At 57.0% G+C, this 68,289-nt stretch overlaps 3 protein-coding genes across 12 annotated transcripts in view; 1 reads left to right on the top strand and 2 right to left on the bottom strand.

Annotated features, from left to right (window-relative positions):
• Positions 1-9,747: 9,747 nt before the first annotated feature.
• Positions 9,748-37,072, top strand: FADS2 (fatty acid desaturase 2). The gene is made up of 12 exons (XM_040981991.1): positions 9,748-10,096; positions 17,633-17,743; positions 19,147-19,344; positions 19,431-19,532; positions 26,309-26,434; positions 33,627-33,687; positions 34,001-34,077; positions 35,170-35,267; positions 35,468-35,564; positions 35,862-35,941; positions 36,392-36,517; positions 36,766-37,072. The coding sequence occupies exons 1-12, from the start codon at positions 9,890-9,892 to the stop codon at positions 36,815-36,817; spliced, it is 1,335 nt and encodes a 444-aa protein (XP_040837925.1). The 5' UTR covers positions 9,748-9,889; the 3' UTR covers positions 36,818-37,072.
• Positions 37,073-41,896: 4,824 nt separating this feature from the next.
• Positions 41,897-58,234, bottom strand: FADS3 (fatty acid desaturase 3). Of its 2 annotated transcripts, XM_040981989.1 has the most exons (12): positions 57,849-58,234; positions 48,364-48,474; positions 47,260-47,457; positions 45,839-45,940; positions 45,636-45,758; positions 45,349-45,409; positions 44,881-44,957; positions 44,179-44,276; positions 43,681-43,777; positions 43,463-43,542; positions 43,238-43,363; positions 41,897-42,245 (listed from the first exon to the last, which is right to left on the bottom strand). In XM_040981989.1, the coding sequence occupies exons 1-12, from the start codon at positions 58,071-58,073 to the stop codon at positions 42,194-42,196; spliced, it is 1,350 nt and encodes a 449-aa protein (XP_040837923.1). In that variant the 5' UTR covers positions 58,074-58,234; the 3' UTR covers positions 41,897-42,193. The 2 variants fall into 2 exon arrangements, with proteins under 2 accessions (XP_040837923.1, XP_040837924.1); XM_040981990.1 differs by lacking the exon at positions 48,364-48,474 and having other exon boundaries at positions 57,849-58,180.
• Positions 58,235-63,794: 5,560 nt separating this feature from the next.
• Positions 63,795-68,289, bottom strand: part of RAB3IL1 (RAB3A interacting protein like 1) — a 19,783-nt gene continuing 15,288 nt past the window's right edge. For 5 of the 9 annotated variants that reach the window (XM_040981981.1, XM_040981986.1, XM_040981985.1 and 2 more), the window contains 3 exons: positions 67,602-67,701; positions 65,559-65,625; positions 64,593-64,813 (listed from right to left, as the gene is read on the bottom strand). In XM_040981981.1, the coding sequence (XP_040837915.1) occupies positions 64,731-64,813; positions 65,559-65,625; positions 67,602-67,701 (250 nt within the window). In that variant the 3' untranslated portion in view covers positions 64,593-64,730. Of the gene's footprint in view, positions 64,814-65,558; positions 65,626-67,601; positions 67,702-68,289 lie in introns of all 9 variants that reach the window. The other 4 variants (XM_040981980.1, XM_040981979.1, XM_040981984.1 and 1 more) reach the window with 2 other exon arrangements.

Genomic DNA, 68,289 nt, shown 5'->3' with positions numbered 1-68,289 from the left:
CTGCCTTCCCAGGCCACAAGCAGGGAGCTGGATGGGAAGCAGGGCTGCCAGGATTAGAATTGGTGCCCATAAGGGATTCTGGCAAGTCCAAAGCGAGGACTTAAGTCACTAGGCCACCACGCTGGGCCCACTCCATAGTCTCTTAACCACTAAAGGGATGGGTGAATGAATGAACAGGGCATGCCACAAACAACTGAGAGGCAAAACTGAGGCGTGAACTGTGGTCTTCCAACATCAGGGCATGACTTTCTAGTACACCACACATTCCGAGAGAACCTGGGGTTGTTCAGCTCAGCCCCAGAGTCACTAGGCAGTCACGGGCCCTGGTGGGAGTCTGTGGTTCACATGGCTCTCCCAGAGGGCCCTGTGGACTCCACAGATGTTTGCCAAGTGTGTGCCCCATGCTGAGGATGAAACCCTAAGTCAGACTGGGCCTCGTTCCACAGGGAACTCACAGGTTGGGTGGTGACAATGGATAGAGAAAACATTTTGATGTTACACACTGTAGGACTGCTTTGAGAGCCCAGGGGAAGGAACGTCTCCAACCCAAGGACTAAGCAGGCTTAGCCCTGCTCAGCTCCCGGGATCACATGAGACTGGGGGAACACTCAGCCTTGGCTGTGGACGGGACGAGAAGGGAACTCACCACTGTGCCAAAGTGGTAGCAACTCAGCAGGTAAATCCCAAGGTGGAGTAGGAGCTGCTGGCATGCGAGGTAAGGAACAGTACTCAGCCCAGGAGAATGAGCTGGAATGCTAAGACGCCTGGAAGGTCAAGCTCATGCTCCAACTTGCAGAACATGAGCCATTCCACGTGGCTGGAGGGCAAGGCAACTGGAGGAGAGAACAGAGTCTGGAAGTGGGCACCAAACCAGGAAAGCATGCAGGGGGCCGGAAGATGCAGATGGCAGGCCTGCAGCAGCAGTACCTGGGCCACAGGGAGGGGATCCACTAGACAGACGTGTGGGCTCTCTTGGAGCATATGGAAGGGTGTGGCTTTGAATTGGGAGCTCAGCATAAGGACAAAAGGGGAGAGCGAGTCTCTCCTCCCAGCCATCCCAGGTGTCTGGGTCTGGGACGGAGAGGCAAGGCTAGAAGCCTCTTATCCTGCTAGGAAGACTTTCCTACAGGCAGGAAGGCTGTCCGTTTGCCAGTCTGTCAGTACTGGTCCAGACAGGATGCCCAGATGACTCAGACAACTGGCAGGCAATTCCTTCCAGCAGGTAGCGTTAGTGATGGGCCCATTCTTGGGCACACTGACTACCTCCCCTCGGGGAAGTGGTAGCTTGAACCTGAAGCACTCTGCCACCTGTGGCCCCAGCAGAATCATAGGTGAGAAGGGTATTTCAACTATCTGTCCAAAGCCAAAGAAAGGTAAGAGCCCAGAAGGGCAAGGTGAAGACGCTGAACCTGGGCCTGCCCATGGGATGACCTTCTCACTCCCCTGCCCTAATTATCTCTTGTCCCTTGCCTCACTTGGCCTCTGGCTGTGCATAACTGAGGGCATGGAAAGGTGATGTCAGAAAAGTGTTGTCTTACTTGTGAGTAAACATGACGGGAAAGTGAGAGGGTGGCTCAGTCAGGACAGGATAGGTCATTCAGCATCTTGATAAGTCTTGCATGGCTGAGGCAGCTGGATTCTGCCCCCTTTTCTTTTATTTTTTTAAAGATTTATTTTTATTGAAAAATCAGATATATGTTACGGGGTGTGAGCGAGGTCACACGAGACATTTCTAAGGTTTATTAAGGAGTCTTTATTAACCAAGCTTGATGACAACAGAACATGCTAGAAATAGTAATCACAAGTCCATACAGCAATCCAGCCAATCATAATCCAGCCAAACATAATCCAAAAGGGGAACAAATGGTCATTACCCTTAAGCCCAGCCGTTAAGCTGAAGACCTATGTCCCAGTTTCCCCAACAATATAAGCTATCCTAAGAGACATGCAACGAATGACCTGGACACATTTACAAAGCTGCAGACACTCACCTTTCCCTGGCTTCTCCGCCCACATTCCATCACTGCTAGGCCTCACCTCTCCTGGAACTCCTGACAGTACACAAACCAGAAACAACTTGCTATATCCATTGTCCCGTTTAAGCAGTACACAGGGACCATGCTCAGGGGATTACCTGTCCTGAGTCAGCCAAGAGTCGAGGTGCCAGAGCAACGGAAGCACCTGGCCAGAAAAAGCGAGCCTCTACTTCACAGGCCTTTCAAAGGGGCTTGTGAGGGGAGTGGTTACACAATGCAATCCTGTCCCCTCTCAGATGCTGGGTGAGTCACAGGTGGGCAGAAGCAAATACCTAAGTGGTGTTGGAAGTCGGAGGGGGGGGGTGGTGGTGGTGGTGGTGGTGGTTGAGGATGGAATTAACATTCCATTGCAGTTAGGACCCACCTTCAGGACAGAGGGTAAGGGACACTGCCACATTTTACTTGCCCACTGTCAATGGATCTATCACTGACTCCACCCCATAACAATATACAGAGAGGAGGAGAGAATGAGAGGAAGATCTGGTGATTGACTCTCCAAGTGGCTGCAACAGCCAGAGCTGAGCTGATCCGAAGCCAGGAGCCAGGAGCTTCTTCTGAGTCTCCCACATGGGTGCAGGGTCCCAAGGCATTGGGCTGTCCTCGACTGCTTTCCTAGGCCACAAGCAGGGAACTGGATGGGAAGCGGGACTGCCAGGATCAGAACCAGCGCCCATATGGGATCCCAGTGTGTTCAAGGCGAGAACTTTAGCCACTAGGCCACTGCACTGGGCCCAGATTCTGCCTCCTTTGACAGCTCCTTCACTGTGTTCAGTTTTGTGTACTTTCAGTGAGCGGTGACATCTGGAGGCCTAGACCAGGGTATTCTTAGAACCTGGAAAGTTCTAAGATTTCAAAACTCCTGGGCCTCAAGTTGGCCTGCCCAAATGTAGTACCAGACAATCACCAGGATGCCTTCCACCCGAACTTGTAGTCCGCTCGCCACCGTGCCATGGCTAGGCCTGTGGCTTGGGACATGTCCTCTGTGGACTTCAGTCCCTATGTCTGTGGCTACACTGCATTCCTGCTTCAGTTCTGCTCCTGGGGTGGCTCAAGGCTACTTTTCCTGGGCAGGACTTCCTTGGATCACCTGGGCCTTCTAAAAGTTGGTCAGGCATCACCTGGCCTCGGAGGACATCTGTACCACCCTCTGGCGTTGGTGGGTGGGGAGCCACAGAAGAGTAGCAGTATTATTTCTGCCCAACTCTGCAGACTGTGGGAGGTCCCTTGGGGAAAAGAGCCCTGGAATAGAGCCCAGAGACCTAGCCCCTAGTTCTGTCTCTGAGACCAGTTTTGTGTTTGGTCACATCAGGAGATTAGATCAGAGGTGACTCTGATTCCAGCCCCAACATGCAAACCAGGTGGAAAGGTTGTATCTAGATCTCTCTGGGTGAGGGTTCTTTAACCAGCTTCTGGAACTCTTTGCAAAGCCTCTTTTTTTCTGCACTGTATCGAATGGTCGGCAAGGTGGCTGTTTGAGGCAAAATGGCGCAAGTAGGGCTCTCTTGTTCACAAATGAGAAAAGAGCATCCACAGGGCTCTTTGATTGCCTGGAGTCATGCTGCTTTGGAAAGAGGTTTTGTACCTGTGAGTTGGTGTGAACACTGAATCCTAATTATGACCATCCCTTCATTTCACCAAGATTAGATCTCCCCAGCTGTGGACCGGGGATTACATGGGATATCCCTTCATTGAGGTCACACCTTGTTCCGGTCCCAGTAGTAAGAGTTGGCTGTGCAGAGAACTGAGAGCCAAGTGTGGAAGCTGCAGTGTCCCCCTGCAAAGGCCCACTCCGAGAGCCAAACAGAACTTTCTATCCTGAGGTGTCTCTGCAGGCCTGCATGGAGGAGGGAACAAGAGGAAGCCGGCAGGGTCTCAGGGTCCCAAAACCACCAAGATCTGGGGACGAGGCATCCCTTCCAACACGTGTGTTTGTGGTGTTGGAGCAGGTCTCGCCATCTGTGTTTGTCTTGGCTGTTGTCAATAAAACACTGACCTTTGATTCAGAAGATTTGTGAATCAGAGCCTGGCTCCGCCACTCCTTTGCTATGTGACTATGGTCAAGTCCTCCATCCTCTCTGGGCCTTTGTTATCTTTTGGTTCTGTAAAAACAAAGCATTATAAAATGCACAAATGCATTTGAATGTAGTAAACTTGCCTGTGGAAGCCAAGGTCTCCAGCTTAGCTTAGCATCCTGGTTGGCTCTCCTGTTTATAGTGTGTCTGGCATTATTGGGTACTTAATAAATATTTGTTACATACATGAGTGAATGGGTTTAGGTTTAACCATGTACCCTATAGACACAGCTGTCATTGAGGCAGTGTAATTTGGTGGAAAGGGAGTGAGATACAATTTGGACCAATTCCATCTTTGCTTAAAAGTTGTGGGACCCTGGGTAAGGTACTTAGCCTCTCTAAGGTATAGTGTCATTGTTGGTATAGCAGGAACAGTGAATTCTGCTTGAGAATTGTTATAAGGATGGGCTGAAAGCATTTGGCACAGTGCTTGGTGCCAGGCTCAGGTGTTTAAGTGGTTAAGTCACAGCTTGGGGTGTATGTATCCCATACAGGAATACCTGGTTTGAGTCCTCACTGCTCTGCTCTTGATCCAGCTTCTGGCCAAGGCACATCCTGAGAGGCAGCAAAAGGTATCTCAGTACTTGGATCCCTGCCACCCTGTGGGTAGACCTGGATTGAGTTCTGGGCTGCTGGCTTTGGTTTGGCCCATCCCCAACTGATGGTGGCATTTGAGGAGTGAAACAGCAGATGGAAGATCTTTTTCTCCGTCTCTCTATTTCTGCCTGTCAAATAAAAGTATGTAAGTAATAATAATGATGATGGAAGCAAGTCATACCTTTATTAAGAAGATACCATGATAGCCAAATAAAAACAAAAACTTAACTTGGTAGCAGTGCCCAGGTCCTGCCACTACAGGTAGGGTAACAGCCATGGCAAAGATGGTTGAGTAGTTAGGTTCCATGGGGCCATTCAGGTACTTTTAGTTGTCATCGTGCTTGTCTGATTTCCAAGGTGAGAAAGGCATCACTTCCATTTTACAGATGAGTAACTGAAGCTAGCCTGGTCAATAGAAAATCAAACCAGCAGGAGCCAGTGCTTGATTTTTCTGAAATCACTGGTGTCTAGGGCCGGGGCTATAGACTGTCATGTCATGGTCTATCCCTCATAGGGTCACAAAGGGGCATGTTGGGGAACTGCATGATGGGGTCAGTGTAGTGGCTCAACTGGGTAAGACTCCCTCTGCAAATGCCAGCATCCCATATGGAGGCTTGTTGGTGTCCTAGACACTCCACTTCCAATCCAGCTCCCTGCTTGTGGCCTGGGAAAGCAGTGGAACATGGCCCAGTTCCTTGGGACCTGGAATCCATGTGGGAGACACAAAAGAAGCTTTTGGCTCCTGGTTTCAGATTGGTCCAACTCTGGCTACTGCAGCCAACTGGGGAGTGAACCAAAGGGTGAAAGATCTTTCTGTCTCTCCTTTTCTCTCCAAGAAAAATAAATAAATCTTTAAAAAAAAATGTGTGATGGTTCTGACATGAACATCCAAGGCTGTACACACGTCGCCTGGCCTGCAGTGTGCTGGTGTGGTTGTCCTGGCTACTGTGCTTGGTGTTCTGCCTCAGATGAGACAAGGCTTTTAGAGGCTGGTGTGCTTATTCACTGCTAATCTCTAGGGCTCACGGAAGCTGTTGGGATCGGGGTCTTGTAGGGAGAACCATTCTTTATTATTATTCCCTTCAATCTTCAGACTAACCAAAAACACCCTTTTGCAATGAGACACTCCTGTTCTTAGCCACCAGCTGGTTCTGCCTGATCAGGCATATCTGGGCTGCTGCAACCACAAGTCTGCATAAGGAGCCATTCTCCAGAATCCTCTCTGTGGACGTACTTGTGAGTAGCTGTTGTTGTTGTTGTTGTTACTTCACTGTTTGGGCTAGTAATGCGGGCAAACCCAATGTCTTTGAGGAACATTCTTAATAGTTGTATGTTTCCCTTCCTCATCCCGTCCCTCCGTCCCTGCTTAATTGATTAAGCAATGAAGACCCATTGACCGTCTGGGGGCTGGGAGAGTGACAGTGAGCGATGGGCTTGGTGTGTTGCATGGTTGGTTGTTGGGGGGACCTCATTCAGGGCAGCAGCAGAGACAATGGGATAAGAGACCAGGATGGAAACTATTGGAGGCAGGATCCGTTGAACACGACAGAAGCCAAGGACGTTCTGGAATTCTGGGACTGAGTGTCATTAGCATTTGAGGAAGCTGGAGGGATGGGCAGCTGGTTTGGGGCAGGGACAATGACAGCTTCAGATGTGCAGGGGAAATGGTAGTGATCAACATGGCTGGGCCCACAGAACATGCACGATATCTCCCTGCGTGCGTCAGGGAGGGCACGCTGAGCCTGAGTCACGAGCCTGCCCTTTACGTGCATGTGCAGGCCTGGGTGGAAACGTGCTGAGGCCCCGGGGCAGAGAGACGCTGGGTGCAGATGCCTCCAATGGGCAAGTCCTGAGCCAACGCCTTGAGGAGGAGGTGGAGGAGACCAGAACTGCAGTGTTCCCCAGGAAAACTGGGGTGCGGATGATTAGAACATCCAGGTGTCAAGGCATTTGGGAGTGTTGGCCTGCCAGACAGCTCTCAGGTCGGAAAGGAGATGCTGGACTTGCTGGTGACTTTTCAGAGACTGTCCCAACATGCTGGATAGAGTTGCCTTCCAGCCCTCCTTATCTGGGACTTTGTCTGCCGAGGTAGAGTAGTAACAGCTCCCCTAACCGTGCTTGAGTAAACCTAAGAACCTCTGTGTACCGATGGCTCACCCTGGGTCCAATGTTGCACAGGTGCCTGGGTCCATGCAAGATGAAGTGAGGCATTGCTGGTATTGCTGTGAGGATTGGAGAGGGCTGTGGGGAGCTGAGGAGTGAAGGGGCCAGGGAGTGGATCAGGGAGGGTGTCTTTCACTTTTACTCTCCCTTGGCAGACAAAGCATCTTTGCTCTCACACCTGCCAGTCTCGCAGCGGGGAGAACACTGGGAAGCCTGCCTCCTCCCTTCACGGACAGGTGGCAAGGCTGCCTCCCTGCATGCCTCAGCTTTTGCAGCCCCTCCCCACTCGGCTCGGCCTTTCACCCACTTGGCTGGCTGGGAATCTGGGCTGCAAGCCACCCAGGCTCCTCTCTTTTGTCCCTGATAAAGTACACTGGTGACAACAACCTCCTGGCAGGCGGTGTTGCTTGGGGATGGAGGAAGGGATCTGCCGGGCAGAGGAAAAAGTCATGGGAACCTCGTCCCTCTCTGAGCCCGGGTGGCTCTGTCGTTGCCTGGATACTGCAGGTTCTTTTTCAGCACACAGCTGCTTCTTGCCATCCGAGTGAGTGGAGGGACAGGAAAGGAACAGAGCGGCCAGAGTGGAGCTGGCTTCCTAAAATCCTCCCTCCGTTCAGGTTGCCTCTACTCTTCTCACCCTTTGCCCGTAGCCCACCGTACCCCCAGCCTAGACCATATATATGCTTGGAGCACAGGGGTGGTTTTCCAAGTCTCCCCACCTTGCCTCTGGGCTAAACTGCCCCATCCTGGTTCTTCCTAAGGCTTTTCCCATTTGAACCACGCCAAGCATGCCTCACCGTTGACTCTTTCGTTCCTGTCTTTTGTCAGGGCCTATCCCATTAGTGCTGTGTTGGCACCTGCTCAAAACCCCAGGCCCCATCCCATCCTCAGGGGCTCCCCTGCCATGCCCTCCCTGGGTCTCCCTTTCAGATGCCACTCCCTCCTCTGAGCGCTTACAGTCCTGTAAAATGTTGCATGGGAGCTTTCTGTGCAGTGTGCTCGTCCACATTTTGAAAAAAATAACATGGTTGAAAAAAAAAAAAACAAGAAAAATTAATGTGGTTAGAACTATGGTGTACCAGGCTAAGCCTCTGCCGTGCTGCTGGCCTCTCTTGTCGGGTGTTTCAGTCCCAGTTACTCCACTTCTGATCCAGCTCCTTACTGGTGGTCCAGGAAAGCAGCAGAGGATGGCTTATGACCCTGGGACCCTGCATGTACACGGGAGACCCGGAAGGAGCTCCAGACTCCTGGCTATGCACTGGCCCAGCTCTGGCCTTTGCAGCTATTTGGAGAGTGAACTGGTGGAATGAAGATCTCTTCTCTCTGTGTCAATTCGCCTTTTCAAATAAAAATGTCTATATCTTTTTTCAAAGGTGACATACTTAGTGTTATTGCAACAGGCAGACTCTCCTGGGGGTACCTTCCTCATCTCCCTTTATCTTGTCTAACTTCTTCTCACGGCCAGACCCACTGCCCTTCCCGAGCTTGGGGTTTCTGCAGGGGTGGCAAGGTTCTGGCCTGATGCCAGCAGGCATACTCATGCAGAACGGGCCTACAGGTCGGGGACAGTGGCCATCTGACCCTGGGGCCACAGTGAACTTTCATTCCCCTTTGCATCAAATTGGCTCCTTGCCAGAGGCCATCCACAGTCATCAGCAGCCTCAGCTCAGAAGTGGCCCACCTGCTGACCAGGTCTTTACCTGCCTCTTGCCTCAAGACTCCAGGGTGTCAGCGAAGGGAGTGCTCCCTAACTCCCTCGGGCCATCTTTGCTTCCCCACTGGCTGTCCTCTCCCCGGGAGCCTTACAGATCAAACCCACTTCTCCAGGATTCTGGGCCAGCCATCTTTCCTAGGCTCCAACCAGCCCGGGAAAAGATGCAAAAGGGGCAGGGCTGTGTCTCCTGCCTGAAAAACTCTCCCACCCGGACCGCGCGGCTCAGCCTTTATCTTCTCCAGTACAAATTGCAGTGCCCAGTCGAGCGGAAATTGTTTCCACATTTCTCAACGAACTTGTGGGGGTCCCAAGGAGAGTTGGGTGCACGCTGGCAACCCTTGTCTCCCACCCCAGGTGTTTATTCCCCCCTCATTCCCACGCCCCCTAACCAGGCTTTAGCCCAGCAGAGGTTCCACAAACCAATTCTTCTCCAACACTGTCTAATGAGAGGTTTCCAAGGCCTGCGAGAGCTTGTGGCCAAAGAGCTAAGGGAGGGCGCCAGACAATGTGAGACATCCAAGTCTTCACTACGGCGGCCGGCCTAGGAAGGGCGCAACCTCGCCCAACCACCCCGGAGGGCGCCGTCTGCCCGCACGGCGGCCGGTGCGCGGCTCATCCCTCCGTGCAGGCATCAGGTGCAACCCCCCGGAGGGCGCGCGCGCGCCCGGGAGCACACAGAGCCCAGCCGCCGCCCCTTCGGAATCTCCGCGGGCGCCCGGACCCGCAGCGGGGGAGGGGGGAGGTCGGACACGTAGCGGGGCCTCGCAGGAGCGCTTGACTCCACGCCGCGGGGCGGGGGAGCCGGGGGAGCCGGGGACCCGCTGCTCCAGCCCGCTGGCCTTCGAAAGATCCTCCTGGGCCAATGGCAGGCGGGGCGACGCGCCCTGATTGGTGCAGGCGCTCTGCTGATCACTGTGGAAACCCGGGCGGCGGGGAACGCGGGAGGATGCGGAGCCCCGGGCAAGGGGGAGGGGTGGGGTGGGGAGAGGGGGCTGGAGGGGCGGGCGGAGGAGGCGTCGTCGGGGCCCTGAGCTATCCGGGAGTTTTTGCCGGAGGCAAAAGTCTGTAGCGGGCGGGGCGGAGGAAGGGGACCGCTGGGGGGCACTGAGTAGCCAGGGATACTTCTCGAGCGCAGGCGAGGAGGAGCGAGAGCGAGGGGAGGGGGCGCGGTGGGAGGAGGAGTAGAAGACAAAAGCCGAACGCGAGAACGCACCGCGACCAGGAGGGAGCCGTCTGTCTGGCCAGCGAGCGAGCTGCGGGAGCGAGGAGGCCGCACTGCACGGAGCACCCGAGTGGGGACAGGCAGCATGGGGAAGGGGGCAAACCAAGGCGAGGGGGCTCCCGAGCGGGAGGCGACCATGCCCACCTTCAGCTGGGAGGAGATTCAGAAGCACAACTTGCGCACCGACAAGTGGCTTGTCATCGACCGCAAGGTTTACAACGTCACGAAGTGGTCCCAGCGACACCCGGGGGGCCACCGGGTCATCGGGCACTACGCGGGAGAAGATGCCACGGTAGGCACTGGGGAGCTCTCGGGTCACCCTTGGGTTGCTGCAGGCAGAGTCAGGAACCGGGGACGCTGGGCGCCAAACAGCTCTTCGGGCGCTGGATGGCGCGTGGGACGTCCAGGAGGCAGGGAAAGTGTGTGGACACCCGCGCGTCTCCCGAGAATCCTGCTTTGGATCAGCTGGGTCTCCTCGGGACCCGCGTCGGACTTGGCACGGCCGGTGAGGCAGCCCCTCAGGGAGGTCCCAGAGCTAGGAAGCCGTGCGCTGTCTGTCGCGCGCTGGAACCCACGCTTCCCGCGGCTTTCACCCGGAGCCAGGGACTCCCCCAAAGAGGGCGCTCTGACCCTAGGGCTTGCTCTCCCTCAGCGCGAAAGATGGCCGGCCACCCTTGGGCGCCGGGACGAGGAGCCGGAGAGCGGACGCGGGAGCAGCCCCGTGTGGGACTCTGCGCGCGCGTCCCGCCTTTTCCAGCCAGCCTCGGCGGGCGGAGAGGGAAAGCGGCTCCCGGACCCGCGCGCGGCTCGCCCCGTGTAGAATCAGCTCCAAGGAGGTCCGCAATGGCTGCTCCGAGAGACCGCCCTGGAGCTCGGGTTCCCACGCTCCCACCCCAACGGCCGGCCTGCTGGCATCCGGGGGCGGGGACCTGGAGTGGGACGAGCTCAGGTCGGGGACCAAAGGCTTCAGCCGCACCGGGCTGCTTGGGCAACAGGTCGGTCGTCTGCACCCGGGGTTACTCGCGGACATTCAACTCAATGGCCCTCTGTTTTTAAAGGCGCCCGGGACCGCCTGTCCCTCTTCCTGCACTCCGTGGGCCGTTGGGTCTCTCCCGAGGGGCCCTCTCTGGCACCCAGTACATGGCTGAGCGGTTTCACAGCCTTCCCCACCAAATTTGTGGGGGCGCGGAGGGGAGGACATTCAGCTGCTGGACTCAGAGCAGGAGGAGATGGGGAGGGAAGAAAGGGGCTTCTCCTGTGGTTGTGAATGGTGGTAAGTTGACAAGTAGTTCTGGTGGTTCTGGACCCTTGGGAACAGAGTGGGGGAGGGGGGCTGGTGGGCTCCGGACCTTTCACTGGCCAAGCCCCGCACAGCCCAGATCCTGAGTCCCTCACCTCTTTCCAGCTCAGTGAGACAGGCCTAGGAAGCCAGACCAAGCAGCCGTGCTCTGCGCTGCTGAAGGAGGCTGGATTGAGGCCTGTCCCAGGTTGGACTGCACTGGTGGCCTGCAGCTCCCAGCTGTTTCATGTGCCTGTGAGCGCTGGGGCTGCTCACTAGGACTTAGACACCTTCAGATCATCGTCTCTGGTGCCAGACCCAGTGAGGAGCTTCAGGAAAAACGATTTCCAAATAAGATACCTGCTGGCGCCGGGTTAGGATCTGGCCGTTACTCTGCGGTGCTGGGCTTGCCAGGTCCCCATCTCCTAGGACTAAACAGCTTCCTAGAGACGAAAGTTTACCGTGATGATGGCTTTGGTCTTTTTGTCAAGTAGACAAGATTGGCAAGCACCTTGAACTTCTAAGCAGAAGACCTGGGGTTTACTGCAGCCTTGTTCTGGAGTCCCCAGGGCTTCCCTGAACGGAGCAGGGAGTTTCCTCCGAAATCAGTCCCTGGATGCATCTCCTGCCCCTTTCTGTCTCATAACAGGGTCCGAGTCTCCGTGTTTCTGGCCTTGCACTGGTGTGCTTTCTTGCACTGTAAATCTGGCACATTGGATGTCAGTTCCCCGTTATAAGAAAGTTTGGGTGTGAGCCAGAGTAGGCCACAAACAGCCCTGGAATTCCCCTGTAAAAAAAAATAGGCATGATGGCTGGGTTCATGTGCTGTACACCGTGGTGTGGCTGAGAGTCCTGCCCCACGTCCACAAGGTACACCTGTCTACCCATTTCCATATGTTCCGTTCCCAGCAATGTGGGTCGTCACATGCTGGCACCCGAGGAATGCCACAGGGGACCATCAGACTGATGACAGGGAAAGCCGGAATGCAAAGTATGTGAAGAAAAGCTACACATCTAGGCTGGTTTTACTTAACAGAGGACAGTACAGTGTTAGTTCCTCTTCAGGGAGCTTCTGCCTTGCAAAATAAGACCTGTGGGGCATGAGATGCTGGAACCTGGGAGTCCACTAATGGCAACTTGACCTATTGGGATGCCTTTCTTTTCTTTCTTTCTTTTTTCTTTCTTTTTTGTAAATGACTGTAAAGGATCAGGATGGAAAAAGGCCTTGGGCAGTCGGGGCTGGTATGAGCAAGAGCCCTAAAAAGAGAGGGGGGGGGAGCAGGTTGCAGGAGCTGAGGGCCTGAGAGCGGGGAGCAGGTTGCAGGAGCTGAGGGGCTGAGAGTGGGGGAGCAGGTTGCAGGAACTGAGGGGCTGAGGGGGGGAGCAGGTTGCAGGAGCTGAGGGGCTGTGGAGCAAGTGTCTTTGTTCCTCCTATCTCAGAGCCTGGAGGCTGTGAATGTTCAAAAGGAAGGCACAGCCAGGGCAGGTCAGGACAGAGAGACGCCACGGCCCCTGTCCCGCAGCCCACAGCAGTCACAGAGGCCCTTCGTTGGTGATGCTGTGGTTGTGCTCAAAGCAACCCTGTGGATTGCTCACTGCTCCGAGGGTTCAGGGGCTTGCTGAAGGTGTCACCTCCCTGCGCTCAAGATGCAGAGCCCGCCTTGCTCTGCTCCCTAGTTGCACTTCTCGTCTCTGTTCCCCTGGTCCTCCTGTCCTTTTCTTGCCTTGGCTGGGAGCCCAAAGAACGCCTCCCACCCCCATGCCTGTGTCTGCTCCGTTTCAGGGCGTTCCCCTTGGGGACTCTGTGTCTTCTGCAACAATTAATCAAACATTCATTGGGTGTCTCCTGGCCTCTGAGCTGAGCCCAGGCACAAGGATGAATAATTCACGGACGGTGACTCGAATCCGGTGCTTCCCTCCTCTCTATCTCGGGCCGAGTGGTGCTCTGGGCACTTGGTCCCCAGATGCCAGTCCCTCCCAGCCCGCTGGTCTCAGCAGTTGCCCTGCCCTGTCTGTGTTGGGTCTCTTGGGAATCAAGGGAAGGTGAGAAGCATCGGAGATTAACGTTCCGTCTTGCCGTTTTCCTGGCAAGGAAACGGGAGAAAAATGGAGGATGGTCCCTCCTTTAAGACAGGACCTTGGACTTTGATGTTTATTTACTTGTTTAAGATTGATTGATTGATTGCTTTAAAGGGTAGAGCATTGGGGAAAAGAGAAAGCTTCCATCTGCTGGCTTTCTCTCACACAACGGCATGGCCACAACAGCACGGCTGGGCCAGGAGTCAGGAACTCCGTCTGGCTCTCCCACATGGGTGGTAGGGGTCCGGATACTTGAGAGCTGTCATCGGTTGCCTTCCCAGGCATGTTGGCAGGGAGCTGGATTAGAAGCAGAGCAGCTGGTACTAAGGCAGGAAAGGCCAGCACTGCAAGTGGTGGCTTAATGGACTGTGCCACAATGCTAGCCCCCGCCGTGGTGTTTGGGAACAGAGGGTCTGGGTTATGAATTCCTAGCTACCATCTGGGTGGGAACTGATCAATGTCTGACAGCTACAGCACAGCAGGCTAACCAGAGGGGCAGTCCAGGCAAACTCTGGGAGTGGTTCCGAGAAGAGCCAATGCATTCATTCTTTAGGCAGGAGCCTCTTTTGGTACAGCCCTCTGTCCTCAGGGGATTTAGCATCCTACCCCCTCCAATGCTCTTGCCACTGGGCACACTGCCCCCACCAACCTCCCTGGAGACGTGGCACAGGGCTTTCCACCCTGCCAGCATCTGCTCACTGTGGGAAGGGAGTCAGTATCTCTTTTGATCACTAGTTCTATGGTAATCCCACTATGGGCGTTGGGTTTGGCTCATCCTGTGCTGAGTCCTAGGCCAAGTGGCTGGATCTGCAGAGCTGGATTAGAAACCAGCCTTCATCTGCAGGGGGCGTTGGCACAGGCAGGGGTGCGACCTGGCAGCAGGCGCTTGGTGTGCTGGGTGTGGGTGGTGAGTGTCAACTCCTGCTGGAGTTGGGCAAGGGCGAAGGTGTTTGGAGCTGTTGGCTTCAGAGCTGGTGGACAGCAAAGCGGGCACCAGCAAAGGCCCAAAAGCAGCCTAGGCAAGCTGGGTGTGCTGACCCTGCCTCTCCCTGCTGACAGCTCTGTGACCAACACGAGACTGCTCTGGGGACCAATTTGGTTCTGTGCTCTGCACCTGCTTGTCCTCCTTGCTCTTCTTTCATACACTGAAGCTTCTTCCTGGAAGGATTTTGGCACCTTGTCCCTGTCTGCCGAGGATGGAGTCTTGTTTCTATTCTCTTTCCAAAATCAACGTTTGGCTTGGCCCCAGCCTGCCCTGCCACCACAACCTGTCTTGTACTAAGCAGATACTCCTGTCGTGAAACAGCTGTAGGGAGCCTTGGGCTGGTGTTCGGCCTGTCTGCATGCTTGGGAAAAGCTGAACCTCCCCCAACCCCCCGCCAACACACACAGCCCATAACAGCTGGGCTGGGCCAGGCTGAAGCCAGGAACTGAACTCCAGCCAGGTCCCTGGTGTAGCTGGCAAGAACCGGACTTGGGCTGTCATCAGAAGTATGGGGCAACCAGGACTCAAACCAGGCACCACCAAATGGGGCATAGGCCTCCCTGGTGCCTTGATTCTTAAGTTGGCAGCACCAAGAGGGTGAAAGTGAAGCCAATTAGGGCATCTGGAGGTCTTTGGGATTGGGCTGGGTCGGGTCATTAGTGTGGAGCCCCACGGTTAACATCTTGGTCATTTCACAAGAGACCACAGAGGCAGACACCTGAACTCCCTCCTGCTGAATGGTGCCGTCTCAGGACTCTGGCAGAAGAACACCTGCACTCAGTGCCCAGCGATCGTGATCACCTAGTGCTGGGCTGGGAGCTGGAGCAAGCCCTGCCTCTCCCAAAGCTGCCTATGTTACGTGTTTCTTTATAGTGACCAAAGCCAGTTGAATACAGCACGGCTGATACAACTGCAGAATTCCGTCAGTGTGGCCAGGGCGCAGGTGGCTTTGCCAAGCTCTGTTTACATCTCTGCTTTACAGGGCTTGGTAGCCATTCGTGGTTGTTGCACGCAGACCACTAGGGAGTTCTGAGGCCAGCCTACGTGAGGCCAGCCTATGTGACCTCAGCAGGCGGTGTGTCGGCCATCCGCCTACGTGCAGCTGCTCCTGTTCCAGAAGGGCCCACAGGCTACAGCGTGTGTGAGCCTGCCATTGAGGTCACCGTGTTGACCAGTATGAAGATAAAGCAGGGTAGTGTCCCATGACTGCAGGAGGACTGTTTCAGGTGGGTGGCTGGGGACAATGGCTCCGAAAGGACCATCCCTAGTGTGTTCAAGGACAGGCCACAGCAGGCCTTCTGCGTAGGCTGCCAGCTCAGCCGCGACATTAGCCGGTCCATTGGAGCACTTGGTGTTCCGAGATTGCAGGAAGCGCTTGGGAGAGAGCTGCCTTCGGAGGCAGGTGGACCTGGCCTGGGGCCCAGCACTGCCACCTGGAGCAAGGACTTTGTTTCTTGTACGTCAATGTCTGCAAACAGAGCTTGGAGGCTTAAAGGAGGGGCCATAAAGGTGCCGCTTGGCACCCTGCCTGGCACGTGGCTGGCGCAGGGAGGTGAGGCTCTGAGGGCTTGTGGACCAGGGAGGGGTTGAAGGGAGCAGCTGATCAGGGCTGTGGGCTGTCATCTGCTCCTGGCTGGGCTTTGGGGCGGGGTCCTTCCCCCGTGCTCTGGTATTGGGCAGGCGGCACTGGCTGAGATGGACGTGCTGAATTTCGCATCCGCATGAGCTGTGGTGAGGATCCGTGTGGCCCTCGGGCCCTCTGTGGCTCTGCAGGAAGCTGCCTTGCCTGGGACTTCCTGTCTGTTTCCAGAGCCCTGGTCTGGTGTGTCGAGAGCCCGGGAAGGGGCCTTCTCGGCCTCCAGCATGACCTTGCCTTCAGCAGCTGCAGCTGTGCCTTTCCCAGGCCTTCCTCACGTTGCAGAGGTGACAGAGCCTGGGTGGTGGGAGAGAAGGGGCAGCTGGTCTGGCGCTGGCCCTGAGGCCCCTCGCTGTGTGCCCAGGGTCCCTGCAGGGTCTCTGTCTTTCTGAAATGTCATCAGGCTAAGCTGTCCCTTTCGGAAGCCCTTGGGCTGGTTTTGCCTGCACGATGTGTCACTTAGTAAGCCTGTTCTAGATGCACGTGAAACAAAGATCTAGAGAAGACCCGTGTAAGGGACGCAGTGAGCAGGCAGGAGGAGGCCAGCAACTGCCCTTGGTCTGAGGGCGACTACCCCTTGGGTTGGGGAGGACGTTTTACTTTGTCAGCTTGTCCCCACCCTGCCCTTTTGTTCCTCCCCCCCCCCCCCCTTAAAGATTGCTTTTCCTTTATGGGAAAGGCACACTTCTTAAATGGCAGCACCAGGGGCTGGGCCTGGGCCAGGTGGGAGCCAGGAGCAACCTTGAACCCATCTTCTGCTGCTTTCACAGGCGCGTTAGATCCGAACGGGCTTCTGGCGCCATGGGTCATGCTGACACATACAGCTCATTGTTTTTAAAGGTTTATTTTATTTGTTTACTTATTTTATTTGAAAGACACAAACAGAGAGGAGAGACAAAGAAAGAAAGAAAGATCTTCAATGCACTGGTTCACTCTCCAAATGGCTGCAATGGCCAGAGCTGAGCCGACCTGAAGCCAGGAGCTTCTTCCGAGTCTCCCATTTGGGTACAAACACTTGGACCATCCTCTTCTGCTCTCCCAGGTGCACTTGCAAAGGAGCTGAGCCGGAAGTGGGACAGGAACCAGTGCCCATACGGGATGTTGGTGTCATAGGCAGAGGCTTAACGTACTGTGGCTCCAGTCCTACAAAGTTCATAAAGAAAAAGTTCCCCAAACATGCAGACACGTTGGAAGAAAAAGTGAACGGTGTTGTGCCCTCACCAAGATTCACTCGTCGTTCTCTGCCCTGCTGGGGGAGCAGGGAGAGGCTGGTGGAACTAGAGCCGGCACCCGTACAGGATGCTACTGAGGCAGCAGGCAGAGGCTTAAGCAGCTACACCACAGTGCCAGCCCCTCGTCACACTGTTTTTAATGTGTATGAAAATAGTTGATTTCTTTCGGAAGTCTCCAGATTTCTTTCAGGAAGTCTTTTCACATAGTTCCGTGTTTTCTTCTTGTTTATCGTGACCTCAGTGCATTTTCGGCCTTGCTTTTCATTGGCAGCTGGGAACACTGAGCCTGGAGCTACTGTGGGGTGGTGTTATTCGCACACCGCACAAAGCGTGAACTCAGCCCCAGGTCAGCAGTCAGGGCCTCCCTCAGCTCTGATCCCCCACCCAACTCCTTGGTGCACCTGCCCGGAGGTGCATCTTCTTCTGGCTTGCTGAGACCACCCACAAGTCCCTGGTGGACTCGCGTGCCCAAACAGCACAAAGTCCCAGGACAGCTGTTGCTGCTGGAGGCCAGAGAGGGCCCTGGGGCCGGATGATCATGGGAAACCCGGGGGACTGCTGCGGTTGTGTGCTCACCTTCCACCCTTCCTCACCCCTGCCTCGCCTCCATTTCCCAGGATGCTTTCCGGGCCTTCCACCCTGACCTGGATGTCGTGGGCAAGTTCCTGAAGCCCCTGCTGATTGGCGAGCTGGCCCCGGAGGAACCCAGTCTTGACCGTGGCAAGAACGTGAGTAGGGCTTGCATGGTTGGGTGGGGGCTTGAGGAGGTGGGCTTGGAGAGGTCCCTGCATCCTGGGGACCAGGGGCACATGAGAGACGTCCTGGCTTGGTGGAGCCTCTGGTATCTCCTCTCTCCTGCCACTCTAACCCTGCCCTGCAGTAATCCCTTCCCAGTTCTGTCCCCATCTTTCAGCTGCACTGAGAAGCTGGCCCATGCCCTCCAGCGTCCGCTGGACTTGGCCTCATCCAAACAGCATGCGTACATCTGCATGAGGCCTGCCCAGGACCTCAGGGCTGGGGTAGTGCCGAGGAAATCCTGCATTCCTGTCTGTGCCAGGCAGGGCTCTGCAGGCTGTGTGAGCCGCTGATGCCAGCAGGTGGTTGGGCTGACTTACTGTCACAGCTCTCAGCGCCATCACAGTCCTGCTTGGCATATGGGGCTGGCTGCTTCTGAGCCTTCTCCCTCACTCCCTGTGAAAGCCGGATCTTGGCCCAGGGAGCCCTTCCTCTTGCCCTCTGGGGTTTGTGCCAGCCACCCTACCTTGGCATGGAGCCCGGCAGGACACAAGGTCTTTCCTGGTATGGGCTCCTGGCCTGCCCGAGGAGACACTCCATCTGGGCCTCCAGGGCTCACAAGATCTCCTCTCCATGCCGCTGCTGATGCCAGCTTGCCTGTCGTTGCCTCCTTCACATGTGGCTCCCTCTCCCACCTCTGCCAGCCTCTGCAGCCCTCCATGGCCGGCAGCTTCTCTTCTGTACCCTGCAGCTCCACTGCCTGGCTTCTCCAGCTGCACCTGCGTCTCCCTTTCCTTCCATTCGGCCTCTTCTCTAGGGCCTTCCCACCTCTGGCTCCTTCCACCCACCATCTCCAAGACCCCCCCCTTCGGTGCACCTGCTTGTGTCCAGGTACACCCCTGGCCTCCTCCTGCCCAGGAGCTTCTTCTGGGTCTCCCACAGGGGTACAGGTGCCCAAGAACTTGAGCCATCCTCTGCTGTTTTCCCAGGCCGTAAGCAGAGAGCTAGATGGAAGTGGAGCAACCAAGATATGAATAGTGCCCATAGGGGATGTTGGCACTATAGGCAGACACTTAATGTGTTACACCGTGGTGCTGTGCCCTGTTTATTATTTTGTCCACTCATTTACCTGTCAAGGACACTCAGGTTGTTTCTACTTTTGCCTGTTGTGTGTGGTAATGCTGTGAACAGTGGTATACAAAAGACAAAGTTTTGAGTCGAATCCTTGCTCTGTCACTTAATCGCCTGTGGACAAGTCGTAGTCCCCAGGGCTGTGCTAGGCACGTGGCAGGGGTGTGGGGTCGGCAGCCACTGTGGTGTGTCCCCTGGGCCACGGCTTCTCCGGGATGTACGGTGCCCAGCTGCCTCCCTCCTATCCCGTGTTGCTCGTTGACAGTCTCAGATCACGGAGGACTTCCGCACCCTGAAGAAGACGGCTGAAGACATGAACCTGTTCCAGGCCAACCATCTGTTCTTCCTGCTCCTGCTGGCCCACATCATTGTCATGGAGAGCATCGCCTGGTTCATCGTCTTCTACTTTGGCAATGGCTGGATCCCCACGATCATCACGGCCTTTGTGCTGGCTACCTCTCAGGTGAGGCATGGCACCTTCCCCTGCCGCTCAGAGGCCTGGTGCCCGCTGGCTGATGCCCTAAAAACACCTGCGGCCTTCTGTCCTAGGCCCAGGCTGGATGGCTCCAACATGACTACGGCCACCTTTCTGTCTACAAGAAGTCCACCTGGAACCACATTGTCCACAAGTTCATCATTGGCCACTTGAAGGTAAGCACCAGCAGCCTCGGACGTCTGTCTTTTTGGTTAGCAGGTGACTCGGGGTCATCTCGCTTCACGCGGTAACCAGGACCCCTTCTGTGGTCGGTGTCCTGAGGCTGCAGGGTGATTGGCAGGTCTCCCGGTGAGCCTGGCCTTCTCCTGGGATGGCCGTGATACAGGATATCGCCCTGAATCCCCGAGATCCTGCGTTGTGTTAATGATAAAAACAGATGTGCATTTCTGGAGTCTCTTGGCTCCGTGGTGTTGTTGCTGTGCCACGGGCTTAACTAATAAATTCCTTGTAATTGGAGGCCAGTGAAGAAACGGCGTGCACGATGAGCTGGTCCCCCCTCCCTGGGAATCTGAGCTACTTAGTACATTGTGTTCCTCCTTCTCTTCCCTCCAGCGCCAGGAAGTGCACAGCAACACGTGAAACGGCACTTGCCCTCCGTCTGCGTTGCCCTGCGCTTTTCCTGCTGTTTCTGCTAGGCCGTTGATGCTTTTATCTTTATCTGTGGCTCTAGGGGAATCCAGGTCTTCAAAAAGTTCCTGGAAAGTACATACAGGGATTTCAATTTTTTTATGTTTTTTTTTCCTAAGTTTTATTTATTTTTATTGTAAAGTCAGATATACAGAGAGGAGGAGAGACAGAGAGGAAGATCTTTCGTCCGATGATTCATTCCCCAAGTGACCACAATGGCTGGAGCTGAACCAATCTGAAGCCAGGAGCCAGGAGCTTCCTCCGGGTCTCCCATGTGGAGCAGGATCCCAAGGTTTTGGGCTGTCCTTGACTGCTTTCCCAGGCCACAAGCAGGCAGCTGGATGGGAAGTGGGGCTGCCAGGATCAGAACCAGTGCCCATATGGGACCCTGGCAGGTTCAAAGCGAGGACTTTAGGCACTAGACTATGGCACCGGGCCCCCCAAATGAACATACTTTTCAGTTCCATCTTTCCATGAATTTTTGGGGGTATGCAGGTGTTAAGCTCTTAGAGAAGTAACATGAGCCATGTTATGATGGACTAAACTGAGAGACAGGCCCTGTTTAGAATAAGGGGTGAGGGAGACCTGCAGGAGGACGACAGCTCAGCTCTTTGTTGCCCGTGAGCCCTTTGCCAGTGACATTGCACTGAGGTGAGAGGTGTGATCGCCCTGGTGTGTGAGACACATCTTGCTTGGCCTTTCCAGCAGCGTCTAACAGTGTCTGGGAAAAGCTGGGCCCTCTGTCCTGCCCACCATGGCGAGGAACGAGTGCCGTGTTTAGATTAAAGCTCTCCAGACCACACCAGCAGGCCCGTGGTTCTCCGTCCACCGGTTGGGGTTGAGGGGTGACCAGGGCCGAGCTCCTTGCTCTTGTTCCACTGCAGGGAGCTTGCCTGGCTCAGAGCCTGTAAAGGTCTGAGAGTCCGCTGTCTGTCCATCTCAGGGACACGGGGAGAGGGTGCCCACAGCACATTGCCCCGTTTCATCTTACATCTTTCTCTGCCCGATAAAACCCTCCCTGGTGTCAGAAAGTTACTTTCCTGACCCGGGTTGGCCTCCAAGTGAGCCGTGTCCTAGTTTCAGACTGTGGGCCCGGGCCAAGGGCAGCCTTCCTGCCTGATAGCCCCACGGAGCACAGTTCTTGCATCAGATGCGAGATGAGGCCTGAACTCCGTGCAGAGTGTTTGCCAATGACACTGGGATTTTGGGAGGATAGAAAGCCAGGGCCTTGAGCTGTGGGATGTGCAATCTGCCTCTGCTCGTTGTGTCCTTGCTGCTGTGTTGCAGAACCAGGCCAGCCAGAGAGCTTATGCAGGCGTGCCCCAGGGCAAGGAGCTCCCAGCTGGCCTGGAGTCCAGCCCTGGTGCTTCCGGGCACATCATCTTGGCAGGCAAGTCTAGCAGATTCCTCTGTGCTTCTGGTCCTTGTAGTGGATAAAAAGGGTCTGGCTACAGACAGATCCTTGAGGGCCCTGCCAGCTTGGATGCCCCAGCACAAGTCAGTGAGGCCTGCGGCCAGGTGCTGGGGGGCCTCACGGGGCTGAGACGTGCTTCTCACTGTGCATCTGTGCCGTTGTGGGATTTCAGAACTTCTACAGTGTCACGTCTGGTAAATATTGTCCCCAGAGACGTGGAATTCCAGGGAATGGTCTTTTACAATGACAGTAAGAGGCCATCACCTCCCTGCTTCAAATCCTGCCCTTGTCTGACCTTGCACTCGGGATAAAATGCTGACCTCATCTGCGATGGATACCTGCTGGTCTTCTGCAGATGGCCGGAAAGGCTGGGATTGGGGTGGGCCAGGGGAGGCCCTTGGCTATGGTGCAAAATGTCAGGGGAAACAAAACAAATTGTAGATAAATAATCTTATAATGCACTTTTTAAAAACTCAAAATTAATACAAAAAAGACCCTACCATAGAACAAAATATCAGCATTTGAATAGAGATCTAAGTTGAATTAAGGCAAGCAGGAAATGTACCCTGATTATGTGTTGATGTCATTAAAAAATCTTTATTTGAAAGATTGAAATTTTTTTGAAAAAAAGATTATTCAATTTTATCGGAAAGACAGAGTCAGAGAGAGAGCTGGCGAATGTTCCCAAATGGTTCAACTAGCTGGGGTTGGGTCAGGCTGGAGCCAGGAGCCTGGATCTCCATCCGGGTCTCCCCTGTGCTTGTCATAAACCCATGTACTTGGACCATGGCCCCCTCATTTCCCAGCTGCATTAGCAGAGAGCTGGATTGGGAGCACAGCATCTGGGACTGAACTGGCACACCAAAGTGGGTTGCAGGTGTCGCTTAGCCCACCGAGACACATGCTAGCCCTGAAATCATGGTTTTCATGGCTTTTTTTCTTTTCTCCTAGAGCATTAAATCTGCTATCTGTGAAATGTTTAAGGTTTGAGCACCCAGCGTATGGAAAGCCACATAATTTTAATTTCAACTGTTGTATTTATACCAAGTCAAACTCCAATTACACTTTTATTTCAGCTGATAGCAATTAAAAAGCATTTAAACAGATGTCATCAGCCTGGAGTTTATTTCTTATTTGAAAGAGTTAGAGTCTCCCTCAGTTGGTTTACTCACAGCAGCTGTGGCTGGACTGGTCTAAAGCCAGAAGCCAAGAGCATCCTCCCACATGGGTTGCAGGGACCCAAGCACTTGGGCCACCTCCTGCTGCTTTCGCAGGCACACTAACGGGGGAGCTGGGTTGGGGTGGGGCAGCCAGAGCTTGTACCACCTGTATGGGGAGCTGGTGCCACAGCTACAGCACGGCATCGGCCCCCAAAAAGCAAATTTTAAGCGGGGCTGTGGGTGGATTTGGTTCTTTTAAAGCCAGGAGTACTAGTTTTCCTTGTGCTTCTGGCTCTTCCGCTCCCCTGCCTAGGGGCTTTCATTCTGCTTCTGGAACATTCCCAGGGCGGTCTGTTCGGAAAGCCCCTTGCTGTGTGGCTGACCATTAGCAGGAGGCTGGTAGAGGTGGATGGCTCCCTGAGGGTGGGGATTTGGCAGTCCTGGCTGCTCCATTTCTCATCCAGCTCCCAGCTAATGCATCAGAAGAAGCAGCAGAAGGTGGCTCAAGTATTTAGACCCCTGTCGCCCATGTGGGAGATTCTGATGTGGTCCACGACTCTGCTTTACCCTGGCTCAGCCTTAGCCAGTGTGGCCATTTGAGGGAGTGAACCAATGGATGGAAGGTCTCTCTCTCCTTCCTTCTCTGTATCGTTCTGTCTTCCAAATAAATACTTACGATAGGCAGAAACAGAGCAAGCTTGTTCCCCAAAGGCCGAAAACCAGCTGGGGAAGGGCAGCCAGGCCAAGGAGACTGAATCTGGGTCACCCTCGTGGGTGGCAGGCATCCAATCACTCAAGACATTGCCTCCGGGCCCGGCGCGGTGGCGCAAGTGGTTAAAGGTCCTCGCCTTGCACCCCCGGGATCCCATATGGGCGCCGGTTCTAATCCCGGCAGCCCCGCTTCCCTTCCAGCTCCCTGCTTGTGGCCTGGGAAAGCAGTCGAGGACGGCCCAAAGCTTTGGGAACCTGCACCCGCGTGGGAGACCCGGAAGAGGCTCCTGGCTTCGGATCGGCATAGTATCGGCCCGTTGCGCTCACTTGGGGAGTGAATCATCGGACGGAAGATCTTCCTCTCTGTCTCTCCTCTCTGTATATCCGCCTTTCCAATGAAAAAATAATAAAAATAAATCTTTAAAAAAAAAAAAAAAGACATTGCCTCCCAGGGTCTGCCTTGGAGGGCACCGGGAAGTGCAAGCATCCTGACCGGTATGCTGAGGCTGAGCCTGCCGCACACTGCAGGCTGGCCCAGCTGTTCCTGCGTGGGCGCATCTTGGCCTCCCAGGCCTCGCACCTCCGTGTCTCTGTGTGTCTTCCATTCAGTTCTCCCAGGAATTCCTCTGGGCTCACACTCGCTGACATCTCTCTGTTCAGCTGGATTGGAGTCCTGCCTGCCTCCAAGGGCCACATCTGTTCTGGCCGTCTGCTCCCACGCTGTTGGTGTCCTGAGACAGGGCGCGTGCCAAAAGCATCTTTCCAAGTCAATGTTTGTTTTTAGCAAATAGGCCTCTTCACTGACGGCCGGACCCTTCGCCAAAGCATCGATTGGATCACAGCTCCCAAGTTGAGTGCTGACACGGGAGGGTCAGTGGAGTGTCCCTGGCTGACTTTGCTGGGGGGAACCGCCACTACATGATGTCATATAAGCTTGAGTCAGAGACGGCCGTCTGTGATCTGCAAATAAATGCCCTTGTCTCATGGGGTCACCAGTTTATGGAATTGTCAGAACCAGTGTCACCTCCTGAGTGGGATAGGAGTCAGGGCACTTGCCATTCAGCACAGTGGCTTCTTGTGCAATTTCTTTTTTCTTCTTTTCTTTTTTAATAATTTTATCTTTTTTAAAGATTTATTTATTTTTATTGGAAAGTCAGATATACAGAGAGGAGGAGAGACAGAGAGGAAGATCTTCCATCTGCTGATACATTCCCCAAGCAGCTGCAATGGCTGGAGCCAATCCAAAGCCAGGAGCCAAGAGCTTCTTCTGGGTCTCCTGTGTGGGTGCAGGGTCCCAAGGCTTTGTGCCATCCTCAACTGCTTTCCCAGGCCACACACAAGGAGCTGGATGGAAAGTGGGGCAGCCGGGGGTTAGAACCAGTACCCATATGGGATCTTGGCATACGCAAGGCGAAGACTTTAGGCACTAGGCCACCACGCTGGACCCGCAATTCTTTTTTAATTAATTAATTTTTTGTGAAGCCCTTACTGGGGCAGGCATTTGCCCAGCAGTTAAGGCACTGCTTGCGAGCCTGGCTCTGCTTTTGCCTGCATCAGCTTCCTGCTGAAGTGCACCCACGGAGGGAGCAGATAATGGCTCAAGTCGTTGGGCCTCTGATACCCTCGTGGGAGACCCTGATGGAGTTCCTGGCTTCTGGCTTTGGCCCGGGCCCACCCTGGCAACAGTTGAGAATAGTCGGAGAGGAACCAGCAGATGGTTCTCCATCTTTCAAAAAAGAAAAAAAAAGTCGAGAAAACTTTATTAACATGTAATGCATAGTCCACACAGTTCATCTACTCTTTTCTTTGCGGGAGGGGGTTGGAAAGTCAGATACACAGAGAGAAGCAGAGACAGAGAGGAAGATCTTCTATCTGCTGATTCACTCCCCAAGTGTCCACAACGGCAGGTGCTGAACCACAATGAAGCCACAAGCCTCTGCCGGGTCCCCCACGTGGGTGCAGGGTCCCAAGGCTTTGTGCCATTCTCCACTGCTTTCCCAGGCCACAAGCAGGGAGCTGGATGGGAAGTGGGACCATTGGGATTAGAACTGGCACCCCACATGGGATCCTGGTGTATGCAAGGCAAGGACTTTAGCCGCTAGTCTACTGCACTGGGTCCAGTTCATCTTCTCTTGAAGGCATCCATGTTTATGACTTTGAGTATAACCCCGGGTTTCTGCCATCATCATCATCATCATCATCAAATGAGAGCATCTTCATCACCTGAAAGAGAACAGCCTCCCCTCTCAGCCCACACACCCCATCCCCCATGGGACCTCCAGCCCAAGTCCAGGCAGCTGCTCGTCTCTCAGTGTCTGCCAGGCTCCCTCTCTTTGGCGTTTCTCAGCAGTGTAGCATGGCATCCTTTAGCAACTGCCTGCCCTAACCTCTCCCGGGTCTGTCCGTGTTCTAACATGCCCCCGAGGACACCCACTCTCCCTTTCCCCAAGCTCCTGTTGGTGGGCACTTCTGGCTTCACCATGCAGTTCTTTCGAAGGAGGCTACTGTAGACAAGCGAGTGCAGTGTTTTTGTTGGTTTCTCTTTTTAATCCTTGTGTACTGCTTTGTGTGTGGACAAGCTTCCATCCCTCTTGGGTGTCCACAGGAGAGAAATTGCCGGATCTCCTAGTAGGAAACACGTTCATTGTCCTTGAAACCTCTCCCCTGGCACGACATTGGCCTCCAGGAGAAGTGGGTGCAGGAGACATACCTCCTGCAGTGTTCACCCGGGGTCCCTCAGAAGTGTCTCAGCCACCGTCACCCTCTTAGGATAGGGTACGTGGTACTGGAGCAGTGAAGCGACAAGGCTGGGGCCAGCAGGTGCTCCTGCTTCGTGGGGCCGGGGTCATCTTCCAGTTTTCAGGTTCTGAAGTGCTGTCCCGAGTGTCATGGAGTCAGCCCTGAGTGTTGGAGGTGCCAGGAGTTGACTGTGGGTTTTAAGGACGGTACTAACGCAGGCATGCTCAGGTGCCCAGTGGACTGCATTGCTCACCTCACCCTTCTCCCCGCTCACACGCAGGGTGCCTCTGCCAACTGGTGGAACCATCGCCACTTCCAGCATCACGCCAAGCCCAACATCTTCCACAAGGACCCGGATGTCAAGATGCTGCATGTGTTTGTCCTGGGCGAGTGGCAGCCTGTTGAGGTACAACCTCGGGAGGGCAGGAGGCAGGGAGGGGTCGGCTCAGTCAGGTACGGCCCCATTTGAGCCATTTGGAAATCGTACCTGGGTGCCCCTGGTGTTGGCTGCAGGAGAATGTACATGGAATGGCATCCAAGGTGAACAGGGGACGTAGCTCCTTGGGGGAGGGGAGGATGCAGGGAAATGGGACTCCAAGGAGGCCTGCTGCTAGGGCCCTGGCCTGGTTAACCAACAGCCAGCCCGTGCCCAGGAAGCCTCATTTGGAGAAACCGTATCCTCTGCATTGGGTCACTGTGTCTTCAGCATGGCCACACCTGGCGTGCTCTACCACATGGGAAACCATGGGCTGGGGGTTTGCTGCAGGGATGGGAGGCACCACTTGGGACACTTCAGAGGGCCTGGGTTCGCGGCCTGGATCTGCCTCCCTGGCAGTGATGGCTCAGGTCTCTGCCACCCACAGAGAGAATCTGGACTGGATTCTGAGCTCTTGGCTGTGGCCTGGCCCAGCCTTAACTGTCGTGAATGGGAGCCCTCTCTGCGTACCCCTATGACATTCTGTCTTTCAAATAAATAAAAAGGAAGTAGCGTTTATCATGAGGTACGGGAAAGTAAGGTCCAATGAGGGGGTGGGATGGAGCCAGGCTCACGCACAACCCACAGTGGTCGATCCACGAGGGACTGCTCTACCACCCTGTCTGGTTGTTACAGTAGCTCATTTCCATAGGTGTAGAACATATGGGGTGTAAGTATTTGTATAGGTTAGAAATACACACAATCATGGAGCGAGTCCCTCCTCTACAACCCCTGCCAAGTCCCACGCCTGTGTGAGCATGCCTATGTCTGCTTCCTTAAGGAAGAAACACAAAGCCTGGCACCTCCTCTTCTCCTGCAGCCTTGCTGTTTCCACCGGCATGAACTGCCCACCCTGGGAGCTCCAGGGCCCTGCGGGAATGAAGGCATGCCCATTCAGTTATGTCTGCACTCTGGCATACCCACAGTTTGATGATGTGGTGTTGGTAATCTCATTTTATTAAGAGGAAATCTTCATTTCCTCTTAATAAAAAACACTCTATGCGTGTATTTAGTGAATTAAAGAGCCACCTCGACGTTAGGGAGAGAGAAGATAACACACGCTTGGCTCTTGGGCAATGCGTTGAGGACCTAGAGCAGAATGGAGGGGAGCCTGGAAGCCGACAGGGCTGGGCACAGGAGGGAGGACCACCCCCGTTCTGTCGTGTGAAACCAGGCCCACTTGCCCTGGGCTAGGGCACCTTGCTTAAGTGCTCCTGCTAGCAGCCGGTGCTCCCGGGTGCCGAGGCCCAGAACAAGGCCAGGACAGAGCCCCAGTTCTACATGTGGGTCCCTTGGTCTCATGTGTTTCTTGTGGATAGAACCAGTCTGAGCTGGGACATGAGGCTAAGGTGGCAAGGCCCTGACTCAGGCCCTGCGGCAGCACCCAGCCACTGCCACCTGGCTGGCGTTTCGTTCTCTGCCCAAGTACAAACTTTTGTTTTCCTTCTAGGAAACAGCAGGCTCACTTTGATAGTAGACTGATGAGCCCGGGGCCTTTCCTCTCTGAGGACAAAGGCTTGCCTGAGCTGCCAGGCCCGGGCAGGAGTGCCCTTGGCTACCCTTGCGGATGCCATCGAGCTCCCGACATGTTGAGGCCAGCAGCTTTGCCCTTGGCACCTCCTCGGCCCACACCCAGGAAGGAGGCTTTAGGGCGTGATCTCACACTTGCCTCTACCAGGGTGCTTGAGAAAGTGCATGGAAAAATGCATAATATTTAAAAATATTTCAACATTTGCTTAACTACTCATCCCATGTTTCCTCAAGTTATTAATTTTTAAAATTTATTTGAAAGACACACAGAGAAAGAGGTCTTCCATCTGCCAGTTCACACTCCAAATGATTTCCAAGACTGGGACTAGGCCAGGCTGAAGCCAGGAGCCTGGAGACTCCACATGGAGTCTCCCATGTGGGTGGCAGGGACCCACGCACTTGGGCCATAAGATGCGTTAGCAGGGAGCTGGATCAGAAGTGGAGCAGTTGGTCTCCAACCAGGGCTCCAAGCAGTCGGTGGTCTCACCAACCACAACACAGTGCTAACGTCTCAACATTTCTGTTGAAGATTTATTTTGTTTATTTGAGAGGCACAATTGCAGAGAATGAGGCATACATACATTGACACAGAGAAAATTTCCATCTGTTGGTTTACTTTCCGAATGGCTACAGTGGAGGGGTTGAGCCATACTGACCAGGAACCCGGACCTCTCTCTCTAGCTCCCTTCTGTGGATGGCAGAGGCTCAAGTACCTGCCCCATTGTCCTGGAGGAGACTGGTCTTTTGAGTGAAGTGAGCTAGCCCCATATCACCATGGTGTCCCTGCCTGGTCTCGGGATGGCCCAGACTGACAGCCAGGACACCTGCCAGAGTTTTCCTCCCTGGCATGGAGGAATAAAGCAGCCAGCAGGGTCCACCAACGCTGCCTGGCGAGCATCTGTGTGCACAGCCCTGCTGCCAGCCACACCCCTTCCCAGTTTGGGCTCAGCCACTTGGTTAGGCCAACGGCTTCGGATAGGATGTTTTGAGTTATCTTTGTTATTGTTAACAAAATACTCTTTTGTTGCTGCTAGGCTTAGAAGCTCTTGGCAGGAAGATTTTCTGTTCCCTGTGCTGACCGTGAGGCCTGCCCACAGGCAGGGGATGTGGGTACGATGATGTACCAGCTCCACTGGTCTCCCAAGGCAGCCAGTCCCTGACCTCCGCAGATCCCATGCCCCCTCCCTTCACCCCAGTGTCTGGGTGCCTTGGGGTGGTACTCATTGTCAGCTTGTCGTGGAGCCATCTCCCGCTTCTGGAACACACTTCACTTCATTGGCTTTGCATCTTTATCTGCCTGGATGTGGCCGTATTTATTTAAGTTTGTCTGAAAGCCAGCCAGAGATCCTCCACCTGCAGGTCTGCTCATTAAATGCCCACAGCAGCTGCAGCTGGGCCAGGCTGCAGCTGGCATCCTAGCACTCAGCCGGGGTCTCCCATGTGGGTGGCAGGGCCCCAGGCACTCGCCACCTACTGTTTCCCAGGCACATGAGCAGGAAGCTGCAAACCCAAGCACTGTGATGTGGAATGCCAGTGTTCCAAGCAGCATCTTTGCCACCGTGCCAGACACCCACATTGAGACATGGATGTCTCACTGGAGTTCTTGTTAAAATTAATTCTCAGCTGTTCTATCTTTTTGTTGCTACACTTGGGGCTTGCTAAGTAATCAACAAAGTGGTTGATATTTACCAGTGTTCTTACGTCTGGCTCCTGTCTGCATGAGTCTGGGTTCCTTTTGGGTCACTCTTGAGTTTCCTAAATAGAATAATCACATCCTTGGAGATAATGAAAGTTTCATCTCTTGTTTTCTAATAGCTCCATCCTATTTTTCTAAATTATTATTATTATTTAGCAGTTATTTGAAAAGGAGAGAGACACAGAGCAATATTATCCATCTGTTGGTTCGTTTCCCAAAGGCCTTGCAATAGTCAGGGCTGGACCAGGCAGAGGCCAGAAACCAGGACTCAGAGTCTCCCATGTGGGTGCTAGGGACCCAAGTACCTGAGCTGACATTACCTTCTGCTCCCCAAGGGGCATGCCAGCAGGAAGCTGGAGTTGGGACTTGAACCAGGCACTTCTATGGAATGTAGGGTTCCAAGTTCCATGACAAAGGCCCTGCTCCACTCTGTTCTCCTTCTTCTTCTTCCTCTTCCTCTTCTTTTCCTCCTCCTCCTCCTCCTTCTTCTTCGTTCAAATATTTATTTTGGAGCTAATGTTGTCGCATAATGAATAGGCCCTATCTATCTGCAGTGCATCCCTCATAGATTCCAGTTCAAGTCCCAGTGGCCTCACTTCTGATCCAGCTCACTGCTCATGTACCTGGGAGAGCAGTGGAGAATGACCCAAGTGTTTGGGTTCCTATATGCACAAGGGAGACCCAAAGAAGCTCCTGGCTCCTGGCTTCAGACTGGCACTTCTGAAGCTATTGCAATCATTTGGGGAGTGAGCCAGTGCATGGAAGATCCTATCTTTTAAATAAATAAATCTTTAAATATATATTCAAAAATATATATGTATATATGTATGCATATATACATATACATTTATATATATATAAACTTGAAGGGCAGAATTCCAGAGAGAGAGATCATCTCCTGGTTCACTCCGCAGATATTTGCAATAGTCTGGGCCAGGTTGAAGCCAGGAGCCAGGAACTCCATGTAGGTCTTCCGTATCTGTGGCTGGGGCCCAGCCACTTGGATCATCCTTGGTTGCTTTCCCAGGGGCGTCAGCAGAGCGACAGATCAAAAGTGCGGCAGCAAGCACTGGAACGAGTGTTTCAATATGGGATGGCAGTTCATTTCAATGGCGGCTGCACCTTCCCCCACCCGCTGCCAGGTTCTTTGCGCCTGGGGCTTAACTGGTTTGATGAACACTTTCAGAGTGCCGTTTCAACAGCGGCGAGAGCCCCAGGGCAGCCTTGCTTTGCTCATTCCATATTCATTTCTTGCATGGGGTTGAGGGGAGCCATGAGACAGGTGTCTGTGCTGTGCTGGCAGTGGACACTCAGAAGCTGGGGGTTCCACCTTCGCACCAAGCACCCACCCCTCCTGCAGCCCAGCTGCACCCCTGTCCCTCTGCCTGCCTGCCTGCCACTGCCCCTCTGATGCTTCCTATGACCCTCAGGAAGTGGCCAGACCTCTGCGTGCTGGCCCCGACACAGCCTCGGTGCTGCCTTGAGGGGCCTGCTCTGGCTGCCATACTCACTGCTCGTTTATGTGAATTCTCTGTCTCCCCGAGGCTGTGGCTGGGCTCAGCAGCTTACCACTCCCCCCCACACACACACATCCACCCTGGTCCTGCCTGCACAAGGAAGGCCCTTGTCACTCCTCTGACATTTTGTTCCAAGGCTGAAATGTACCCCACACATGGCCTTGGCACCTTCTCCAGCCCTCAGCCAAGCCTGGCCTCGTGGTCCTTGGGGAGGCTGGGAATAGGAGGTTGGTGCCAGAGCTGGCTCTGCCCCTGGCCCTTGTCCCCAGCTGTCAGCCTCAGACTGGGAACATGCTGTCCCTGCTCAAGGCCAGCTGCTGTGTGTGCCACCGTCTCCTCCTTGGGTCTGGCCGCAACGAGCCATCCACACTCTTGCCTGCAGCCCCTACTGGTTTCTCGCTGTGTGCGACAAGGACCCCTGTGTGGGATGGGAGCTGTGAGGGCCCCTCCACAGGAGAGGGGCTGAGGGCCAGCCAGAGCCTGGCAGAGCACTGCCCCATTGGAGGCCACCACGATGGGCACAGACGTGCGGCTGCATGGGCCTGTGTCGAGCACTGTCCCTGGGGCTTTCGGATGCACTTTGTCTGCTGGCCCCTCTCAGCACATCTCCACTGTGCATGTGGTAGCACCCGGAGCCAGGTGGGGTGCCGCAGCTCAGTGAACTGTGTACCACCGCGGGCCAGTACCCTGGGCTCCTGCAGGTCAGCCAGGGGCACAGAAGAGCCGGGGACAGTGGGGACAGCTCCTTAATCTTTGGCATCCACAGGGTCACCAGAAGCCATGAAAATGCTGGGCTTAGGCGGGCATTTGATACAGTGGTTAAGACGCAAGCTGCGGTGCCCACATGCCACGTGGAAGGGCCTGGGCTGGAGGCTTGGGTTTGCTTCTGACTCACAGCAGGGCACAGCTCAGGCACCTGGGTCCCTGTCATATTCGTGTGGGAAATCCCGATGCCATGCTGGGCTCCTGCCTTCACCTGGCCCAGCCTAGCCTGTTGTGGTGTCTGGGGCGTGACCCAGAGCACGAAGAGCTCTCTGTCTTTCAAGCAAATGAAAATAAATGAATAGAGCAGTATACTTGCTATGCCAACACAGCTTCAGATGGGCCCGCCACCCTGGCATTCTGGGCAGCCCTAAGTCCCTCCCCTCTCTGCCCAGACCTTCCCATGGGGCTCTGTCCCTAAGATGGATATGGTCAACTGTGGACTCAGATGTGGTGGGGAGGCCAGCGGGCAGGGCTAGGGAGAACCACAGTGGAGGGTGAGCCTGGAGACCTGTTTCCTGCCCCTGGTAGATTAAAGCAAAAGCCAGGGGCAGCCTGGACCCCTGCAAGTCCAGGGCTGGCGTGCTCCCCTGAGGCTGGCCACCTTGGCAGCATCCTCCCCTGTGCCTTTGTCCCTCTCTCCCAGATTGTCACCCCTCGCTGCTGCGGGAGCTGGTCGGTCAGCGGCTCACTCTGAGTCCTCTGGCTCGGCCTCCACCCTGACTTTAATGAGAACCTTCATGATGAGGGACATACTTTCCGGGAAGGAGTAAGAGCTTTGCCAGGGCCTGAGAGACACAGTGATCCTTTCTGGTGATGCTTCAGTTGGGTGCCGGTCCAGGGACAGATGGGGTGTTGATCCTCCCCCTGTCCCAAGTCCATAGACTCTGCCACAGCCCTGAAGGCACCTTCCTTTGTCTTTACCTGCTGAATGGGGGCAGTTCTGCCATCTGCATCTCACATTCCTCTCCCTGTTGCACTAAGTTAGGAGGGGACGCCACCTGGGGAGGGGGCTCTGGCCATTGACCCACAGGGGGTCAGTTGTCAGCATTTAGGCCCCGTTTTCATTGGCTGCACCTGGCAGTTGGTGACATGGGTGCCAGCAGGGCTCATGGAGGCTGTGAGGCATTTGTGCAGGACTTGGGGCAGAGTCTACTCATGTTCAAGTCTGCTGGCTCCAAGACCTGGCTTCCCGCATGGTCCCTGGCACTGCAGGCAAGAGGAGCAGGTGCACCTTGATGCCCAGCCCAGGACACAAGGGGCAGGGTGGGCGAGGGGGACCAGGTGTGGCTGCCAGAGCCTTTGTTTGCATTTCTCAGGGCTGGCTTTGGGGAGGCAAGGGACAGGGACGGATGGTGTCTGCTGACCGCTGTGTCCACTCCTGGCTGCTCTCAGCCACTCTTGTGGGCGCCCTGTCCAGGGTGAGGTGTGCATTACCCAGAAGGCCATTTGCCCTTCTTGTGTTGCTTCTGGTGGGGATTGGCCTATGACCCTGAGCTTCAGGAGCCCAATGCTCACGCCGGGAAGGGAAAGGGACAGAAGCCTGTCCCCCAGCAGGGAAGGTGGGGAGGGCGGACAGCGAGAGGCCCAGTGCTCAGGCCCTGCCTTCTCCCCTCAGTATGGCAAGAAGAAGCTCAAGTATCTTCCCTACAACCACCAGCATGAATACTTCTTCCTGAGTGAGTGTGGGCGCACCCCACCCCGCCCGGGAGGCCTCTGGCCTCCTCCCATTGGCATCCTTCGCAGACCCGGAGTGGGACCCCAGGCCTGTCAGACACATGCAGGGGCCCGCCGCACCAGGTCCCAGTCCTCCAGGACCACGAGACTCCCTGCTGGGCTGCAGATCCTGTCTCCCAGCTCAGCATAGCAGTTCCCCATCTCCCAAGTGCTGGTGGTGTGGGGGTGGGGCCTGGGCAGGGGCAGAGCCAGGGGAGTGGCTCAAGTGGAGCCTGGAAGGAAACATCTGGAGTACCTCTGCCCTCTCTCGCACAGTTGGGCCGCCGCTGCTCATCCCCATGTACTTCCAGTATCAAATCATCATGACCATGATCGTCCGCAAAGACTGGGTGGTAAGTCCCCAGGGGGGCCTGCCCTCCTCCCTGGGTGCTTGGGAGGGGAGGGTGGGGATAGACTGCTGCTTTCCTGTGTGGGATTTCCTGTGTGGCCAGCAGGAATCAGGGAGGTCATGGCCAGGGTCCTCCCAGACACACCCACAGGGCCCTCTGCTGGGGCAGCCACTGTCTGGGCAGACCCCCAGAAGAGCTGGAGAGGAGTCCCTGTTTTCCAGCCCTTCCTCTTTTACTGTCTCCTGACTGCTGAGCCACGTATCATAACCAGGCTGTCACCAAACACAGCCCTGGTGGCCCCCGAGAAAGCCATTATCTCAGCTGTGCCATGGGCCCGGGTCCAGCCTGTTGTCACCTGCTGCTCTGTCCAGTTGGTGGGGGACACTAGTATGACCATTCTCCTCCATTGTTGTCCCCAAGAGATGGCCTGCTGTCTCAGCGTCGTCCCATGCAGGTCACCGTGCAGGAGCCTGGGGGTGATTGCCTGAGCACCCCGGGCTCATCTGTGCGAAGATCCTGAAGTGTAGATGCCCTGGGCTGGGTGGGATCTGCAGGAACAAAGGTCACTGTGGTTGTTGTGGCTGCCTGAGGGCCAGCTGGCAGTCAAGGAGAGGCCACTGCTGAGGTCTGGTGAGACAAGTGGGGCTTGGGCGGGAGAGGAAGCGTGCCTGCAGGTGCACCTGTGGAGGGGAGCAGAGCTCCTGCAGAGGTGCCGGCCAGGAAGTGAAGACATCCCAGTGAGGGTGTGAGGGCAGCTGCCCTTTGCCCTCCATCCCTGACTCGCTGAAGCCAGCAGAGCTGAGGAAGCAGATGGAGAGGCCAGGGAACTAAGGACAGCCGGTGGCTGCTTGTCTAGGGCTGTACTCACCGTCCGAGTCCCCCTTGGTCCTTCTGCATGGCTGCCCCTGGGCTGGCATCCCTTGTGACCCATCCCTGCCTATCTCCCAAAGCACAGAGCAGTCGCCTTGTTGCTGCAGAGGCAAGAAGACAGGCTGTTAGCAAGCCCCGTGCATGCAGGCGGCCGTAGCCAGGTGCTGCCTGTCTGTCTCTTTGACACTGTTGCCTCCTGGCCACTGATGGCATTCTTTCCTGCAGGACCTGGCCTGGGCCATCAGCTACTACGCCCGGTTCTTCTTCACCTACATCCCTTTCTACGGCATCCTAGGAGCCATCCTTTTCCTCAACTTCATCAGGTGCCTGAGCTTTGCCGGTTAACCCGCCCTGGGCCCCGGAGCACCAGCACTGATGGGGGCTTGGGCAGAAGCCCTGGAGGAAGGGCTTGTCCTGTACCCACCTGCTTTGGGCACAGGGTGGAGCGTGGGTCTGCTGTCACGTGACCGGGCCCCACGGGGAACCCCTGAGAGTCCTCACACTGAGTTGTGCTCTCCTTCAGGTTCCTGGAGAGCCACTGGTTTGTGTGGGTCACGCAGATGAACCACATCGTCATGGAGATTGACCTTGAATCATACCGCGACTGGTTCAGCAGCCAGGTGAGGGAAGCCAGGACCCAGTGTCCATGGCCTGCTCCAGAACTGGCTAGACTGGTGGATTTGGGGCTCTGCAGTGCCACCTGTGCCCTGCTGGTGGCCTCAGGGCTAAGAAGAAAATGTGGCAGGAATCCTCTGCAGGGACAGGAGATGAGATCTGGGCAGACTGAGGCCACCAGCAGGGCACTGTGACACAGAATAGTGGCTCAGAGACCCCAGGCAGGGCTGAGCCTCATGGGACTGAAGCCAGGTGTCCCACCTGCCTTCTGTCCCCGGCCACTCACCCCATCCCCTTTGCAGCTGGCAGCCACCTGCAACGTGGAACAATCCTTCTTCAACGACTGGTTCAGTGGGCACCTCAACTTTCAGATTGAGCACCAGTGAGTGTGACCCAAGGGCTGGGGGTGGCAGGAGGACAGTGGGAGGGACAGGTGGGTAGAGGGCAGCTTGGAGCTGTGGTTCTCCTGGCTCTGCAGCCAGCCCATGGCGGTCAGGAGGGGTGCTCCCTAGGTGTGGTGGGAGATGAGGGACTTCCTTTTTCAGCTTGTTCTTGGCTGCCATTCGTTTTCCTCTGGTTCCTTCCCGTCCATGACATTTTTGTCTCTGCCCACCCAGTATCTTGTAGCTCCCTAGAGCACACACCCACCCCTGTCGGCCAGTGACCCCAGCTTCCCCACCACATGACCTGGGGAGCCCCGCAGGCTTGCAGGAGGAGCTGTGCACATGCAGTCTGGTCCCGCTAGGATGGGGGCCTCCTCAGAGTCACAGCAGCTGCTGGGGAGCAGCCTGGTCCCGAGGTGTCCTCACACTCCTATCCCCTGACTCCCCAGCCTCTTTCCCACCATGCCGCGGCATAATTTGCACAAGATCGCCCCTTTGGTGAAGTCCCTGTGTGCCAAGCATGGCATCAAGTACCAGGAGAAGCCCCTGCTCAGAGCCTTGGTGGACATCATCAGGTTAGGCAGGGAGTCCAGAGGGTGCAGGGTGGGGAGTGGTGGGTGCACCTGTCCCGGGAGGTCGGGGGAGAACCCACCCTCTGTCCTTAGCATGGGAGTCTCTGTGTCAGCCCAGAGCCTAGCCCCGAACTCATGGCTACTGCCTGTGCCAGTTAGCAACCCTGGCTGAGTTGAGACCACGCCCCTCTCCAGAGCGCCCTTCCCTTCCTGGCGCCTGAGCCCTGGTCCCTTGCCCCCTCTCTGTACAGGTCCCTGAAGAAATCCGGGCAGCTGTGGCTGGACGCCTACCTCCACAAATGAGGTCGCAGCCCTCGGGGCACCCACGGGGAAGGGGCCCAGGTGGGGGGTGATGGCCACGTGGAGGGGTGGGCTTCTGTTCTTAGGGTGCCTATGAGGCTGGGTCACATGCCAGCCCATGTGTCCTGGGCTTGGTCTTTTCTCCCTTTTTCTTCTTTGCCTTCTCTGTTCCCCCATCCCTGCCCTCCGCCCGCTGCCTCCCGGTCCCTTCTCAGGAGTGCAGGGAGAGGTGGTCGCAGGAGGTGGCTCTGTCCCTCCCTCCAGCCTCTGCCTCTGGAGACCTATAGGGGCCCAGCAAGGGTCATCCCTCTTGTAACCACCAGCCACCAGGGACACACTCCCCACTTTTGTCCCGCAGACCCCCAGGTCCGTGGGGTAGGGTGCTAGCCGGGCAAGGCTCCCTGGCCACTGTCTTCTTCTCTGACCCCGCCAGTGGTGTGCCCATCATAAGCTGTGCCTTGTGCCCTGGGGCTCCCTCCTGGGGTCTCCCCTGAGCCTGCAGTGCAGCTCACCCAGCCCTGGAGGTCCCGGGATAACATCTGCTGCAGTGCCCATGGGGTGGCCTGGCCTTGGGGCTTGTGAAGGCACTGTGGCTCTGCGCTCCACACCCCAGAGCCTTTGGCCTCAGGACCCCAGGGCCTAATGCCACTGCCAGCCCGCCTGTCATGGGCACAGCAGAGGCCTTCCATGCCCAGCGAGGACCTCTGTCATCATGGGGTGGCTTAAGATTCCAGAGCTCTCAGACCTCCAAAATGCTCCATCAGCCTCTGGGCAGTGCCAGCCACCTGCCAGAGGCCATCACTGCCTCAAGGTCGTGCCACAGGCTGACTGTGCTGTCTCTCCCGTCACTGCCAGGACTACGTCTTAACCCAATGCTGCGGGCAGTGTGCTGTAAGGAGGGTGGCAGCAGGGCTGGGTTTGGGAGACACCTCACAGGGCATGCTGGCATCCCAGGGTGTATAGATAGGGACACTCGCTGAACCGTGGGGACTGTGAGGGGAGGAGAAGGAGGGGGGTCTGAGGAGGTGACCCTGAGTGACAAGGGAATGTAGGGTCCAATGACGGTCTCACAGGAGCCAAGAAGAGGAGGAGGAGGAGAGGGCAGGAGGCCAGGGCAGCTGAGGGGAGGGAAGGGCCCAAGCTGCTGCTTTCTGCGATCTAACCTACTAACCAATGACTCTTAGATTTAGGGGAGGGACAGGGCCGGAGCAGCCACGTGTGGGGGACCTCTGGGGTAGGGCTGTGGGAGGTGGCAGTGTGGTTCTCTCGGAGGGCGAGAAAGAGGGTGGACGAGCTTCCGGCTTGTCGTGACAACAGTGGCCCCACCTGTGCCCAGCCAACATCTGCCTGCTGCCCCTAGAGGTGGAACAACTCCGCAGGGAACTGGTCTTAATGTCTACAGTGTTGCTTCCACACCTTTATGATTTTTTGAAAATAAAAGAAATAATTTTATTCTCATGTTTTAGTAGCTCATTGGGCTCCGTGGGTGGCTTTGTGTGCTAGGAGTGGGCGTGGTATTGGGGAGGGGGTTTGTGGTAGGGCCTGGGCATCCTCTCCCCACTACCCAGCTGGCCTCCCAACCTCCATGTCCCTACTGTGCAAAGGTTTGGGGAAAACAACCCCAAAGTAGGGGTCTGCCTTTTTCCTCCTGGGGCCCCCTCTCAGCTGCTGGCTTCCATCAAGTTTTAAGCCCTTAGACTGTTCAGTGGCTGGAAGACCATGGAGAGGGTTGACTGGGAAGGGCTGTCCCCCACTTGCCACCTGAGCCTGCCCCGTGACAACCCTGTCTCCCAGGATGTTGCAGGCCAGCGCTGCTGACCAGCTGTGCCCCAGCAACTGCAGATCCAGGGCCCCATCAACTCTGATGGCTGGGAACCGGGGGAAGGCTGGGAAGGACACTGTGGCCGTGAGGGTACCAGGATGTCTTACATCCGCCACCTATTAGAGCGTGGTGTCTAACTGCCCCAGCAGCTCCCTTGCCCTTGAGCCCAGCCCTGGGCACACTCACCTGCTCACTGCTGAGCTGTCCCTCCTGTGCCTGCCAAAGTAGAGGATCAAATCCTGATGCCTCCCTTGACAGGTTGAGACCAGAGGGAGAAAGGATAGGCCAGGATGGCACACAGAGCAGCCTGCTGGGTCCGCTGACCCCAATTTCCCACGCACAAGAGGCTGTCATGTTTGAAGCACTCCTCACAGCTCAGGCTGGCCAGAAGTGGAGGAGGGAAGTTTGGGAGGCTCCCGAGATGAAGGGGTCAGCTTGGTGGGTGGGTAGTGGGCATCCAGCTGGACATTCAGGAGCCCTCCAGGCCCATGAGAGATGAAGTATGTGATGGAAGCAGCAGGTGGTAGGGCCGGTGGGACTGAGCTGCCACCTGCAGAAACCGGTCCCCCTGGGCAAGGCCCACCCCAGGTCCCACACGCCAAACCATGGCACATATGGGGTCATAGGGCCAACCAGCATGCTCGAGCCTGGCTGGCAGTCCATGCCAAATTGTCCAATGTGATTTGTGGACTTGGTTCTGCAAACTCATTTGTATTTTTTAAAAGGTTTATTGATTTTTATTAGAAAGGCAAATCAGATTTGCAAAGAAAAGGAGAGACAAAGACCTTCCACCCGGTGATTCACTCCCCAAATATTTGGCTGCAACGGCCAGAGTTGAGCCAATCTGAAACCAGGAGCAAGGAGCTTCTTCCGGGTCTCCCACGTGGGTACAGGCTCCTAAGACTTTGGGCCATCCTCTACTGCTTTCCCAGGCCACAAGCAGGGGGCTGGATGGAAAGTGGAGAGGCGGGGGCACGAACTGGCGCCCATACTGGACGCTGGTGCTTGCAAGGTGAGGATTTGGCCACCGAGCCATCGTGCCGGGCCAGGTTCTGTGAATTCTGAAAGGATGTTGGCTTCTCTGCCCAATCACCTGTTTCTAGAGCAAATTTCCAAGAGAAACGGGAACCAGAAACATGGAGAGGGCCAAGCCTGGAGCTGGCAGTGTGGGAGGACCAGTACCTACTGCGCCTGCCCAGCCCCATCTCCCTCTTTCCTGGGAGGGACTTTCTGGGACTGGAAAGGAAACCCACAGGGAAGGAGGGAAAGCTGAGCTCAGGAGTGGGGCAACGGCAAAGATGGCCTCCCAATTCTAGCCTGCAAGAAAAAAGGAGAGGTTGGGGACAAAGGAGGACTTAGGGCCCTTCTGACAAGGGTGCCTGAAACAGGGGTGCACTCCCCGTAGCCACCACCAGGGGCGGCACGGAGCACAGCTCTTCTGCAAGGCTGTGCTCTAGCCCTGGCAGCCCCTAGGTGGCGCTGCAGACCCAGCGGTCCTTATTGCAAAGTCCTTGGTGTTATCACTGGTCTAATGGGCTTATCGGAGCCTCTGCAGGAACTCCCGCCTGCTAGGGCCCGGACTGAGCGAGCAGAACAGGAAAGGGGAACTTCCAGCTGTGGGAACAGCCTGATCAGAGACTTTGAGCAAAGGGGCCACGCTCTGGGCAGAGACTGAGGCTAAGAAGGCAGAAACCTGAAGACCGAATACTAACCCCAGGCACTGGCTGATACATGTAAAGTTTGTAAACAAACTGAAGTGCACTGTTGCCGTTCCAACATTGTAGAAGAAGTTGGTCCACTAACTTCCCCCAAGATTACTGAGCATGGGGCCCTGGCAGAGGACAGGGATTTGGCCCTCCATTCATCCCTCATCCCCCATCCCCTCCTGAGTCCACTTGACTCCATCAGGGTGGGCACTGGAGGAGGGCAAGCCCCTCGCTGTGACCAAACCACCTTCTGCTTCCCTCGCTCTGCCCAGGGCTGGGAGGCTAGGGGGAGGGTGTGAGCTGGGGAGACCGCTCCCTTCCTGGTTTTCTGACTCAGGGAAAGGAAGGCGGGGTGGCCAGCACCGGCTCCCTGTTGTCCCCTGGAGGAACATACTCTATGTCCAGCGACAGTGAGTCGATAATCCAAGGGCCATCACACACGGGAACCCCTGTCGCCAGCTGGGTAGGGGAGGGACCCTGAGTGAGAAGGGAAGTAGCAGCACAGCCAGGGCCCCAGGTCCTTCCCCGAGGATGGGGGAAGGTTCTGTGAGGAGCTGTCCCTTTTTGCTCTACTGAGGGGAAGCTGGTGCAGAGCTGTGGGAGCTTTGATGAAGAACAAGGCTACTCCCGGTGGGGCCTTGGGGCGCTCCCAGCAAGGCCCTCTCAATCTCCTGGGGGCGCTGTGGCTATCTCCTGCAGAACCTGCAGTCCGGCATGGAGTCACTGAGTCGTGGATGCTGCTGGGGCAGGGGACCAGGCAGCTAGCCTTCCCCTCTTCCACCCAGCAAGCAACGTGAAGCCCTCCCCAACTCCCCCAAACCTCAGAGATTCCATCTAACTGCACCGTGAGCCAGATGAGGCGCCCGAGGCCTGGTCAAGGTTAGTATATTCCCTGGTGAAGGTTCAAGGCCAGCTGTGGCAGGTCCCCAGACTCTAGGCACCGAGAGATGGATCACCTACACTTGGGGAAATGTCCATTCATACAGATGCACAAGTGTTTGGCCTGCCTCTGTGGGTCACCCGTGTCATGCTGAGCATGGCGTTGAGATGGGCAGGTGTCCTGGGAGGCCCTGTGGCAGAGGGCCGTAGAGGGAGGTTCCTGCGGAGAAGGGGCCAGACCCAGAACCTGGCCTCCTTCCTATGGGCTAGGTTATCCCACGTCGTTGGTTCCTGCTCAGAGCTCGTCCCCAGAATGCTAGCAAGGGTGTCCTGTGGCTTACCTCAAGGCCCGCCACAGAGCCCTGCCCCCATCAGGCACCGTGTGGCCACCTGCCCCCATCAGCCACACCTGCGGAGGTGACCCTCAGCCCTATCTGTTGGTGAGGCCCAGCATGACAAGCCCTGCCCAGCTGGTCAGGGAGTGGCCAGGCCATCAGGAAGACCCAAGTCGGGACAGCTGCTGGATGCCCACCCACAGCCCCGCCCCTGCCCCCCCATGTGGGGTGGGGGAGGTCCTTAGCTGCACCCCTTCCCCCACAGTGGTCCTGTGTCCTTGAGTGTTTCTGTGGAGTCCCTGGCAGGTCCCAGTTCCAAAATGCACTCAGTCAACCCACATTTCCATCACATCTCTGGCTTTGTTTTTATAGAAAAATAACAGTTTTCCCCCAATTCTTGCTCTAGGAAAACATGCCATGCTCACCCTCCCTCTCCCCCTGGTCCTGCTGGGCCTGGTGCCCCAGCCTGGCCTGGCTTGGGGCCTGGGAAAGCCAAGCAGACAGTGGGGAACTTGGGGGTGTTGAGGGGAAGACAGCAGACAGGAGTGCAGGCGGGGTGCCCCCCAGGCTGGGGTGGGGGCGGGGCTGTGGGACCTGGTGGCTGCTGGGCCCTTCTCTGCCCGCCTGGCTGCTGCCTTCACTGGTGGAGGTAGGCGTCCAGCCAGATGTCGCCGGACTTCTTCAGGGACCTGGGAGGCAGGTGAGGGTTAGGAACTTACTCCATTGCAGGAGCCCAGCCCTCCTCCTGCACCCCCTCAGTGGGCGTGTAGGGGCATTCCCGTTCCCCTTGTGGTCCCCAACCCAGGGGCAGGCAGCTGGGAGGGGCTGGGGGGTATGGTGGGGCCAAGGAGGCCAAGTGCTCACTGGCCCCAGAGGAGAGCTTGACCAGGGTGGCAGTGAAGGAAGGCAGTGGGACGGGCAGCTGGGGCCATGCGAGGGCAGGAGCTTGGGTAAGACACCCCTCCCTTCACCACGTTCTCCCCAGTGCCTCCTCCGGCTGGGCCCTGAGACCCTGAGAACGCATGACCTGCCTACCAGGAGCCAGTTCAGGCAGAGGAGCCCCGGGCAGGGATGTGGTGCCAGGTGCTCTGCCAGGTACTGAGTCTGTGCTCAGGGCCCAGGGCAGCAGCAGGAGTTGCAGCATAAATATGGAAGATAAGGCAGTTGACGAAGGGGCCAGGACCAAACCCGGCCTGCTTCCCATGGGCCAGTTCGTTCCTGCTCAGAGCACATCCCCACATTGCCAGCAGGGCCGTCCTGCGACTTGCCATCCTGCCTCCCGCACAGCTCTGCCCGCATCAGGCACCCTGTGGCCAGAGCCCGCTCTGGCTCCCTGTCCCTGCCCTCAGGTCTGCTTCTGGATCCTTCCTGCCCAGCCTGCCAGCTTCTTAGCCAAGACACCCTCACCCTTTTTGGTTAACACAGGTCTTGTGGTTTCTACAATATATATTTTTCAAACTTTCTTCTGTTTCTTTGGCTGGAATGTCAGTGGGGACTTGGACCCATTCTGCTCGCTGCCAGTGCTCCCTCCCTTCTCGATGCACGGAGAGATGCTGAAGAGGAGGGTCTAGGGGTTGAGGACAGACCTGCAGCCCACCTGGGAGTAGGGCCATGAGTACCTGCTCCTAGCTGGGAAGCCCCGTGGGGCCCCGGGAGCCACACGCACTGGGCACAGCCTTACCCGACGATGTCCACCAGGGCAGTGATGAATGGCTTCACCTCGTAGTGGAGGCCGTGCTTGGCACACAGCGCCTTGACCAGCGGGGCCACCCTGCTGTAGTTGTGCCTCGGCATAGTGGGGAAGAGGCTGGCGAGAGAGGGTGGCACGAGCCTGAAGTGGAGCCCCTCTCCTCCTCTCCCAGGCTCCTAGGTCCCGCCTCTCCCAGACCCTCAGTAGAACACTCACTGGTGCTCAATCTGGAAGTTGAGGTGTCCACTGAACCAATCGTTGAAGGCTGAGGGCTCCACATTGCAGGTGGCGGCCAGCTGCAGGGGGTCGGTAGGGGGCAGGTGAGGGAGGCTGGCACGAACGCTGACCCTCAGCACACACCCGGTGGAGGGGACGGCTGGCTCCCCACTGGAGCTCTGCCACCAGGACACCCTTCCCCAATGCCCACCACCCACCTGAGAGCTGGCCCAGTCCCGGTGCTTCTCGTGGCCAATCTCCTTGGGGATATGGTTCATCTGTGTGATCCACACGAACCAGTGGCTCTCCAGGACCCTGTGGCAGGGGCGCAGGCAGTGTCCCATGTCCAGTTCACCGCACAGGCCTGAGCCTGGAGTGCGGATGTCACTGCTCCCAGACCCGGGCCTCGGCTTTCTCATGAGTGCAGAACTGCTCTCTCACCATGGCTGAAAGCGGCTGAATGGAGCAGTGTCCACGGGGAGGCCACCCCCTCTAGAGCAGCCCAGCTCGCGAGGGAAGCACACACACACACACACACACACACACACACACACACACAGGCTCGTGCCATGCCCCTGGTTATAATTACCCCAACAGCCACTGCCCCCAACATGCACTTGGTGGGAGATGGAGGCTCCAGGAGCAGACTGTGGACAGGGAACCCACTGCAGTGTGACTGCCCCCCTACTCTGACCCACCCCCCATGCTGGCCATACCTGACAGCGACAAAGAGGAGCAGGGCCCCAGGGACGCCGTAGAAGGGGGCATAGCACAACAAGAAGCGCGAGTAGAAGCTGGCAGCCCAGAGCAGGTCCTGCGGAGTACAGGCAGGGCTGAAGGGCTCAGGCAGCCAGGACCTGGGGCTGGGGAGGTGGGAGGGCAGCTGGGAGCACCCACCCTGCCCCGGCTGCCTCTGTTACAGAGCCAGGGACAGCCCCCATGCCCCTTGCTGGGCCTTAGCCTCCTCAGCTGTGTAACAGGACAGGACCCAGCTCTGCCAGCTCCTGGTATGGGCACAAAGGGAATGGGGCCTTGTAGGGTGTGTGTGTGTGTGTGTGTGTGTGTGTGTGTGTGTGGTGGGGGCTGGAACACAGCAGCCAGGAAAAGCTGGCACATGTCCAACAGGGAGGACAACCTAATGAAGAGATTCCTGCAGGCTCACCGACTGCACACACACCCTGCCCTGTGCAAACGGACGTGCACACCTGCCCTGCTCCACACACCTGTGTGTACTTGTCCTCCCCTGCGTACACTTACAGAACAGGGTGCACATCCTGTCTTCCTACCCATGCATGTGAATAGCACCACCGAATGCATAGACAGATACTCCCCTACTTGCCCATGCATGAACTGTGCTCCCACGCCCTCCTCCTGCCATCCCCGCTGCCCGTCCAGGGTCCTGAGCAGCCCTTACTCACCGACCACTGCATGCACACCAGCATGTATGCCAGATTCTCCACTTCAAAGTTCACCAGGGTGAGCAGTGGAGGACCAACTGCAAGAAGGCGTGGCATGGAGGCACGGAGGCAGGGCTGGGGCACCCGGGCTGGGTGGGCACCCCAGGGGTCAGAGGGTTCTGGTCCTCCCCTGCATGCTGGTGCTGGCACTGTATGCTGCCTTCACTCAGCTGCTCCCACCTCCCATGCTGCTTCTCCTGTGTTTCAGGGGCCACCGTCACCCTGTCCACCCCAACGACTGCCCACATGCTCCAAGGCTCAAGGCCACCATGATGTGAGGGCAGGGAGGCCGCTGACATGTGGGAACTCAGGCAGGAGGCCCTGGCCCTGGGGGTAGCCTGGGAGCTGTCTAGGACAGCAGGCAGGACAATGTGGACTCGGGCACAGCCCCACCAAGCCTCATGTCCAGGAGGCCCAAAGGACACTCACTCAGGAAGAAGTACAGGTGCTGGTGGTTGTAGGGCAGGTATCTGCGCTTCTTCTTGCCATACTGTGGAGACAGGTGGTGACTGGGGGAGCAGGTTGCCCTGCCTCTTTCTCCAAGGCTAGGTCAGGAGGCTGGCCAGAGGTCAGGGTCAAAGATTCTAGCACCGGGCGCCCTGGTGGCCAGCTGTCTGGGAGTTGGCCAGGGGCCAGGGCACTGCAGCGTGCAGGTTGCGGGACTTCCTTTTGGCCAGTCCTGTCGGCCAAGGGCACCCATGTCCCTCTCCACCCACCTCGACAGAAGACTCTCCCAGGAGGAAGACGGGAGCCACAGTTACATCCGGGTCTTTGTGGAAGATGTTGGGCTTGGCATGGTGCTGGAAGTGGCGGAAGTTCCACCAGTGGGCAGAGAAGCCCTGGAGAAGACAGGCATCTCAGCTGGGAGGGCCAGGCCAACCCTGACTCTGCTGGCCATCTGCCGTGTGCCCCACCTCACCTTCAGCTGCCCCATCACGAACTGCTGCGCTACGTGGTTCCAGCGCGACTTCCTGAAGATGGAGGCATGGCCCAGGTCGTGCTGCAGACACCAGCACTGAGCCTGGGAACCAAGGCAGGGTCACCTGGGGCAGAGGCCAAACTACCAGGGGCTGACTGAGCAGAGGAGGCTTCAGAGGCCCGGGCCCCCAGCCCTAGCATTCCCTAGGAGTCTTCTAGCTCCCCCAGCCCCCCACCCTCCAGCCCACTTGCTAAAGCTCCCTTTCCAGATTCACAGGCAATCATATTTTGGGGAGATGGGGGTGGCATTTTACAAGTACTGGGTCTAGAAAACAAAACCCAAGGTAGGGTCGGCACCACACCATGTCTCGCAGTGCTGGATCCCATATGGGAGTGCCAGTTTGAGTTCCAGCTGTTCCGGTTCCAGTGCAGCCCCTGCTAACGGCGCGTGGGGAGGCAGTGGAAGATGGACCGAGTGCTTGGGCCCCTGCTACCCTTGTGGGACACGCTGCAGGAGTTCCTGGTTCTTGTCCTGGGCTTGGCCCAGCCCCAACCATTGTGGCCATTTGGGGAATGATCCAGTGGAGAAACAGAAAGTCTCTTTCTGTCATTCTGCCTCTCAGATAAATAAGTGAATCTTTGAAAAAAAAGGAACCAACACCCAAGGTGTAAGTTTTTCTAGAAGCCAGGTTTCTCCCTGACCCATTTCCCGTCGTCCCCACCGAGGCGAGCCCTAGAAGCCAGCCTTTCTCTGCCCACCATGTGGGGCTTCCAACCAGAGCACCTGGCTCCCACTGCCAGCCCCGGAGTCTCCTACAGCTCTCAAGGTCCTTTTCTATTTGACCACAAGGAAACTCTGTCCTCCTTGCCTGAGAGGAGATCACCAGACCCCCGCTTGGGAAAGGTCCCGCTCTGGGGTCCCAGAGGGTGAGTAACGGGCTGAGAGGGGCAAGGGAGACTCGCAGAGGACAGTGCCATCCGCCATCACGTGCGCCACCATCCGCGTCCACCTCATGTCCACTCGGCTGACACCACTTCAGGGAAGGCCGGCATGAGAACAGAGCCCTCACCCTGCCTGTGATTCTAGGTCTCCTTTTCTGAAGGTTCCGTGGGAAGAGAACTATGAGCGAATGCATCAGTTATGCTCTCTGGTTAGTCTGGTTTCTGTCACATGGCTGGCAGCACCGCCAGACAGAGAAGGACCCACCCCCTTCTCTCGTCCTGCACAATCGGGCGATGGAGCAATCTGCTCGCTCAGGAGCTACCAGACAAAGCTCCTTCCCAGCCCATTTCATACACGGACATACCTTACAGACCCCCTGGCTGCTACTGACTCATTCATTCATTGGATCATTCACTCAGCTAATCTGCCCCCCACTGCCAATGTGTGCTGGCCTGTTTGTTGAGCATGGCCAGGATCACCTGGGAGACAGCCAGGATGAGGGCAGCAAGGATGCTGGGCACCCAGCCAGGGCCCAGGAGGTAGATGATGAGCCAGGCCAGGACCTCCATGGCCAGGATGTGGCCCAGCAGGAGTGCAAAGAAGGCGGGGTCGGCGTCAAACAGCTTCATGTCCTCGGCTGCCTGGCGCAGGGCTCGGAAGTCCTCAATCAGCTGGGCCTGCCACGGTGCAACGGCCAGTCAGTCACGAAGTTGAGATCCTCCCCCCTCCCACGCTGTCCCAGGAGGCCTGTCACAGCTGGCCAAGCTCCAGCCACTCCTCCCAGTGCCAGGCCCAGAGGTTACAACCAAAGCAAGCATGAAGGGCCAAGAGCACCCAGCCTGGAGTGGCAGGGGATGGGCAACACGCTGCCCATGAGGTCCAGGAGCCAAAAAGCAGAGAAAGCCCTGGGGGCCAGCTCATCATCATGTTTGCTGTGGATGGGGACACAAGACCCAGATCCCACAGGGGCTCACCCGAGGACCCCTAGAAGAGCCCTGGACTCCTGGGATCTCACCCCTACAGATGCCCATGTGGCATGTGGGCAATCGCCCCAGGTCCCTGCCCTGCTGCCTATTGGGCGTGGCCCGAGGCTTACTCCCCTACGGCCTGAGGCACAGCTTCCAGGCCTACATGTGGAATATGACCTCCAACAAGGCTAGAAGGTCAAGGGGAATACACATGGAACATGACCTCTGACATGACCAGAAGATCAAGGGAAACAGACGAGTTATATAGCCAGTTACAGCGTCTTTGGTGGGCAGGGCGGGGGTGGGGGTTGCCTTCTGTCCTCCTTTTATGAACCTTTATAACCCTGGGATTTGTTCGGAATAAATAGACATTCCTTATCAGTCTGTCTCCAGTGCTCCAAAGAGTACCGCTGCCTCACCCTCGGTGGCCTCGGGGCCTGGTGACAGGCCTAAACTCAGAGAGGGCCACTCGGGGAACAGACAGCCCAGCCTTGGTCCCACAACCGCAGGGGGACGCATTGCAGCTGTTGCTGGTGGTCTGGCCATGGCACCGACTTGCCCCATGCCCAGTGCCCGTCCTTCAGGGGTTGAGACTCTGTCAGGACGCCCACTCACATTCTGGGGTCCATCCTGGCTGGGCTCCTCCGGGGCCAGCTCTCCAATCAGCAGGGGCTGCAGGAACTTGCGCACAAAGTTGAGATCCTGGTGGAAGGCGTGGAAGGCGTCCTGAAGGAGAAAGGCGGTCACGTGGATAGGCAGCACTCCGAGGTACCGAGAGGCTGCCGGCGGACAGGGTCAGGGGACTGCTGATGGACAGGCAGAACTGACGGCTGTTCAGCATTCAGAGAGGGCCAAGTGGACAGCCTTGTCTGTAGCTACCCTGGCCTTCTCCAGACCCCATGAGCCCCGCTCAGTATCCCTAGCCCTGATTGTTGGACCTCATCTCCTGGGCTCAGAAATGCTACTGAGTGCATAAAACCTAGACTTACTGAAAGACCCTGACCCCTGGGACCAGTGTGGTAGCATGGCAAGTTAAGCTGCTGCCCACAGTGCTGGAATCCAATATGGGGATCAGTTTGAATCCCACCTGTTTTACTTCCTTTTTTTCTTTTACTTCCTTTTTTCTTTTATTTATTTTTATTGGAAAGTCAGATATACAGAGAGGAGGAAAGATGGAAAGATCTTCCATCATTGATTCACTCCCCAAGTGGTTGCAACAGCCAGAGCTCAGCTGATCCAAGTCAGAATCCTGGAGCCTCTTCCCAGTCTCCCGTGAAGGTGCAGGGTCCCAAGGCTTTGGACCATCCTCGACTGCTTTCCCAGGCCACAAGCAGGGAGCTGGATGGGAAGTAGGGTGGCTGGAACATGAACTGACATCCTTATGGGATCCTGGCACATGCAAGGCGAGGACTTTAGCCACTAGACTACTGCACTGGACCCCTAGCTGTCTCATTTTCAAACCCACTCCCTGTTAATATGCCAGGAAAAGCAGTAGGGGATGGCCTAAGTGCTTGGGCCCCCACCTCCTACGTGGGAAACCTGTATGAACCCCTGGCTCCTGACTCCCCCCTGGCTATTGCAGCTTTTTGGGGAGTGAACTATAGGATAAAATACCGCTCTTTCTAACTCTACCTTTCAAAAAAAAAATGAAATAAATAAATTAAAAAAGACTGATTCATTTCTTAGAAGTGTTTGATTTTTCCAAAAAGCTTTTTGCAAGTCATATATACTTGGATGTGGGTGGCAAACGGATCTGTCCAGACTGAGAAAGGGCAGGTGGGACCCTGGATGCAGGCGCGGAAGGATGTCAGCATCCACACACAGCCAGTTTTGAGGGACTGAAACAGCTCGAGCGGCTAAATTCACTTGGTTTCACAAGCAGGGCACAGAGAGGCCTTTAAACGCTTTTACCCTCAAAGAAATGATAAATGAACATCAGGAAATGACTTGAATATCAGGCAATAGCTATAGGTACTGTGACACCACATGGCACTCCCAAGATATGTGTGATTTGTATGGACTGAAAAAGAGAAAAACAAATCAAATGTGAAAAGTATGTATTCATGCATAAAAATATTAACAGAATTTGAGACATAATTAGTGAATTTTTCAATAAAACTAGAAACTCTACTAAAATTTTTTAAAAAAGGAAAAAATAGGAGGGGTGATATCGTTTAAAAAGTAAAATCTCCCAGGTTTGTGAGTTTCTGCAATAGCTGGGGTAGGGTGCATTGCAGCGAAAGGAGGCAAGAGAATAGAAAGAAGGGGGAGGGCCCGGCATGGCAGCCTAGAGCCTCAAGTCCTCGCCTTGCACGTGCCAGGATCCCACATGGGTCCCATATGGGCGCTGGTTCGTATCCCAGCCTCCCCACTTCCCATCCAAACTCGCTGCTTGTGGCCTGGGAAAGCAGTCGAGGATGGTCCAAAGCCTTGGGACCCTGCACCCGCGGAGAGACCCAGAAGAAGCTCTTGGCTCCTGCCTTTGGATCAGCTCAGCTCCAACATTGCAACCACTTGGGGAGTGAACCAGTGGACGGAAGATCTTCCCCTCTGTCTTTCCTCTTCTCTGTATATCTGACTTTCCAATAAAAATAAATAAATCTTAAAAAAAAGAAGAAGAAGAAAGAAAGAAAGAAAGAAGGGAAGACAAAACAGATGGGAAGCAACAGGGCGAGGGAAAGAGGCCAGGCAAGAAGTGGCCCAGGCTGGGCTGCCGGGTCAGCCAACTTGAACCCTGTGGCAAGTTCACTTTGCCTTCTTTACAGGGGCTGTGGTTGTGGCACCCCTGTCATCTGCCCATGAATTGTCCAAAACCCTTCAGCTTGTTGGGGTGCGAGCTGCTACTGAGCCCACATGGCAGCCTGCACTGGCAGATGAGTGCTGCTGAGGGGCCTCACGGCTGCTAAAGGAAACAGCCGAATAGAGACCGGATCGAGAACGGGCCTCCCTTTGTCCAGCTGACGACCCTAGCCTCCTGCATGTGCCACAGTGGAAGCACCTGGGCGCTGTGGTCAGCCTAGCATGCTGTAGGGTTCTTACTCTGACACACTGCTAATGCACTGCATAGCAGGTGCAGAAATGTCACAGTGTGGGGCCCGCACCATACGGGTTAAGCTGCCACCTGTGATGGGGACACTGGTTGGAGTCCCTGTAGTTCCACTTCCAATCTAGCACCCTGCTTATGGTACCTGGGAAAGGCAGCTGAGGTTGAATCACGTGGCTGGGCTTCCGCACCCATGTGGGAGACCTGAATGAAAAACTCCAGGCTCTCACCTGGCCTAGTCCTGGCCATGATGGCCATTTTTGGGGTGTAATAGCCGATCGGTCGGTCTCTCTAACTCTACCTTCCAGTCTCCCCCAATCAGGTATGATTGTTGTGTGTTAGTTAAAACAAAGCCCAAAGCAGAGGTGGCAGCTGGGTGCTGCAGTGGCTGCCAGGATATCCTGGCACAGTCCGGGGGAAAGGAAACACCCGATGCCCGACACCCTCCACGAGGAAGCCACATCTGCAGGAGCACGCTCCCTACCCCAGGGGGTGGAGGCCCAGGAGGGAGCACCTGCTAGGATGACTGGAGCTGACTGGCTTTCCCGGACCTTAATATGGGGGAGGGGACGACACCAGTGCAGACATCACCCCCTCTGAAGATGCACCAAACAGCAGGGGCTACACAACTGGGAGAGGAGAGGCTGGCATCAGGAGTGCCCCGGGGAGTGGAGTCGGGGCTGGCACAGCAGGGGAGACAGCTGCACCCTCCCCTGTGAGAGCTGGAACAAGTGCTGCTGTCTCCTCCCCGGGGCTTCCGGAGCAAAGCAATGCCAGAACCAGACCTGCAGGGCTCAACTTAACAAAACCTTTTTACATTGTAGTAAAATATTCATGAAATGCATCGCTTTCACCACCTTTAGGTGGACATTAAGCTTGGCATTAAGCACTCTCCTGTGCCTGGGCATTCCATCACCACCTCCTCCTGGAAGAGCAGACTCACGTCCCTCTGCCCCCGCTCTTATGTCTGCCTGGAAGTGAGATTGCTCCAGGCACTGCCTACCAAAGCAGTGAGGCGCTATCATCTCTGCTTGCGGCCAAACTTGTTAGCCCAGTGTCCTCTGCGCCCATCCACTTGGCAGCACGCCTCGCCTTCCCTCCCTGCCAGACTTAATGGGCCTCGCGGGCGGCTTCCTCTGCTCCCTGTGGGCCCAGGATGAGCAGTAGCCCACAGGCAAGCACCTGCAGCCCACCTGGCACAGACACCGTGAAGCCCGCACGGGCCTAGCCTGGCACACACACTGTGCACACAGATGCACGTGGCACAGCGGGCCTTCCCTGTCCCATATCTGTTCTGCAGCAGCCTCCTTGAGCTAACGTGGGAGGGACGAGGTGGAACAGCTGGGGCTCAGGCGGCTGGAAGCCAGTGCAGTGGGGAGAGGAAGCGAGGGTCTCCCAGCCAGATGGGTGTGTGTGAGCAGCAGGGAGAGGGACAAGAATGCCCAGCGCTGTACCAGGAGACCCCAGGACTTCAGAGGTAGGAAGGCAAGGGCTGTGCAGGCCCTTGGTAAAAGGGGACAGGGGTTGGGGGGCAGCCTGGATCCTTTGCTTTTCATACTGTAGAGCAAGCATCGACACTTGGGACTGACCTGTTAGTGAGCAACCTTCTAGAATGCTGGCTGGGGTCACATGACCTGGTCATTTCTGGGCTTTGGTTCAAGGACTCAAGAGCCAGGCAGAGACTCTGAGAGGTTAAGCCACTTAGGCAAGACTGGGAGTGGGACCCAGGTCTGATTGTAAAACTATGCTTGGGCAGCTGGCCTAGGGGAGCCACTCCTGGGCCAAGGCAGGGAGGCAATGGGTGATTCTCAAGGCCGGTCATGATCCCAAGCAGCCCAGCACCCAGCAGTTGGAAGTCAGGGGTGTTGGGAGCAAGAGACTCCTGGGACACATTGACCAAAGTTCAGGACACCTGGGGAGGCCACAGCGCTGACAGAGCACCCGGCCAGGGCTCCGCGTGCCCCTCCACTTGAATGAGCCAAAGGTGACACCAACACAGAACACCTCCCCCCCACACACATAAGCTCCTAGTGGCACTAAGACAGTGTCCCCAGAGGCTGGCACAGAGCAGGCCAAAGCAGGTGACCAGAGGCAGCTCTGGAGATAGGCGGATGAACCAGTTTATCACCAATGAGGGGGGCTCAGAGTAGGGGGAAACTGGCCTAGATTATAGCATTCAGAGACCAAGCTGGGATTCGAACCCTGTGATGCTAAGGCCTCGTCTAGACATAGCCACGGCCCAGCTCTGCCTCGGTCCTTGGAAACTCCCGAGTGGCAAGGCCAGAGCCCTGCCATGTACCTGCTCCACCATGAGTGGAGTCACCTTGGGCCTGGCTGGGCCAGTCCCTGAGCTGCACCCCAGGAGCCAGGGCACCCCTGCAGGACTGCGCTCTTCACTCCGCAGTTTGCCATCAGCAAAATGCAACCAGCATGGCCCATGTAATGGGGCTGCTGGAGCTCAAGAAAAGGTCCCCAGGCTGCAGTAAGTATGCCAATACCAGTGCTCCGTTCCAGGGGAGGAGACCTCTGCGGGCTCCTGCTGGCAGAGGGCAGGCTGGCAGGCATGCGGCACGAGCGTGCAGATGTGGCTCTGTCTCTTATACCCCAGAGACCAGGCAGGAGAGGAGGGTCTGTGCCTGCTCTCCTTCACATGAGGGTGGAGCAGGGTCTGTGCCTCTGAGGACACCCCCAGAGCCGCTGCCGCTCAGATGCGCCTCCCAGGAGGCCAGAGCAGAAGCAGAAGTACAGATAGAGCCCTACTGTGCAGAGGGGGGAAGGAAGACACAGAGAAACTCAAGGTCACACAGCTCTGAACGTGGCACCTCCAACTCCAGATGGTGCAGCATGGCCCACCTCCAAGGCCGTGGCCCCGGGCCGCCTAGAGTCCCTGTGAACGGGAGGGAGGGGAGGGCAAGGCACCACACAGGCTGTATCTTCCTGCAGCCAGCTGCTGTGACTGGCTGTGGCATCGGAACCAGCTCAGCATGCTCAGGTCACAGCATCACCACCTCTGCACGCTGCACTTCTGCTTTCTCCAGGAAGCTGCACAGCAGTCCACTGTAGGAGACGCCCTGGGAGGGCGGGGTAGGGTGGGGTGGCTGACATGATGGCTCAACGGGCTCATCCTTGCTGCAGGCATCGGCATCCAGGTAGATGCTGCCTCACATCCCGGCTGCTCCACCTCTGCTCGAGGTCTGGGAAAGCAGCAGAGGATGGCCTGAGGCCTCGTGATCCTGCACCCATGTGGGAAATCCAGAATCCAGAAGGAGCTCCAGGTACCTGGCTTCAGATTGGCTCAGCTCCAGCCATCTGGCTATTTTGGAACCAGTGGATGGAAGATCCTTCTCTCTGTAAAAACCTACCTTTCCAATAAAAATAAATATTTTTAAAAAGAGAAAGAGAGAAAGAGAGAAAAAGGAAAGGGAAGGAAAAGCCAAAGTGCCTATGGGAGCTAGGCTGGCCACTCTCACAGGGACGTTCAGGGTCGGATGGCGGGGTAGGTGGGCCCTGAAGCCACTGGCTACATTCGGCCCACCTCACACCACCTTGAATTGCCCCCTCCAGTTCCCCTCAGATATGAGCCCAAGGATGGAGACTCCCTGTCACGGGTTCCAAGAGCGTCCCATGACACTCATCTCCACCTTGGGCTTCCCATCTATACAATGGGCCAGCAGCAGGATTGTGCTCATAAGGACATGAGCAGAACTAAGTCAGTTTCCACACTGAAAACCCCCAGAATGGAGCCAGGTCACCAACTCCAGGACTGCCATTCCCGGCACTGGCCACTTTTACTTCCAGCTCAGGTCAGGCCCACAGGGACATCTAGAGGCAGGAGTCCAGAGCCGGGCGCTCCCAGATCCTCCCACAGCTCAGGGCAGGGATACTAGGCGGGTGTGGGTAGGCAGTAGGTTGGCTACCCTCAGAGTTAGTGGGCTCTGGCGGCCACAGCACCAAGTGTCCAAGGTGCAGTGTGCCTGGATGATAGCTTGCCTGTCCCTGTCACAGCGATGGGGATAATTCCAAGGTCACAGAGTGAGGCCAGGCCAACTCTAGACACTTGGAGCTCATGCGCAGTGGCTGCCATGAGGGAGCCAGGTACACGCACACTTCAGGACTGGGTCAACAGCCACGTCCTCTTGGCCTCTCCCCATCCTAACTCCACTGAGAGGCTGTACCTTCACCCCCTCCCTGAAGGGTCCCCTTTGAATGCATGAGATCCCTTGCATGTCCCTGCTATGCCCGCTGCGGCTTCCTGCATCCCCTCCCTTTAGAATAAAACCCTAGTGGTCCCCAAGATACCAGCATCCACCAATAGCTGACCTTGGCCACCTCTCCAGCCCGTGCTGCCCTGCTCACTACTGCCCTCTACTGCTGACTCGCTGTATTCCCGGGATGCAGGCAAGGGGAACCCACGCCTGGGGCTCCGCTCTGCATTGCAGCGTCCTGCGAAGGTGGTCAGTCATGTTTCCAGAGGTCAGGATGCCATGGGAGACCTGGACTGCCTTCTGGGTCCCTGGTATTGTCTGTCCTGGCCCAGTCCCGGCCGGCACAGGCATTTGCAAAGTGAATCGGGGAACGGGAACTTGCTTTATCTGTCGGTCACTCTCTCTCCATCACTTTGCCTTTCCAATGAATAAATTTTTTTTAAAAAATGAATGAATGACTGAATAAACAGTCAAGCGGCAGCAGAGCGCATGGCTAACCAGCGCGTGCCTGTGCATTTGGGTTCCAGAACTATCATGTAATTTCAGGTCATTTTACTGCTCTGAATCTTGTCTTTTTGATCCATAAACTTAGAACAATAAAAACAATACCCACCTCAACAAATTAAAAGAGAGAGTGCCAATAAGTCAAGTGTCAAGTTCAGAGCCTGGCACACAGTAGGTGTCCAGGGCACGGACTGGAGTCGGCGACAGGGCCTTGCCCTACCAGAGCTGGCTCTGCTTATCTTGGGACGCCCATGACTCTTAGGAAAATCCTGGCTCAAAGCCCAGAGCACTCTCCCCAGGGCACCGGGCGTTGTATCCCAGGATGGCCACTGGCTGACTTCATGCCACAGGAACTCTGGGAATTTCCTGGCTTCCATTGCCTGGACATGAGAACAGCTGATGGGCTGCTGGATTGCTGGGAGGTGGCCGCCCTGCCCCCACCTGAGCTCCAGGGTCTCAGCTGGGGCATCTGGCCTGTGGGCCCTACCACAGGGCACTGGGCTAGCCCAACCCTGGGCTGCCCCCAGGGACACCCTGCTGGACCAAGACTGGGCCCTCCATCCCAGCCACGCGCAGCCCCTTGGGCCCAGAACAGACAGAGCTATTTCTGGCATCTGCAGACTGGGGAGGGAGCTGAAAGTTAGTCCCAAGCAACCCCTTGCTATGAGAGAGGGGCCTGAGCCAGAGTTACCCGAGGTGGTGGTGGAGGAGGGGTGTTCTGCCGGGCGCGGTGCTCTCAGGGACCTGCCCAACAGCAGTGACATGTGCAGGGCACAACAATCTCCATGAACTGCCCAAGGCCCGGGGGCTGGGAGGGCACAGCTGAGCCCTCAGCTAGCCCTGAGATTCTCAGGCTCAGAGGAGTGACAGACCCAGTTCAAGGTCACACGGAGCTGCCAATGGCAGAACCAGGATCAACCCCAGGGAATGGAGATCTTCTCTCTTTTTTTTTTTTTTCTTTTTAATAGGCCTCATGAGCTGTGAATCAACTAGGAGATTGAGGTCTAAATAAAAATCAGGAATTGCACATGGCAGTCCCCCCCGCCCCGGCCCAAGCCAGACCGACAAGCAGAAAAGGCCATTGGGAAATGCTCTCTGTCACCTGCCCCCACCCTGTCCTCCAGACTGAGCAAAGCATCGCCAGGACCCCAGCCCGGGGAGGGGCTGCAGCACACACACACACACAGACAGAGGCAGCCATACTTGCACCTGCTTGCAAATGCAGGCCTGCACAAAAAAGTCCATTCCCTTGCTGGTCCACAGACTGAACCCACCGCCAGGCTGTCCCCTGGGGCCACCACCCAGCCTCTGGACACCCAAGGGCCCCAAGCCCCTGCTCTTAGAGTTTCAGATTTTCCTCTCTAATCCTTTAGCTTCCTGGCATGGCCAGATTCTTGTCCTCAGAGTCCAGGGAAGACATGGCCAGCCCAGGGAGGCAGCCGCAGGCGGCAGGGACGCTGCCGGGCCAGGGCCAGCACAGCCTTCCCCCCTGCAGCCTGAAGCTCACCCTTAGGACTCATCCTCCCGCCTCTTGAGGGACACTGCTGTTTCCCACTGGGGCCAGCGAGCCTGGCATTCTGGAGGGTCAAGGACAGAGCACAATGGCCCCAACCCCCACTCCACAGGTGGGGGGCTCAGGGCAGGGGCAGACAAGTCTCTTGTTCCGGCACTCGGCTCCAGCCAGACGCTCCCATGGGGCCAGGCCAGGACCCTCCTTGTCTAGACACAGGCTAGAGAAAGGAAAGGAAGTGGGGGTCCCCAGGGCCCACCTCTTCCTGGGGTGACTGCGCTTCCCCTAGGAGGCCACCCCTCACCCCCCACGGTGGCTGGCCGAGTCCTCCCACGTGTAGCTGCCAGCCCAGGAGAGGTGAGTCACCGCCCCTCGCAGCAGTTTACAGAAGCCGCAGAGCCCTGCCCAGGCGCTGCTGCCCAGCTCCCAATCTGAGACACATTTCTTGCCAGCCACAGGGACCCTGCCCAGCCTGAGGGCCTGGCAAGCACCCAGAGCCAGCAGCGTGGCCTGGGGGAAGCCAGAACCCAGACCAGGAGCCTTAGAGCGAGCAGGCCTTGGCACACTGGCACACCCACCTCTTAAGGCCCCTGCCTCCCCAGGCCGACCCTCCCCACTGACGGCGTGGGAGACCTCCAAGCGACGCCTCGGCTCACATCGGGCCCTGGCTGTCTCAACCCAATCTAATTCTGGGTCCTGGGCATGGAGGTCAAAGGTCAGCGGGGGAAGGATGCTACCAGCTCTCCCTCCCCCGCAGGTGGAGCCGCTGGCCACACTGCCCCACGACCCAGGCCCCTGCTGGCGCCTGGCTCCACCCCGCGTCGCCGGGCTTTCTTACCGTGGCGTCCTCGGCGCCGTGGTGGCCGATGAGGCGGCTGCCGCCCGGGTGCCGCTGTGCCCAGCGGCTGATGTCATAGACACGGCGCTCGATGACCAGCCACTTGTCGCCTGGTAGATCGTGCGCCCGGATCTGTTCCCAGCGGAAGGTGGGCAACGGCTCCCCTGGCTGCGCGGGCCCAGTTCGCGGCCCCGGTCCCCCGCCGGGCTCCCCGACGCCGCCCATGGTTGTGCGCCCAAGTCCTGGGGACCCCCGGCCGCTAGCCGAGATCCGAGCGAGACCCCGAGGGAAGCGAGGTGGCGTTCCCGGGGGCTTCCTGCGCCGCCGCTTGCGCCTCGCGGCCCCGCCCTGCCGCTGCGGCCGCCGTACGAGCGTGCGCCTGCCCGGCTCTCGGCGCAGGGAACTTTTCCCTCCCTTATAACCGCGCTGACAGCGCCCGCCTCGCCCTCCCCTGGCCCCGGCCCCCCGGCCGGCCGGCTGCCCCGCGCCCGCTCCAATCCCGGAGAGGCGTCTCGGCCTCCATTGGCCGGCCGGGGAGGGCGGTGTCGAGGCGGGCTCGCCCCACCCGGGAGGGCCGCGGCCACCACGCCCAGCCCTGCCCCGGGGGCACCGTCCTGCCCTCGGCTCCCCCGGCGCCCCGGGGCTCGGCCCGAGGCGAGATGCGGGGGATGGGGACCTAGCGCAAACCCGCTGCCCACCTCGCCGCGCCCTCCGGCTCTGTGCACCAGGAATGGGGACTGATTGTCCCGGAGTGGAGGGACCCACCCAAGCCGAGCGTCCTGGAACGTTGAAGCTCGAGCGCCCAGGGTGAGGACGCTACCTATCTCGGGGTGATTGCAAACAGCCCTGAGTCCTACCCCCGCCCCCCTCCGACGCCGCGGCTCACCAAGAGCCCCTCGGGTCTCCCCGCCGTCGGGCTGCGGGCGCCCTGAATTTGGAAGTACACGCTGCCTTTCCCAGGGTGCTGGCTTCCAACTCCTCTCCCCAGCTCCTCCCCAGGTGTCATCACGGTTTTCATTTATGTATGCAAGTCCTGACAGCAGAGGTGACTCTTCAGATGGCTCTCTGTGTTTGAACATATCCAGTTCCTACAGTTAACAACTCATCCCTAACACGAAGCAAGATGAGGCTGAGGTTGGGCGTCCGGAGCTTGAAGCCCCCGCCAGAGCAGTGGCTCTCACATTGCGGCTGGGTGGGGGTGGGGCAGAGGAATGCGTTTCCATCAAGGGTGCTCCCCTTCAAGTTCCCAATGTGCATGCCCTAGGAGTAAATGTCTCTGATATGCTCACATTTTGTTGTGGTCTAGCTGGGAGTCACCACAGTTCAAATTGTCCCTTAGGGTGCTTGGGGGTTGGGTCCAGGAACCTCCTCTCTCATAAGTACCAAAATGCTTGCTTATATAAAATGCCGCAGTATTTTCATATAACCTATGCATTCCTTCCAACTGGTTTAAATCATGTCTAGAATATGCATAGCCCCTAAGATAGCATACATGCTATGCAAATAGTTGTTCTGCTGGATTATTGAAGGCATAATGATGAGACAGAAAGTCTGTGCCTGTTTAGTGCAGACCCGAGCGTCGCAGGCCTGACTGCACGGTACATGGTGAGGGGGGCAGGACAAGGAGTTCCAACAGCAAGTGCTGGAGAGAAACAAGCCTGAGGGAGCCGAGGCTGCTCCTGCATGTGCCTCTGTGTCTCTCATTCCACGCTTTGGCATAGGGCCCAAGGGGCAGCCAACTCAAACTTTGCACTTTGAAAGTTTCTGAATTTTGTGTGTGTGGGGGGGAGGAGGACAATTTCTACCTGAGGTAAGTCAAAAACCCCACTGATTGTATTACGCCACACATGTTGCACAAGGGCAAGGAAGGCCTCTTGGTTTTCCCTCCTGGGCACCAGGGGTACCTTCCACAGGTTGCCATGGTAACCAGCAAGGCCCATGATGTCACTCACTATGGACCAGTGCTACCTGAGTCCTCTTCACAGACGCTGTCACCAAAACGGGAGTTCCACCTGGAGTATGTGATGGCTGGGGCCGGTGTGACAGTGAGCCCCTGATGCCAGCAGGTTACCTGCATGAGCTCATGGGTCCTTGGGGGAAAGATTCTGCCCCCCCCCCATCAAGAATGCAGTGGTCACAGTTGGCCAGCCCTGGGGCCATCAAGGGACTCCTTTCCTGGATGCAAAACGGTTGGAAAGACAAGTGTTGGATTCTCTGCCTGTCCCACCATGCTGGAAGACAGGGTCACCCTGGACCGGACGGGGTTGCCCAGGAGGTACAAGCAAAGACAGGGCATGGGCCAGGCCAGCCTCTGCAGCCTGTCAGACAGGCTGGGCCCCTCTGCCACCTGCAGCTGCACATTCCCAGCCAGTCTGAACTTTGAGTGTCTCCTTGCAGGCCTGATTAGCTTGCCCATGACCTCTGTGCACGCGCAGGGCCTCCCGGAGGCTGCGCTGCCTCTGTGGGCTACAACCCATTGGACCTTGCAATTTGTAGGGGCTGAGGGAGCTTGGGCCTGCGCTGTCTCCCCACCCCCATGGCCTCTCAAACTGCTCACTCGACATTCCTGAACTGCCATCAAGCCGCTGGCAGGGCTAGCAGGTGTGTGTGTGTGTGTGTGTGTGCGCGCTCTCTGCTCCACCCTGGCCTCTTGCTGGATACATGCCTTCCCCACTGCCCTCCAGAGCCACTGGCTGCTGTCCTGGGGCCAGGGGCTTGCAGAGTGCCAGTGAGGCTGGGACAAGCAGGAAGGGTTAGTAGCTGCCTGCTAGGGCACCCACAAAGAGAGACCCAGGCCTGCCAGGGAGAGCAGCCATGAATGCCAGGCGCTGACTCTGCAGTGGATGCACGGGGCAGATGCGGTCAGAGTTTCAGGCCTTGGAGTCGAGGCAAACCACACTGGGAATTGGTGATGAGGGTGGGGCTGGGAAGCGGGAGCCAGGGGAAGACACCAGAGCTCCATGGGGCTGTGGAAGGGCTGGACCACAGCCCTAGTGGGCTCCGGAAGAGATCATGCTGTTGGCAGGACTGAGCTGCTTGAAATGCCTCTTAGCAGAATGGAGCTGCTGAGATGGTCACTGCCACCTGTTAGCAGACAGTGAGATGTGACCTTGGACCTGCTGGAGTGGCTTGGAGGAAATGCCTGTTGGCCAAGGCTATGAGGAAGCTGGATCCCTCTGCCCTGCTGGTTCCACTGCTGTGAGGAACAGTATGAGAGCTTCTCAGAAAGCTCAGGATAGGGCCCGGTGGCGCGGCCTAGTGGCTAAAGTCCTCGCCTTGAACATGCCGGGATCCCATATGGGCACTGGTCCTAATCCCAAGCAGCCCCACTTCCCATCCAGCTCCCAGCTTATGGCCTGGGAAAGCAGTCGAGGATGGCCCAAAGCCTTGGAACCCTGCACCTGCAAGGGAGACCTGAAGGAAGTTCCTGGCTCCTGGCTTTTGATTGGCGCAGCACTGGCCGTTGCGACTACTTCGGAGTGAATCATCAGATGGAAGATCTTTCTCTCTGTCTTTCCTTCTCCTGTCTACATATCTGACTTTCCAATAAAAATAAGTAAATCTTAAAAAAAAAAAGAAAAAGCCCAGGATAGCAGCTGGCATGGTGGCATAGCACACTAATTCTCTGTCTGCAGTGTTGACATCCCATATAAGCACTGGTTCGAGTCCTAGCCACTCTACTTCCAATCCAGTTCCTTGCTAATGGCATAGAAAAGCAGCAGAAGATGGCCTAAAGCTTTGGGCCACTGCATCTTTGTGGGCGATCCCAGAGGAAGCTCCTGGCTCTTGACCAGCACAACTCTGGCCATTGAATTAGATATCACTTCTGGGTATAAAAGAAAGGTTCTGGGGAAGGTGTGTACAGTCACATCTAAAGAACCAGGAGGGCACAGAACCTGAGTGTCCCCTTTCCCAGGGGAGGGAGAGATGGGCAGTGTTGGTCCCCTCGCACACCAGGACTGAATACAGGGGACACTCCACTGCGTCTGGCCTGCCAGTCAGAGGAGCTTCCTGGCACGGAACGACGCCTGCCAGGCACTGGGGGGGAGAAGGGAGAGTTAACACGAGCCGTGTGTCAGCTTCGCAGAGAGTTTTTGGTTCTTTGGTTGGGGAAAGGACCAGTAAGCAGGCCAGTGAGGCACCAGCTCCTATCAGCTGTTCATGCCCCAGTTCCTTGTAATGGCAAGTCTGGACCTGGGAGCCAGAACTCCAGGCCTCCCTGGTGCGTGGTGGGAACCCCATGGCTTGAGACATCGCTGGAGCTCCCTAGAGTCTGCAGTAGCCAGGACCTGGGGACCCAACTCAGACACACTGATGGGGAGGGGCGTCTCTAACCACTGTCTTCACCACTGGGCCAAACATCAGCCCCAGCATTGCAGTGCTAGCGCGTTCTGGGAAATCTATTTCAGAACAACACAAAGTTCTTAACATGACTGAACTGTACACTCAGACATGGTCAATTTTATGTTTTCATAATTTAAAAAAAAAATAGTGGAGGAAGCTGCGAGGGTTGCGTTGCCCAATGTTCCCAACTCACATTGAGAACACTGAGGCCCCAGTAGGGACTGGCTTTCCCTAAGGACACAGCCTTGGCACACGGTCCGGGTGAACACAGTAGGGGCCGCAATGCGCATGACCAAGTGTGGTGTCTCCAGCTGTCCTCAGAGACCAGCACTGCTGCTAGCCAAGGAGGCCAAAAATGACTCGGATGTGCCAGGGAACTGACGGAGGCCCAGCAGAACATCCAGAAAGTTTACCCAAGAGGAATAGCTTTGTGTGGCTAATGTCAGCTAACCCTACCTGTGGTCCGGGAGCCAGCTTCGAGTATCTTGGGACTGTTGCCCAGGCCCTGGCATATCGCCTGGCCCCAGCTTGGTCCTGGGTGTGGCTGGACCAGGCACTCAACAGCTAGGGGCAGGGGTGGGCACCTCGAGGGCCCAGCCCTGCATCCTCTCACGCACCAGAAGACCCAGGTCTGATGGTGGGGTCCTCTGACTTAGTAACCTTCCCTGCCTCCTCCTCCTCTCCCCCCTGGGGTATAGGACTGGTTCACCCCCCCGCCCTGCCTCTTTGAAATTCTCTGCCCCGGCACAGAATCCTGAGCGTTTGTTGAGCAATGAACAAAGGATTGGGAGAGGAGGCCGGGCCAGTGATTCTTGAGGGGTTCTGGGAGTCAAATCACAGATGAAATGGGGAGGCAGGCGGGCAATCCCCAGGGCACAAGGCCACTGGCTAGAGAAGGTGATGGGCTGGACGGCTCATTGTTTCAGACATTCCAGTGGGAAAGTCCTCAACTGACATCCCACCCAGAGTTTGTGCGCTTTCAACAAAGGCACCTGTAGTCCTGAGCTCGCAGCCCTTACAGATGGGGAGAGGGATGGCCACCACAGGACCTGCCCTAGGTCCTGGCCACCGCCACCTGCGACTGCTGCCCCTGGCCAGGAAGCCACTCAAGACCTGGGCTGGGAAAGCCCGAGTCCCTGGCATGGCTGGCTAGGTGCTGCTGCTGCTGCCATAGGCGGGCATCACCAATCATTCCTGTCACACAGTCTTGCTAAGTCCCAGGAGGCCTTGCTGCTCCAATTCTGAGCTCCGGGTTCCTGCGAGACGGGAGCTGCAGAGCCAGGAAACCCAGAGGAGGGAAGCACCCAAAATGCCACAGGAAGGCAGCCTGGATCCCAGGCCTCCCAACAGGGAAAGGGAAGCTGGCCTTGTCTCCCAGGGGCAGCCCCAGAGCACGCCAAGCGGCGGGGAGGCCTGCAATGTCCTCTCCACGGAAAGTGGTGCTGCCGCTGGGGGCGACCTCAGGATTTGAGCTTAATCCTTAGCACGAGGGCGGGTAAGGAAAGGATTTGGTTTCATTCCTTCAGATGCCCAAGGCCTGGCAGGAGGCCCCAGGGTGCAGGAGCTGCGCGTGGCCCCCCAGCTGCAGCAACAAAGCCTTCCTTTATGAAATAGAGATCATGTTACATTCCGTTCAGAGGAAATCCGGGTGTGGCGAGGGATGCATCCAGGTGGCAGCCCCAGCCCTGCAGGGCCGGGGATGGGTGAGGGTGGGTCCAGGCCCTGCTCACCTCGCCCAGCCCCGTGAGTGGGGCTGCTGTTGTCGGAATGCCACGCACAGTAGCAGGCAGGCAGGAGAGTCCGGAGGCCCTGCCCGTGTCTTAGACCCCCAATCCTCAGAGTGACTTTGGAAACAGAGCCTCCCGCCCAGAGCTTGGGGCTGAGCTGGGGGAGGAAAGTTATATGGGAAGCAGGGGTCCTGACTTCTCTTCAGAATGCTCTGGGGTTATTGCCAGCTGGACCAGCTCTTCTGTCCAGCCCTGCTACCCCGTGGGGGTCTGAGCAAGCAGGGGCTGTTGTGGGATAGTTCACGGGAGGCCACTTGGGAAGAGGGTGAGGGATGGCTACTAGGGGCGCTGGCGACACGAGGAGGGGCGCTTGGGAACTGAGGAGGGGGATGACCTGGAGATGTGGTCTCCCAGGACAGTCCCCTTTGGAAGACACGGCAGCAACAAGGCACCTGCAGGCGGCAGCTCCTGAGGCTGGGGGGAGGGAGGAGGGGGTCCCGGCTTCAGCGGAGGTCTCCAAGCCCCCAGAATATGGCTCCAAGCTCCTTCCTTGGTCTTTGGTGCTATTCTCTGGTGGCTGTAGAACCCAGTGGGGAAGGAGATGAGGCATGCTGTGCAGTCCAAGCCTGTGGTCCCAGGACAGTCAGCTGGTGCTGGCTCAGGGTGGCTCCCCTCTTCCCCTGCCCCTGCCAGCCTGGTTGTCTGTACATCCCTTCGGCTTCTAGCTCAGAGTTGGCTCCAGGACTTGCCGCCCGTCTGTCCCGGAACAGGTGTTGCAGGTCTGAGCCTGGCTCCAGGCCTGGGCAGGGGCCTAGGCCTCCTGCGGGAAGAAGCCAAGCTTGGCCAGCGACATCTCCTTCCGCAGCCTTGCGATCTCCCAGAACATTGGTTCTGCTGCAGGCACACAGGGATGGCTCAGCGTCACCCTGGCTGTGTGGTCTGGCCCTCACCCCTGGCCCTGGGGTCCCCAGGCCCCCAGGACGGTGGCCTTGGTGAGTGCCTGAGGCCTTATGGGGCTGACGCCTGGATGCTAATGAGGGCTGAGCTCACTGCAGGGATCAGCTGCCATGTGCCAACAGCCACCACACAGCCTGATGCGGACACACATGCAGGAGCCATCACATGCTGAGCTCTGGCGGTGCCAGGCCCGGGGATCACACACCATAGGTGCCAGACGATTTCCCGCCCTGACCCCAAGTATCGAGTGATGCCACAGTGTCTGGGTTCTGGCCTGGCAGGTATCAAGGTTCAGTGTGCCACAGCTTCACACCCCCCACCATGGGGGTGCATAGCCCTCCGAGTTGGTCCTCCCCACCCCTACGCTCCATGGTGGAGGGTGAGGAGCAGAGAGTCCTGCTGTGGCCAAGACCATGGCTGGAGGCGGCAAGAGCACCACAGGGGAAGCCCCGTGATGCGGGGCCTCGAGTGCCAGTCCCCAGCAGCACGTGTCTCCACATGACTCAGCACCCAGGGCCTCTGGGGGCCCTTTTCTAGCCTGCACTGGCCCCCTCGCTAGTCTCCTGGATGAGGAGCTGTGTTGTCCAGCCTTGGCTGTAACACCCAACCCTCCCCGCAGTTCGTGCCCAGCCCGACTGTCCCCTGGACGCCATCCCCTCACCAGCCACCAGGGGGCACTCACCATCCTGTCGCACCAGGCCCTGCTGGATGTAGCGGATGTAGGTGAAGAAGTTACATACGGCTGTGATCTGAGGGCAGAAGCAGGTGGGCTGTAACCTGCCAGCCCTCACACACGGGGTCCCCTGACAAGCCACTGTGGGCCTGAGACCAGAGTAGGAAGTCCCAGGTCCCTGTAAGGACCAGAGTGACAGCAGCCTGATTAGAGTCTCCCCTGCTAAGAGCAGCACCTGCTGATGGCTGTACCAGCCAGTGGGGCAGCAGACAGGTGACACATGGGGAGGATGGAGGCCAGGATTGAGGAGACTGCAAGGCTAAGAAGTGGCCAGGCTGAGAGGGGAAACCAGGCAGGGCCTGGCTTGGAATCTTTGCTTAGTCCCCATAGGCCAGCTGGCATGCCACTTATAACACCAGGAGAGGTGACACCAGAAGCCCCCACCCGACTTGAAGCCTGGGGACCCTGCACTAGCTCAGAAACTGCCAAGAACTCATGCCAGGTGGAGAGCTCCCACTTGGTGACCCTCTACATCCCTGCCCTGCAGACCTTGGCCAAGGACTGCTGGACACAGCAGAGGGTTATGCAGGACCAGCTCCCTCCCCTTGAAGGGCCCTGAGTGCAGTGAACAGGCTAAAGCCAAACTGCACCCCTTCCGACCCACGCGGCTTCCTGCTCTCCTCCTGGGAGCTGCACCAAGCCCCATCTCAGGCTGTGCTTCTAGGCCACCCAGCGTGGACAGTGTGGAAGGCAGTGACCACTGGACATCCAGCGCTTTGGGGAAGGGCCACCTGTCTGCATGCTGGGCAGCAGGGATGCTGCATGGGAGGGCAGTGCCCCTGCCAGGCTCTCCCCTGCCCAGCAGGATATGGGACAGGGGCAGGCACCTGACAAGGACAAGGAGGTGAGAGAGAGAGGACAGCGAGTTCAGAGGACTGACCACAGGGCTCCGAGGTGGGCATGGTAGGAGCCAGGCCGTGGTGTCGGGCAGGGTACAGACTCATGAACAGGATGTGGCAGGGGGTAGAATGGCCTCCCCAAGGGCTGTGCTGTGTAGAGAGACCACCCCTCCCTGCCAACTCCACCCTACTTCAGTTCCTCCTCGCCTCATCTCCCCGCTCCCTCCCGACACCCAGATAAAGAAAGTTCCAGAAGAAATCTTGCTGTGCATGGTCATGGCTGGGAGGTGCTCAGGAGCATGGCCTTTCATTGAACCCTGGTCAGTTTGAGAAAGGAGCACCACTGGCCTGGGGGCTCTGGGCACAGCTTTACGGGGGCCAGGGGTTGCAGTGACAAGCAGACAAGGATGGAGGGTGGGGAGGGCTGGGGTCCCTGCATTGTGGCTCGGACCCCACCCCCTTCTCACAGCTGAGAGATCTGCATGTGTGCGCTCACGCCCTGTGCACACTGCCAGGACCCCCAGCTGCTGCCTGACACACAGAGCCATTCAACCCCTTCTGGGCCTGCTCCTCCCAGGAGGCCACAGAAAGCTCTGAGGAGCAACTAGCTTCTCACTCACTGTCTGCTTGGCACAGCTTTCTAAACGGACTTTTTCTGGATCCTTCCAGGCCCTTCTCACAGTCCCTGCCCACAGTACCAGCTGGCTGGCCTGGTCCCCACAGACGTGCAGATGCAAGTTGGGGTTTCCCCCTGCTTGATTACAGGGCTGTGGTCCAGCCCCCTCTGAACGTCCCCAATGGCCCCAGCATTAGCCTCTGGCTGATGTCAGCTGACAGTGGTGATGGACGCCTGCTGAGAGGCTGTGGCTTAACCCTGGGAGCTGAATTCCATCACCAGTCCTGAAAGGGTGCCTGGAAGACAACCTTGGACACAGAGAGGAATGAGACTTGGTGGCCGGGACTGGGGCCCGAGGAACAGTTGGTGCCCAGGCTCCCGACCCAGGGGTGCGCCATGCTAAAGTGCGCGTGGCTGGAAGCTGCTGCCTCGATGTGATTGGTGCCCCAGCCTGAGCATTCACACACGTGTCTGGGCTGGGTGGCCCTTGTACTCTGTACTTGTTGAGCCAGCACCTGCCTATGAGGTCTGACTTACCCGGGCCCGGGAGGAGGGTGAGATGTAATAGTGGCTCTCGGAGTCCCCCAGCCGGATGCGATGGTGGCAGGTGCGGGCCAGCCCGCTTAGGGCGCAGGTGCTGGGAGGAAAGCAGAGGGGGCTGTGAGGGTGCTGGATGGGATGTGGCTGCTACTGATGTGCCCAGGGAGGGGCAGCGAGCAGACATGGGGGCCGTAGTGACAGCGGGCTGGGTTCCCCTGCCCCGCAGGCACAACAAACCCCGCCGAGATGCTTCAGGCTGGCTGGATCCTGCTCCAAGACCTTTGCCTCACCCTTCCTGTGTAGGAGAGCTTGGAGGAGCCTGGTCAGGAACACCAAAGCACGTCCAATCTAAAAGTGCCCGCCACCCCTCCCCCTTACCGGTTACCATACCAAGGTGCTGCTAGCCAGGCCTGTCCCAGGCCACCGCTCCTCCCACTCTTCCCGGTCGGCAGGCTTCCCCCTTGCATGTCCAGCCACGCACACACTGGGGTCCCATTTCCAAACTCGGGACAGAAAACTCCAGGTGGCCCAATTGTCTCTCCCCTTCTTCCTGTTCCCACAGGATCACTAACCTCAAGCCAGGCCAGGCCTTTTGCCTGGACATTCCCTCCCAGCCCCTCCCCAAGCCCACCTCCTCTGCCCCTCCTCCTTGCTGGTGGGAAACTTCCTGCTACCCAGGGAACTG

The sequence above is a fragment of the Ochotona curzoniae genome, unplaced genomic scaffold (assembly GCF_017591425.1).
Source record: "Ochotona curzoniae isolate NIBS_2020 unplaced genomic scaffold, NIBS_Ocur_1.0 contig_3527, whole genome shotgun sequence".
In the NCBI taxonomy this organism is placed as follows: domain Eukaryota; kingdom Metazoa; phylum Chordata; class Mammalia; order Lagomorpha; family Ochotonidae; genus Ochotona; species Ochotona curzoniae.
Note: the sequence above shows the minus strand (reverse complement) of the source record. Positions and strands in the feature narration are given on the sequence as shown.

What these genes read in the sequence shown, in the direction of transcription:
- FADS3 (XM_040981989.1), bottom strand. Translation starts at nt 58,073, where the DNA reads ATGGGCGGCGTCGGGGAGCCCGGCGGGGGACCGGGGCCGCGAACTGGG. An exon ending in GCACCTGTACTTCTTCCTGA is followed by an intron (nt 44,958 to 45,348) that starts GTGAGTGTCCTT and finishes GCCTTCTTGCAG; the next exon opens with TTGGTCCTCCACTGCTCACC. An exon ending in TGGTGTGCATGCAGTGGTCG is followed by an intron (nt 44,277 to 44,880) that starts GTGAGTAAGGGC and finishes TGTACTCCGCAG; the next exon opens with GACCTGCTCTGGGCTGCCAG.
- FADS2 (XM_040981991.1), top strand. Translation starts at nt 9,890, where the DNA reads ATGGGGAAGGGGGCAAACCAAGGCGAGGGGGCTCCCGAGCGGGAGGCG. An exon ending in TCGTCCGCAAAGACTGGGTG is followed by an intron (nt 34,078 to 35,169) that starts GTAAGTCCCCAG and finishes TCTTTCCTGCAG; the next exon opens with GACCTGGCCTGGGCCATCAG. An exon ending in GCGACTGGTTCAGCAGCCAG is followed by an intron (nt 35,565 to 35,861) that starts GTGAGGGAAGCC and finishes TCCCCTTTGCAG; the next exon opens with CTGGCAGCCACCTGCAACGT.